At 37.6% G+C, this 72,089-nt stretch overlaps 1 protein-coding gene across 1 annotated transcript; it reads left to right on the top strand.

Moving 5' to 3' along the window:
- Positions 1 to 24,488: 24,488 nt before the first annotated feature.
- On the top strand, positions 24,489 to 60,463 carry FRZB (frizzled related protein). Its single transcript, XM_063102802.1, has 6 exons — positions 24,489 to 25,574; positions 32,529 to 32,576; positions 51,493 to 51,558; positions 55,278 to 55,482; positions 55,874 to 55,937; positions 58,943 to 60,463. The coding sequence occupies exons 1-6, from the start codon at positions 24,995 to 24,997 to the stop codon at positions 59,057 to 59,059; spliced, it is 1,080 nt and encodes a 359-aa protein (XP_062958872.1). The 5' UTR covers positions 24,489 to 24,994; the 3' UTR covers positions 59,060 to 60,463.
- Positions 60,464 to 72,089: the final 11,626 nt, after the last annotated feature.

Here is a 72,089-nt window from a genome sequence, read left to right as displayed (position 1 = left end):
TTCAGAAAAGTGGGCTCTAGTTTCTATAAAATGATGGTGAGGAATAATCTTACATCATAGGGGTTTTGAGAGAATTAGATGAGATCAACCAGGAAAAACACTTACAACAATGCCTGGCATAAGTGGCTGCCTTTACTCTTACTCTTAGTATCGCTATTACTGCCACCGTGTGGCTCGGCCATCCTTGCTCTTCTTTATCTTTTCTCTTTCTCCTGCCACCCAAATTTCTGTTTGTTGGCCTGGCAGCTGCTGACCTCGAGCTCTGGCATCCATCTGAGATGTTTATGAAAGCATTTCCTAAACGGAAAGTTTCCTTTCTAAGAATAATTCTGGCCAAAATATGGAACCAGCCTAAATGTCCATCAACAGATGACTGGATAAGGAAAATGTGGCATATGTGCAAAATGGAATATTACTCAGCCATAAAAAATAATGAAATTCTGCCATTTGCAGCAACATGGATGAGCCTGGAGAAAAATTTGTTAAGCGAAATAAGCCACATACAGAAAGAGAAATACTGCATGTCCTCATTCATAAGTGGGTGCTAAGAAAGAAGGGAAGGGAAGGGAAGGAAAGGGAGGGGAGTGGAGGGGAGGGGAGGGGAGGGAGGGGAGGGGAGGGGACGGGAGGGAGGGGAGGGGAGGGGAGGGAGGAAGGAAGGAAGGAAGGAAGGAAAGAAAGAAAAGAAAGAAAGAAAAAGAAAGAAAGAAAGAAAGAAAGTAAGTAAGTTAAGGCCACAATAACACGTTGAACTTTCAGAAGGAGAGAACAAATCTATGGTTACTTGAGGTGGAAGGAGGGGAGGAAGAGGGGGATTGGGGAGAGATTGGGTAAAGGGTATAAAGAATAATTATGATTTGTAATAATGAATATGCTAATAATATTGATTTGATCATCACATGTTTCCACAGGTGTTGGTAGTCAATGCTGTGCCCCCAAAATATTTATAAAAAGTTACACTTCAATTAAAAAAAAGAAAAAAGAATTCTGGTTCCAACTGTTATGACAAAATGTCTTGTTGCCCCCTAACATATTTCAAGTTCATATAGTTTGTATTAGTCTGTTTTGTGTTGCTATGACAGAATACCTGAGGCTGGGTAATTTACAAAGAACAGAGGTTTATTTGGCTTACATTCTGGGACAGCTGCATCTGGTGTGGGCTTCAGGCTGCTTCTGCTCATGGCAGAAAGCAGCAGGCAGCTGGCGGGTACAAGCAGATCACATGGTGAGAGGACACGAGAGAGAGAGAGAGAGAGAGAGAGAGAGAGAGAGAGAGAGAGAGAGAGGAGACAGAGGGAGAGTGACAGAGAGTGACACAGAGAGAAAGAGAGAGAGCGAGAGCGAAAGAGAGAGAGGTGTCATGGTCTTTTAAACAACCAGCCTTTGCGGGAACTAACAGAACAAGAACTCACTCACTTACCTTCCCCCTCACTCCTCCAGGGAGAGCATTAATCCATTCATGAGGGATTTGCCCTCATGATTCAAATAGCTCCCAACACTGTCACACTGGGGATCAGATTTCCACATGAGTTCCCGAGGACAATACATCCAAACTCCACCATCGTGCATTTATGTAAGAAAGCAAGTTCCATATATATCCTGCATCAGATTCATCTCCATGTCCTAAACAATCTATGCCTACTAACTTCTCAGCTTACTTATTGATCAGGTAGTGTGTTTCTTATTTCTGTTACAAGAGCATATACTCCTTAACGGGAAGGCTGTGTCTAATAATTTTACTCTGACACAAAGACTTGGATGTAGATGGATGTAATAAATAACTGATTGACTTTCTCCCTTTCTCAACCATCGTGGTATGTGTAGTTGACTCCTTTCCTTGCCCTGTCTTCTTACAACTCTCTCAGGATTTAATGATTTCCAGCCAAGAAACAAAGGCAGACTCATCCCATACCCCAGTGGATTCAAATGAAAACTGGTGATAAAATCAGGTACGACTCCAAGAGGAGACCCTGGAGAGGAACCTAGCTGGGTCTCTAAGGAATCGTACATGTGATGGCACATACTTATGCTGTATTAAGGTCACTAGCATTCTGCCCTATCAAGCTGATAAAATTGCCACTATCAGGACAATTGGACATGCTTTAAAAGGAGAATAATTGTTTTCCTTATGCTTCTGCACTAATTAGTTGGTTCAGTAATAAGTATGTGAGAATTTTTGTTTGAAAAAAAAAATGATTGAATGAATAGATTGAATGATATTGAGTATATTTAGTTCCCAGAAAGAAAAGTATAAAAATAAAAAAATAAAATAAATTTTAAAAAGAGGGGGCAATCTTTTTAAGGTAGTATGGAAAGTTTTACTCATTCCTTCCGTCACAGAAGGGGTAGAGAGGTGCGAACTGTGATAATGGACACCCGGAGAGACCTCCTGCCTGCCCCAGCCGAGCCCACTGGCAAAAGGGCATCCTGGGAAGGCTACACCAAGGCTCAGTCCCCAGCAATCCAAATGCTGATAAGACCTGCTGTGGGAGCAGGTGGTCTGGAAGGCATGTCAATGTGTGCATGTGTGCATGTGTCTGCCTGTGTGAGTGTGTGTGTGTGTGTGTGTGTGTGTGTGTGTGTGTGTGAATGTGTGTGTGTATGCGTGCGCACGCATGTGTGTGAATCCACATGGGAGGGATACCTGCACTGAGCAGGACACCATACCTGTGCTGGAGAGGCAGGATGGGCCGGGGTTCCGGGGAGATGGTGCTCTTTCCTTTTTTGAGTCTAGCTGAGTCTTTCTCTAGAGCTTTAGATGCATTTGGCATTTAAATAATCTTGTAGGTATACTACGGGCCTCGGGCAAAATATTGTTTAGGACATTGTATATGAAAGAGGACACGTACATAATTTTAAGCACTCAAAGATCAATCTTCACCATCTGCAAAATCCATGGATTCAACACCTATTCTGCTTTTCCTGATATTGCCTGATAACTGAAATGTTCCTCTGTTTCACCTTTCTTGAAAGGAAGAAAGAAAATGAAAGGTATTTATAAACTTACTAAGCTGTGACCTGTTAGTATTTGTTGAAGTCCGGTATTTCTACGATGCAGTGAGGACAGCCCCACCCACTGCCATCTAAATCCTACCCCTTCAGAGCTTATCACTTACTTATTATACTAGAGCTAAGGAACACGGTCTCATTCAGAACTGGCTAGAAAAAAAGTAGAGAGAGGAGCAGATTATCAGCGTGGTGTTTAGGAGGACAGAAGCACAGTAAGTAATAAATAGTGCTAATGAGGGGTAAAAGTCAAGGAGGGAAGGTAAAAGGAAGGAATGAAAGCAGGGAGAAAAAGAAGATAGTGAAGAAGGAAGGAAAAGAGGTGTGTCGTGTGGTGATTGTAGGACCTACTAAAGGTTTATTCAATATTCACCATAGAAGGAGCACAGTCTGGAAATAGAGGGTGAATCATGTGTCTGGTAACTTTCTAATCATGGCATTGATTCATTGGATTCTAAGTGCCACAAGGGCGGGTATCATGTCTGTTCTATTCATTGCTATAAACTCAAGGCCTAGAACAGAGTACACACTTCATAGATAGCTGTTTAGTGAACAAATTCATTACTTTCATAAAGACAGACCACTTTATCTCTCTTTTCCATGTTTTAAAATAGGTGTGAAATTCTCTTTGTTCAGCGTGGTAACACAGAAAGGTCCGTAGAAAGGGCTGAGCTTGAGCTAGGAGATACTCTGTCCCCCTGGGGTAGGGTCTCAAACCACTCGCCTAGGACTCAAGCCCCACTTCGAGTCCCAAGCTACTGTGGCATGTAGCACCTATTTTTGGCACCAGCACATGGAGATTGGGACTGCAGGGGGGCAGACTTATGTAATCTCACTGGCCAAGCATGCTCAGTAAAAAAGTTTATTCCTTAAATGATCTCCCACTGGAGGTGCTAGCTATATATATATTTGAATATATTTAGTGCATGTGGTAGAATTTGACCAATGAGCATGATCTCAAGGAGACCAACACAGCATGTGTAAGACTAGGTTACATAATTGGGAACTACCCCCTTTGTTGAATATTCATTAACTAGCATGAATATGGATAGATAGCCAAACTATAAAAGTTGAACCAGGAAGAAGGCGGAATGTTGCTCACTCTCTTTGGGGCCAGCCTGCACTTAGCCTTGTGTGAATTTCTTACTTTTTGTATCAAACTTGCCTTTAGCAGGCAGGCTGTGCTCACTCTCAAGACAGCCTGGACTTTGTCTATAAGTATGTATTTCTTATCTTTTTATTTAACTTGCTGTAGCTGCTGCTCAATCACAGATCTGCTTACCTTTTCCAGCCCAGGAGAAGCAAACTAAAAAGTCTTGGAGTGAGACTTTCCAATGTAGCTGTGCAAATCCCTCTATACATCATCTCTAGAAACCATGACAATGGTCTCCTTAGTCATGAAGAGCTGAGAGTGGAAGCAGGGAGACTAGTTAGGATCTAGATCTGAACCACTGTGCTAACATGGAGGTGATGAGAGGTGATCAGATTTTTACGTATTTTGAAGGTAGAGCCGAAAGGAAGAATGACTCCTAAGATTTTAACCTAAACAACTGGAACTGTCGTAACTGAGATTGGAAAGATTGTAAGTGAGCCAAGTTCTTTATTTTTTATTATGCTATTCTATTTTGGAGGTGGTAGTGGTGGTGAATGATAAGGAGCACAATTTGGGGCACGTTACATTTAAGACGTTTATTTGATATCCAAGTGAAAATGTTGAGTAGAGGTTTGGGATATAAATCTGGGAGTCATCAGTTTCTAGATAGAATATAAAGATGTGAGATTGGATGAGATCACCAAGGGAGCGAGTATAACAAAAAAGAAGAGGATAAAGGACTGAAACTTGAATGCCACCAACATTAAGAAACCAGGGAGCTGAGGATTTGAAGGACTATCTTTTAGGTAGTTAATATACCAAGACTTTTCTCAGTATCCAAGTAGTCTGCCGTCACCGCCACCACCAACATCATCATCATCATCATTTCCATGACTATATGACTGTTACATGATGTTGGTTATGTGAACTGGATATGCCATAATAGTGCTTTGCAGAGCAAGTTTACACTTGACCTCCTTCGTATCTGTGAGAGTGGTGAATCTTCTGGTGAAGACATTTCTTAGCTGACTGTTCCACCTAACAGGACTACCTCTTATTCGACTATCACATACTGGTCCAGAAAGGGCTTTACTCTGTATTAACATGCTTCACATAAAGAACCTACAGAAGGTAGTTCCAGATAAAAAGAATCTATTCTTATTTATTTATTTATCAAAGCTTAAAAGGTATTGTTCTTATATGATTTTTTATTACTATATTTATCATTACACAATGTAATAATTTTTTGTGGTTTTTACCAATTTCTTGTTAACCCCCCACACACCCCCACCCATTTCCCACTTCTGGTAGCATCACAACCATTCTCTCTTTTTGAAAGTTCAACCAATTATTGTGATTGTTATACCTTTCTTTCTTTCTTTCTTTCTTTTTTTTTTTGGTTTGTTTTTCTTTTTTCAGCTCTGACTTATCAGGGAAAACTTGCAGTATTTCTCTTCCTGTGCCTGGCTAATTTCACTCAATATAATTTTCTTTAAGTTCATCCATGTTGTTGGGAATAGCAATATTTCATTTCTTTTTATGGCAGAGTAGTATTCCATTGTGTATACATACCACATTTTCCTAATCTAGGTGTGTGTCGATAGACGTTCAGGTTGGTTCCAACTCTAAGCTATTGTAAATATAGCTGTGATAAACATGGGAGTGATAAACACTGACGTGACGATTTCCATTCCTTGGGTCATATACCCAGCAGTGGGATTGCTGGATCATGTGGCAGTTCTATCTCTAGTTGTCTGAGGAACCTCCATACTGTTTTCCATAATGACTGTACTAATTTACAGTCCCACCAACAGTGTAGGAGGATTCCCCCTTCTCCACATCCTCGCCAGCATTTGTTATTCTGTTTTTTTGATAATGGCCAGTCTAACTGGCATGAGCTGATATCTGAATGTAGTTTTGATTTGCATCTCCCTAATGCTGAGTGATTTTGAGTATTTTTTCATGTGTCTGTTGGCCATTTGTATATCTTCTTTTGAGAAATGCCTATTCACCTCTTTTGCCCATTTTTTAATGGTGTAACTTTTTTTTAATGTTAAGTTGTTTTAGTTCCTCGAATATTGTGGATATTAATCCTTTATCAGATGCATAGTTTGTGAACATTTTCTCCCATTCTATATGTTGTCTTTTCACTCTATTAACTGTTTCTTTTGCTGTGCAGAAGCTTTTTAGTTCGATATAATCTCATGTGTTTATTTTTTCTTTTGTTGCCTGTGCTTTTGGGGTCTTATTCATAAAGTCTTTGCTCAGTCCTACTTCCTGAAGTGTTTCCCCTATGTTTTACTTTAGTAGTTTTATAGTTTGGGTATTATATATAAGTCTCTAATCCATTTTGAGTTGATTTTGATATATGGCAAGAGGTACAGTTTTAGTTTCATTCTTCTACATATGGATATCCAGTTTTCCCAGCACCACTTATTGAAGAGGCAGTCTTTTCTCCAATGTACATACTTCTGTTGCCCTTGTCAAAAATCAGTTGGCTGTAAGTATGTGGGTTGATTTCTGGGTTTTCTATTCTATTCCATTGTTCCAAGTATCTGTTTTTATGCCAGTACAATGCTGTTTTGGTTAATACAGCTTTGTAGTATGATTTGAAGTCAGGTAGTGTAATGCCTCTGGATTTATTTCTTTATATTTTTTGCTCAGGATTGCTTTGGCTATCCAGGGTCTTCTGTTGTTTCAAATGAATGTTAGGACTATTTTTTTCTAATTCTGTGAAGAATGTTATTGGTATTTTAATGGAGGATGTGTTGAATCTGTAGACTACTTTGGGTAGTATGGATATTTTCACAATGTTAATTCTTCCAATCCAAGAGAATGGAATGTCTTTCTTTTTGCATCCTCTTTAATTTCTTTCTGCAGTGATTTGTAGTTCTCATTGTAGAGATCTTTCACCTCCTTGGCTAAATTGATTACTAGGTATTTTATTTTTTTGGTGACTATTGTAAGTGGGCTTGCTTTTTTGACTTCTTTTTTTGCCATTTGTTATTAGAGTATAAAAACACTACTGATTTTCGTGTGTTGATTTTGTATCCTGCGAATTTACTGAAATCATTTATCTGCTTTGAGAGTTTTTTGATAGAGTCTTTAGGTTTTTCTATAAATAGGATCATGTCATCTGCAAACAGGGACAGTTTGACTTCATCTTTTCCAATCTGGATGTTCTTTATTTCTTTCTCTTGCCTGATTGCTCTGTCTAGTACTTCCAATACTATGTTAAATAGGAATGGTGAGAGTGGGCATCCTTGTCTTGTTCCTGTTCTTAAGGGAAAAGCTTCTCGCTTTTCTCCATTCAGGATGGTATGGGCAGTTGGTTTGTCATATACGGCTTTTATTGTGTTGAGATGCTTTCCTTCTATATCTAATTTGCTGAGAGTCTTTATCATGAAGGAATGTTGAATTTTGTTAAATGCTTTTTCTGTATCTATTGAGATAATCATATGGTTTTTGTCTTTGGTTCTGTTGATGAGGTTTATCACATTTATTGACTCGTGTATGTTGAACCATCCTTGCATCCCCAGGATGAAACCCACTTGATCATGGTGTATAATTTTTCCAACGTGTTGCTATATTCTGGTTGCTAATATTTTGTTGAGGAATTTTGCGTCTATGTTCATCAGAGACATTGGTCTGTACTTTTCTTGTTATGTCTTTGTCTGGTTTTGGTATCAGGGTGATGCTTGCCTCATAGAATGAGTTAGGTAGAATGGCCTCTGTTTCAGTTTTTTGGAATAGTTTGAAGAGAATTTTAAAGGTTTGGTAGAATTCAGCAGTAAAGCAGTCCATTCCTGGGATTTTCTTTGTTGGGAGACTGCTGATTACTGCTTCAATCTCATTGCTTGCTATTGGTCTGTTCAGGTTTTCTATTTCTTCTTGGTTCAGTCTTGGTAGTTTGCATGCGTCCAAAAATTTATCCATTTCCTCTCAGTTTTCAAATTTGTTGGCATATAGTTGTTAATGATTCTTTGTATTTCTGTGGAATTCATTGTAATGGCTCCTTTTTCATTTTTGTTATTTGAGTCTTCTCTCTTCTTTTTTAAGCTAGCCTAGCTAACGGTTTGTTTATTTTGTTTACCTTCTGAAAAAACTAACTTTTTCTTTCATTGATCTTTTGTATCATTTTGGGGTTCTGTATTTCATTTAGTTCTGCTCTGATCTTAATTATTTCTTTCCATCTACTAATTTTGGGATTAGACTGTTGTTGTTTTTCTAGTTCTTTAAGGTTTTTCTAGTTCTTTTAGTGTTAGGTTGTTTATTTGAAATCTTTCTATTCTTTCATGTAAGCGTCTATTGCAATAAACTTTCCTCATAGTACTGCTTTTGTAGAATCTCTATATTTTTATTTAGATTGCAAATATGAATCATCTAGTAAGGGAACAGCACACTGCAAAGACTAGTGGGGCATACAAAAGAGTTTTAATTTGGTCCTTAACCTTGAGGCATCAGAAATTGATACACACATGTACAACAAGGAATAATACTCCTGGGATTAAGTGATGTAGCTTAGAGAAAATGCTGTCACTGCAGGGTGTCAGGGCTAGAGAAGAGCTCATACAGCATCCTGGCTAAGAGCAGAGAGTGTGTAATGTTAAAAGAAAATCTTTAAACAAATTAAATTTAGCAGAGTTTATTTGGGCAAAGAATGATTCGTAAATCATGCATCACTCAGAACCAGGAGAGGTTTAGAGCTCCACCCAGCAAAATGGGCAGGCAGTATTTATAGATGGAAAAAGGAAGTGACATACAGAAATGGCTTGATGGTTATAGCTCAGCATTTGCCTTATTTGGCTGTGTTGTGATAGGGAACTTGCCTTATATGGACATGGTCTTATCAGTTGGCAACCTGTGATTGGCTGAAACTTGGCTGCCATGATTGGCTGAGAAGAGACTCAGCTGTTTGTAATAAGAATATGCTCTTTTTTTTTTTTTTTTTTTGGTGGCAGGCAAGCACAGGCATCTGAACCCTTGACCTTGGTGTTACAACACTGCACTCTAAAGAGTATACTCTTAAGTTAGGTTGCAGTTTGTTTACATACTACGTTGGGTTGCCATTTGCAAGTTGTAGTGGTTGGGGAGTGTGGACTAAATGGTGGGAGAATGTCAGGGTCTGGCAGTCCTGGGCCAAGTCCTTAAAGGTTTTTCTTTTTCGTTTTTTTTTTTTTTTTTTTTTTTTTGTAGTGAGAAGGGGGGAAAAGTAGAACAAGGAGTTCAATCTGTAACCTAAAGGGTTTTGATTAAAACTTCACAGGGTAAGTCTCAGCCTCGGGCCACTTCTTATGCATTTTTAAAGAAGCGTGAATTTGGGGAAGACTGGACACCGGGACTCTGGGCAGCTCCTCATGCTGGAGATTGAAATGGAGAAGTGCCACCCACCTTCTGGGTCTTTCCTGAAGCTCTGGACATGAGGAACACAGAGCGTGACTTCCAAGGGCTGCTTTCTTGCTTTCCTTGACCTCCACTAGTGCTGGATTTAACCTCACTAGGAAAATGTGTTGTGAAATGTTCATGTCAAAACATTCTGAAAGAACAGAAAGTTGCTCTACTAGACAAAAATGATACATGTTCTGTTTATTTTTTCATTCATTCACTAATTCTCATTCACTCATTCTTACAATCTACATTTATTGAACATCTATTATACACTCATATAAGATACTATGCCGAGGACACAATATAGATGAAGCTCAGTCCCTGCTTTCTCTGGAGGTCCCTGACTTGTGCTGACATCATGTTATGTTATGGTTGGGACAATTTCTGTCAGGAAAAAGTCATTTCAGTATGTGCGCCATTGTTCTCTTCATAACCTCAAAGAGTAGGTTCAGTTTTATTCTCCTACTCCCTGCACCTGTGTGCCTCAATGAAGAAAGTAATGACCAAACACTTTGTTAAATAAAGCCAAACTGTTCTTTCAGTTGCAGTCAGTTTCAGGGCTGAAATTGTTCATATGCTTACCCTGAAGGATGATGGCCTACAGAAAAGCCCAGTGCTAAATTTGTTTAGTTTTATAATTTTATTCCAATAACAAAAGATGTTTTCCACTAAGCAGGAAAGAGGCATAAAGCATTTGGTGGGATAAGGTGGTTTCGAAACCTTTCTAGTCAAAGTATTTTGATTTTATTATTAACAACTTTAGATTTTCTTCCAAAAGCCTTCTTCATTTGGAAAGAGTAAGCTGAATGTCAGAACATAGCTGAAGTGTCATAGTTGCTCTCATACAAAGAGATAAATCCTGGGGATGGTTTTCATCAATTTCAACATTCTCCTCGTGTCTTTGCTGTCCAACAAAGCCAGTAGGGAATGAATCAGCTCCAGAACTTTTGGTATAATTCATTTAAATTTGTTTGCTTTCTTAATCTTTATGACTATAACCCCTAAATTGTTCGTTAAGGACTGGGCAAACGCAGCAACACTGACTTTGGCAAAAAGCTCATTTTTAAAAAAGAAGTCGAGATTTCTAGAACATTTCCAAAATATTATACTAAGAAAGCTTTAATTGGCAGCAATAAGGTGTTAAGTTTAGCTATTCAATGCTTCATGTTTGTCTGAAAAAAACTGCCTAATATGTATTTACCAAAGAGCATTGCACACACAAAATAAATTAGATTTGTAGTTCAATATGCCATGTTGAAGCAAAATGGCAGTGCAGGAGAATTTTCAAGTCAACGTAATATTTTATGGGTTTCTGGGATATATTTATGGTAAATAAGTTATTATAGAGTCTTTTATTTAGATTGGTATATTAACCAAACTGCAATGAAAAGTCTAACTCCTTAACGTTTTTCTAATTAGTTTACTTTAAATCGATCAAATGGAGTTAAAATTTGTTGCTGGATATTCATAGTTTGAAGAGCTTTATAAGTTAAACATGAAAAATCCTTTTCTTTAGAGTAAAATGCCTTTCTGAAGAGTTGTATTTTGATCATGTTTTAATCCAAATTCAATTTCAGAGCTTCCTTTCTTTTCTTCTTCCCAAGCTCTGCTGCAAAAATAAAGGCTATGAACAGATCTTAGCTCTACTTGATTATTCACAAGTATAGACTGTCTTGTCTTTCCAAAAGGCCATAATAATGAGACATGGAATCTAATTCTTACCTTATGGTGATTTGTTTGCCAGACCAGGACCCTCTAATCAGAGTTAGAAAGAATGAAATAGGTAGTGTTGATAAATAGCTGGTAAATCTGGTGGGGAAGGCTCTTTCTTTCTCCCTGCTACTACTGCAAACTGATCCCCAACCCTAGAAGTTCTTGCTACATGTCTCCATGTCCTGATATTTTCTCCTTCCTCTTTCTCCCCTAAATTATCATCATCAGTGAAGCAATTAGTATACACCTCTGATCGAATAGAGTGATTTAAGCTATAAAAATTTCATTGAGAGTTGGATTATCATTGAAAATAGGTTTAAAAAATTCTAACAACCACCAAAAAGCAACAAAGTAAATCAAAATTCAGTTACATTTTGCCTGGATTTTTGTTCTTAACTAGTCAAATTTCTTTAGATTCAGTCACAGAAATTGGTAAATTGTTTGTCTTTTAAGGACTTAAATGTAGATGTAACATTGATCTAAAAATAGGCAGAGAACATAAAAGTTGAATACGTATATATATATATATATACATATATATATATAGAGAGAGAGAGAGAGTGAGAGAGAGAGTGAGAGAGAGAGAGAAATAGGAAAAGGGAGAGAGAAAGAGGGAGAGAGAGATAGGAAACCTTGGGTTTGGTGAGACGATGGGGTTTGAAGGTAATAGGATGGAGGGATTTTTGCATTCTCTATAACATTTGCAAATGTAAATCATTTCCAGACCATGTCCACTCTCAAGTACAGAGATACATTTTGAAGTTTTTAGTTTCAATTTTTTCTCTGCTCTTCTCACATGTTTTCTTGTATTAGTTTAAATGGTATATGCTCTATTGCTACTTTTGTAGTGGCTGCTTTAGACACATTGAAGAACACATTTAACCTAACATGGTTTAATGTCAGTAATTAGACAAACAAATAATCCTGCCAAACAATAAAGGATTTCACAATGCCTTAATGTTAATCACCATTTCCTTTGGAATTACATGTTATTGTTGTCTAATAAATACATATGTATGTGTAGACATTCTCAAAAAAACTGGGAGAGATTAGTTAAGAATCATCAGATATAAATGTTTGTAAACAATTTATAAACTAATTAAAATGAAAGTGTATAGAAATGTTTACCCCCAAAGGCATCACTATTTTGTAACTATTCCATATCTCTGGGGAACATATTTATGACTTTATTTGAGTCTTGGTTCATAGGCCCATGTGAACACACTTGGAATTCATTACTTTTATCAGCGGGGAGTTGCAAATAAAACAAGCAGGAGAGTCTTGGTGACAAAAAATGATAAACCTGCTAAGACATGTGTTGAATTACAAGCAGATTCACACAGACGTTCAGGGGTTTTCATGGATCTTGCCTCAGAATCTTATAATATTTTATGGCATTAGGCATGGTACAGATCAGGTTCCTAAACAATATTCATATTATAAAAATGTGTAAGACAACTCTGGCCTTATGAAAAATACAGTATGTCAAAAACACCTTTAATACTGGGTTTTCAGTGGGGAGGGGGGTGTTTATTCAGCACGCCATCTGGTCCGTCTTATATTTACATAGTATGTAATCTCCAGGGAATTTTTATTTATAGATAGGCAAAGGACAGGCAATATGAGAGGGAAATTGGTTGGGGGCTCGTGGTACACATGAGAAAAATAAAAATCGTGAGAGTTGAAGTCCTGGTAAACAGTATTTTATATTCTATCATTCTGTGACTTATTCTTTCTTTGTGATTTTACTTATAAAAATAACCAATATTATTGTTAAGAATAGTAGTTTGGGATCCAAGCATCCTTCTGGAATTGCATTCTTTTTGGTGATGTATTGGTAACAGGCTGTGCACAGAGGAATCGTTACCATTCATATTATAGAGGAACTAGACTCGAGGGATATACAGTGGTCCCTGACGCCAGTGGGATGAAATTAGATTCCTCATAAATCTTGATGGAGCCCAATAAACAAACTCCTCTCTTACCAATCCAAATTAGAAACTAATTGAAAAATAAGCTGCAGCAGACAAACTGATGGATATTATTACTAATATAATTTGATTGGAGAATGTGGCTTTAAATACATGGTCAACAAGTCTTGCTAATTTTTGACCCCAGAATTAATAAGAATTAAGTACCCAGTCATGGGAGTGCTGGACCACTGCAGGCTTCCACTGCATGCTGAGCCACCCCTAGAAGTGACCACATGGGGCACCTGAAAAGTCCTGAAAATTCAAAAGGAGAGGGAAAAGCCCAGAGGCCTTTCTTCACTCAAATTCACAGGTCAGAAAAGTTGCTCATCCATTCAGGTTCCTCCCATGTTTTTAGTCCTGGGGCAAAGGGTGGACATTTCCTCCTGCCTGTGAAAATATGTTCTTGATTCCCCACTAATATTGAGTTCATCATCCCTACGTCCTTCCAAACTCTTTTCCCTGCACCTCTTTTCATTTCCTTTGTTCTTTCCTCATCTCTCTTTTCCTGCCAGGGGGTCTTCCTGCTGAATTGATCATGGATAGCCATCACACGTTTTTCTCTATACTTTCTCTTAATAATTTATTTTGATCATTTGTAGTACCCTTAGTGATATAATAGTAATATTAATTACACCCATTGATATTGCAACAGTGGAAACATGTAATTTTATCTATCTTGAATCTGTATATGAAATGACAACTCTCTGTAGTCAGGAAAGAAAAAGTAAACTTGCACTTAGGTTGAAAACATGGAATGTGTGGATACCTAAGGAACATTACATCTGTTAAAAATATAGAATAAGTTCATTCATAAACAGAACCCAGACTTTTGTGTTTTCTTACAGTTAGCAATAGCTGGATAGAAGCAAGTGACTGGCTATCTATTTAAATAATTTTTTATTTTCTAAATATGGTTAAACTCTTTTCTATGTAAAATTGTCTCTTGATCGTGTTTAGCTCCTTTGTCATAGTCTTACTATGAATTGAGTATTACAAGTTTACAATTTCTTGAATGCTTGGGAGACAGTTTTAGCCTGTTATTGCCTTGACCACATTCTTCAGAGAAAAACAGTCTCAGAAACCAAATGCATAGTAGATATAAAGTACTGTGAAGTTTCCCACCTAACCTTTCACCATAAATGATATTTTTAACACTAGGCAGCACCAACTGAACTGTTGATGTGGAACCAAGTGACAGAGAGTTCCTTGAGGCCTGTACAAACCTGGCAATTATGGTCTTCCAGATACTTCTAGTTAAAAATTTTTATATCTAGAAGAGGAAATGCAATTTTCTGCAAAAAAAAAAAACAAAACGTGTTCATGGATGATGTGGGAGGAGAAGCAAAAATAAAATGAAAATATGGACCTATAATTTGGTGAAATAAAACGTCAAATATGTCACCTGCAGGACAAATAATTATTTCAAATGTACACATTTGGTGTCTTACTAGATGAAAAGTGACTAAATATACTCCGACATTGAAATACATCGGTGAAATGTAAGCTGTTTTTCAAAAGCAGTTTGTGTGCACTATTAAAAATGCTAAGTTCATCATTTTTCACCTGCCAATTCTTTCAAAGTCTTGTCTCCTGAGTCCCACTCCTTCCACGTTAAGTTTAGGGCCTGGCTGAAGAAAACAGTGATGTATATGGCCTGCTTTGCAGAGTGGTGTCGTCTAAATCTTTTGAACAAAAGTGCTCTCTCTCTCTATAGATGTATAATTTAATATTAAGGGACCAAGTTCAGGGCCTTACCAAGCTCTACACTAGAACATTCTTTAGTGCTAGTGTAAATCTTCTTTGCTGTAACATAAACAATGCTGTAACTTAGTCTCCCCTCAGTTAAGATGTAGGACTGACTGTTTTACAGTTCTTTCCATTTTATAGAGAAAACTTACTGGAATTTAAGTTTTACGATGGCCCAGGCCCTGCTTTGTTTGTTGTATTATCTCCACAACCTAAAATTATCTGGTACTTAGAAGGTGAGCAATACGTGTCCAATGAATGAGTGGATGAATTATCCTTTTCAGGGTAACAGTATTCTTTAAAACCTTCTTCAGAGATTATATCCCACCCCTTCTGCAAGAGAAGGGTCATTGTTGCCTCTGTATCCTCTGCAGTTTGTTCCTACAAGACACAGCATTCTAGACCTTAATAGCTGTATTTTCACTGTGTTAATCACCTTCGTCATCATAACTAGAAACATTAAAATAAAACAGTAAAAATGGACTCCAATAGAGACTTCATGCCACAGCCCTCTTGGGAGACCTATAATCTGTTTTCATTTAAAGCAGATTACATTTTGCTTACAAATTAAATTTGTTTTAGTTCAAAACTGAGAAGGAAGGAAATCTAAGGAAATGGTACTGTTCCTTACTCTCACAAAATATTTAAAGAATCCAAATTGGTTTTGTTTGGCAATTACTAGTAAATGTCAAAATTTATACTTCTATCAAGAGAGGAGATGAAAGTTTATAGAATTTTGTTCATAGAAAGAATCTGGATGACCATAACCTGATCTTCATGTGTGTTGTTGTTTTCATAACTTTGCCAGGTTTTCTCTTTATCAGGCCAAAAGAAAGCATGGCTGATTTTTTGTCCCTTCCTTCCTTTCTTCCTCAGATAGGATAATTAAGTGATGTCACTCTATATGACATCTTTCCCTGATTCTCTCTCTGGGAATCTTTCCCATGCATCGTGCTGTTTTTCACATGACATATACGAGTGGTGGTGCTGGTGGGGGTTTCCCAGAAGACCTATGTGCAAAGTTCTATCAAATCCTAAACCTCATCAAGTCAATCGAGGAACTGAAGAGACTTGCCGCTCTCATTCCTGTCTTCATTCTCTCAAACTCAACACTGTAATAATATGCACGATCAGACTGACAACAGGTATTGAGGATGAAAACAAATATTTTTATTATAATTATAAATATAATTTTCTAGAGAGTCATGGAACCTATCTCTTATGAAGAAAATACTAAAAGCAGATTTTTATCTGGAGATAGAAGGTGTAATCCTCCCCTATTTATTCCAGAGACTGTCTCATGTCATAATGTTGTAGTAATTAATGAGTTTGACCAGAAGTTTTTTCTTTTGGCTCAAGAAGTTATTTATTATTGTGTTCAGTTAATAATATTGCATTGATTGCTTATCAGTCATACATTCTGGGTAGGATTTAGAATTATAACCTTCCTATTTTGCCTTACCATTTCTGAGAGATTGCTCAAGAGAGACAGGCTTTATAAGACAAAATTTCCCAAGATAACACCAGTCTTGGTATTAAGGTCTTCAAGAATTATCATCAGATTGTGTCAAGATACCTGGGGAATCAATAGAATAGAATTGAGAGTTCAGAAATAAATCATTAACTTTATTTTCAACTGATTTTTGACAAGGGTGTCAAGACAATGAAATGGAGAATCAAATAATCTTTTAAGAAATAGTGCTGAGACAACTAGATAGCCACATGCAAAAGAAAGAAGTTGGACCCCTTCCTTATGCCATGCATAAAAACTAACTCAAAATGGATCATAGACCTAAATATAAGAGCTAAAACTATTTTTAAAATTCTTAGGTGAAAACAAAAGAGTAAGTCCTTATGTCATTTGGTTACTCAAAGAGTTCTTAGGTATGACACTTAAAGCACAAGACAAAAAAATAGATAAACTGGACTTCACCAGCATTAAAAACTTTTGTGCTTCAAAGGACACCATTAAGAAAGTAAAAAGACAACCCATAGAATAAGTGAATATATTTGCAAATCATATATCTGATAGGGACTTGTATCTATCTAGAATATATAAAGAACTCTTAAAACTCAAAATGACAAAAAACCCAATTAAAAAGTGGCAAAGGATTTGAATAGAAATTGCCCCCAAGAAGTTATAAAAATAGCCAATAAGCACTTGAAAAGATGCTTAACATTATCAGTAATTAAGAAAATCAAAATCAAAATCACAATGAGAGACCACTTCAAACCCACTAGAATGGCTATAATAAAAAAACTATAATAAATGTATGTATAAGTGTTGGCAAGGATGTAGAGAAATTGGAAATTATACATTGCTGGTAGAATTGCACAATGGTTCAGCCACTTTGAAAACAGTTTGGCAGTTCTTAAAAATATTAAAATAGAGTTACCAAATGATCCAGCAATTCCACTCCTAGGTATACATCCAAGAGAAATAAAAATATATATCCACAAAAACTTGTACATAAATGGTCATAGCAACATTATTCATAATAGCCATAAAAGTGGAAACAACCCAAATGTCCATCGTTTGATAAATGGATATGCAAAATGTGGTATATCCATACAGTGGAATATTATTTAGCAATAAAAAGAAATAAAGTACTGATATGTGCTATAATACAGATGAATCCAAAAATATTATGCAAAGTGAGAGAAGTAAGTAACAAAGACCGCAGACTGCATGAGTCCATTTATATGAATATATATATCCAGAACAGGAAAATCTACAGAGACAGAAAATAGATTAGTGGCTGTCTAGGGCGGGAGGCACTGGGGGGAGATAAGGAGTGACTGCTGATGGTTGTGGGGTTTCTTTTTTGGGGTGATGAAAATGCTCGAAAATCAATTGTGGCACTGGTTGCACAACTATGTGAAGAAGCTAAGAACCACTGTATTGTATACTTTAAAAGGGTGAACTTTGTTGTATGTGAGTTATATTTCAGTATAAAAAATATATCTGAGGGACTGACTTGCAATTTAGTAGGTAAGGTATTTATATTAAAGCATACCATACTGTTCCTAATGGGGACAAGGTCAAGATTGGAGGAGCAAGTTTTCATGCAAAGGCAATGTACTGCTAATATGAACACAGGACTTGAAGCTGCATCATCTGGATTTGAATCTTGACATGACCTCTTATTAAGTTATGGGATCTTGGGAAAATTATTTATTTATTCTGTAGCCCAGCTTCCTCATTTATAAAATGAGAATAATAATGGTACTCTGTTATAGGGTTCTTGTGGTGATTAAATATAGATTTTAACAGGGTCTGGTATATAAAAAATCATAGTAAATGCCTTATAAGTGTTTGCTGTTATTATATAGACTACCAAATTCAAAGCATAACCTTCTGATGATGACTGACTTTCAACTCTTTCTGCTTCCAAATTAGTGAATAACCAACCACATGAGAAAAGGAGTCAAAATTTGAGTAAAGGAAAATAGATTTTCTAAGGGACAGATTTCAGACAGATAATAACAAAACAAAAACAGAGGAAGAATAAAATATTGGCATTTACTTCCTCATACTGCTACATTCTAAGAAATATTTTTGTCTGTGAAATATCATTAAATATACCCCAAGAAAGAGGCATGATGTCTTCATTCACCTTTTGAGACTTATAACTAGGAAATTCTCTAGCCACTAACTCAACTATGGAGTCACTAAGGTTGTTAGCATTGAATGAATCCTGCTCCTCTGGCCTGAGTTGCATTATAATAATCCAGTTTTGTGATGGAACAATGGACAGAAAGATCGAAAGGGTGTTAGCCAGAGGTGTACTTATTAGCCAGCGATGGAAAGAGTGAGGTAGCTGAGGGCCACCTAGAGGGTCAGGGACTCAATTAGAAAGGATCTTGGAGGGAAATTACACAGGATGATTAGTGTTCTTGGGTTAGTAAGAAGGTCAACAGGTCAAGATTCCCAGATGGGGCCAATTAGCTGATTGGCAATATAATGATACTAAACCTATTCCCAGGAAAGGTTCTGTTAGTACTATGAGGGTCCATGTTAAGACAGGCTTTTTACATTGGCTCATATATATTGAAGTTTCTCACTTTGACCCTAGAAATCTTTCAATAGCCATTTCTGACTTTCTGATTAGCATTTATGCTTCAAAACTGAAGAAAAAATTTTAGACTTTTAAAAAATGCATTGAATTTAGTCATTGATATAGTTGCCAAGTTGGCAGATTAATGTTTTCATTATTTATATATCCACAGAAGAGACTGATTCACCTCCCATGTCAAAAATGAGATGTACGACTCACATTTAACATATCACTGATGACTGACGACTAGCTGAGTTCTTCCTTCTTATTGATTGCTTTGCAAGATTTCTAGTCTTGTGAGAATCAATTTAAGGCCATTTTCTAATGTGGCCTTGGTCACAGTTAGTTGTTCATTTGTTTACGTTATAAGTCAGACCTAAAGGCCATGTTGAAGTTACCTGTATGCTACTTGATTGATTGCTCCCCTGTCACCATAAGAAGGGGAACTGAGCAGTAAAATAAAGCTTTAAAGACATGATAAAGTGAAAGCGGTAGGAAGGATTGACTTGCAATTATATCTTGTCAAAGGGAGATGAGAAAGAAATTCAGGATCATCTGGGTTTCGACTGACATTTGACATAGGGAAAGCCTACACCATGGGATTCTTTTGGATGTACCCCAAACCTCCCCTTCCAGAACCCTACATCCTTTTGGCCTATTTTGGAAAGTTTGGATGATTTTAAGGTATTACATAAACTGAATACCATTATTTTTAATGATCAGATATATTTATATAGGCATTTGGTGTTTCCAAGTGTGCAACAAAAACAGACACTTCCAACAGAGGAGAATGGTGGAAACAGAACATAAAGCTGGGAAGCATAGCTAACTACCACTGACTGACTTCATGACTTTGGGTAAGTGATTTTTGTCCCTTTGAGTTTTCTCTTCAAATTAAGGTATAGAGGGCTGGGAGTTTGGGGAGGGAGAAGAGGTGGGTGGACTAGATTGCTGAGATTTATTCCACTGCTAAGATACTGAGGTTCCTTCTGGAACTGCTTTGAAGCTGGGTCTGTTGTTCTTTTGTTGCAGTGGGAGTGGAGTGGCACCATAACCCCTTAGGAAAGTACATTAAAGTTTGAGGCCCAGGTACTTTGAATGTCAAGGCTCAATGGGGCTATTAATATGGCCTTTGAGTAACCAACGGAGGTATCTAGACATCTTCCCCCTGCAGCCCGCGCCCCCCCCCCCGCCCCGCCCCATCTTCTCAGTGTCACTTAGCTATTTGGTTGCTTTATTGAAATTTTGTTTTCAATTTGCTTGTAAGAAAAGATAAAAGGAGATAAAATCATTAAATCTTTATAGCATAGAAAGAGATTACTAAAGGTGAATCAAGGCTTAATATCTAGTTCAAAAGGGTGATTCTCAAAGCGTTATCCCTGGACAGCAGTATCAGGATCATCTGAGAACTTACTAGAAGAGCAAATTCTCAGGCCTACCCCAGACCCACTGTATCAGAAACTCTGGAAAGGGTCCAGCAACCTGTGTTTTCAGAAGTCCTGCAGGGGATTCTGCTGCATGCTACAGTTAGAGGATCACTGCCCTCATGTTGCTGCAGCTAAAAGGTGGGAAGACTTTACTGCATTGCTTGGATACTGGAACGGTAAGATCTTCCTAGAGTAGAACTCAAGGGATTAGTAAGTCTTCATTGTACTTCAGGCAGAGGCCATGAGCAGAGAGGTCTCCCTATTGGAAGTCCAAAGCTTCTCATTGAACTTGACTCCTTGACAACTTCGTATTCTTGGAAAGGCAGAGCCAACACCTGGCAATCAGTGCGGTCAGGGTGCAGGCCAAAACCCAGGCTCACAGAAAGCCCTGGTCTTTCCCTTTCCTTGCTCCTTTCTACCCATGAAGAAGCATGATTATTGGAATTGTGACAAGATCACGGATTCAAGTCCCACTTCTGGCAAGCCCCTGTCTATCTGTGAGAACTTTGGAAAACTTCATTTCTCTGAGTCTGTTTTTCTACTTTTGGAACTAATCAGTTTATGTGCCTCACATAAAGTAGGTACTAAACATTAGCTCCCTGGCTACCTTGGGCTGATACTAAGCAGAGAATTGGATGGGCTGCGGCCATTCCACCTGGTTGGTGTTTATACTGTACCAGTTGTTAATTATTTTACATATCAGTCCTGCTTGTAGAAATGTAAGCACATTTTCTTTTTCATCTTTAATTGACAAATAATTGTTTATTATAAGCATTTTCTTGTAGGAAAGATGTGGGTAGTCGTATAAACACAAAGCTAGGGTGGGTTTAAAGTTTATTCAAACAGATGAAAAATAATGTTAATGTTTAAATTATTGACAAAATAAGACATTGCAATTTGAGGGGGTGAGGGAGGAAATTGGTCAAATTTAAATTTTGGCAGTATGGCTTTTTCAAAATGATAATCTCTTAGCAAGATCTTTTCTTGACCTCGCCACATAAATCCTTGTCATAAAGCCAGTGACCATGGTGCCACGACTCAGTCTAAGACGACTGGCCACGACTGGGTCTGCGTGCATTTCCTAAGCAGGTATTGAGCCCAGAATTGGCCCATAGACCCAAGTAGGTGCTAGGGGGTGTTTGTTTTTCTGGAGCTCTCAGACAGCCAGGTGTCCTCAGCCTTGGAAGAGTCCCACTGGCCGTGAATTGTGGAGCGGTTCCAGGTCTTGGAATCTGATCTCTATAAGATTTTTTTTCAGCAGTGTATTGGTACATTAATAATTTGAATTTACTACATTGACAACTTTCTCAAATACAAAATCCACTGTATAAAACTCTCATTTTTACCTTTAGTTCCAAAAAATGAATTCTAAAATCCACTAATTGCTATGTCCATCAAAATATCATTTAAAAGCTCCAATTCTCCAGTCCCTTATCTGTTACCTGCAGATTTATCTACCTGAAATTTCAGTAGCTATAGGAAAATGTCTAAAGAAGGCAGCTGTCTTTTCTGTAGTGGAGGTACAGTTTTATACAAAGATCAGTGTTCTTTCTGTCAGTTAAATTCTTGTTAGAATTTACTTAATGTAAAATAAAACATAAGAGAAACAAATTACCTATAACCCATTTTCTCTGAGGTGCCAGGTTTCAGCCTTCCCTCGATTTTCTCTAAATGTGGGCCTGTGTGAAGGCACTCATATTAGGGGATATAGCTTATCCATTAGTGGATACTAATTTGTGTTATTAGTGAGCTAATTTGTGTTTCCTTCATGATCATATAGCTATATTTCAAACTTAGCTATCATTATACTCTCAATTTGTATTTTATTTCTCTTGAAGACATTTATATTTTAATATTTAAACTATTGCATTACAAATTCCATCAGCCAACATTTCTTTAATGCCTATTTCAAAAAATTGGAAGACGGATTCTCTTTCAAAAATCATACATGCTATTTAGGAAGATAGAGCACATCCAGATGAAAAAGTGAAAAAAAAATTTTTTAAAGTAATAAATTGTCAGGTGCTAAAGGATACTTTGTAAAAATGAACAATGTACAAGGGGAGCTAACTAGAAAAATGAACAGAACCAAGCAGGGTACTTAAAAAGGCTTCCTGAAGGCAGTGAAATTTATTTTGGGTTTAATAAAGGCAAATTTGGATTAAAGAAAAGTTGTGAGTGGACATGTTAGACAAAGATGATAGCTGACTTTAGTGCAGGGGAAGGAAAGCAGATCTTATTTCAGATAGTTGTGGAAACTTTAAGAGTTGGCTCATTTTTTCTTATGCTGTAAGATTTTAATATGAACAGGAAAACATATTTAGCAAACAATCTACCTTTCACTTCCTCCTTCTAATTTATAAAAAATTCGAGCTATATTTTCTTTATACAGAATAGACCCAAATGTTCTAAGATTAACTGTTTTAAACTTTTTCTCCCCTAAATTGTATTTGCTAAATCATTTTTCATCTAATTCATTTACATAATTTTTGGCTTTGTTTTCTTATATGACACTAAGTAATTGTAGACAAGACAAATTTGTATACTAACTAAATGCCTCCCTATCCACCACCAGCGTTTTTTTTTTTCCTTCTAAGTAGAACAAACTTCCTTCTGAAAAAATTTATTTGCAGTCATAAACTGGTGTTATGGTCATTTTACAGATAAAATTCCATAAACTCAAGTTAGTGTTGACATTTCATAAGTGCTGTCAAGTCAATGCTGGAGAATGGAACCCAGTATCTCACTGTGTGCTCTGAAGTGGAACATGCCAGTAATTTCTCTGCTTATCATTGACAGTAAGGAATGGTCGGAATAGAGCAGAGAAATATTTCAATGATGCAGAGCAAAAGTGACTTCCTATTTTGTTTTAGATTTTATTTTCTTCTCTTCTCAATGAAGCCTGTGTATTCTGACACTCTGCAACTCTTTTGCTCAGTGATTTCCCATTGAAGGGGCATAGTGCTAGGGCCCCTGCAGGTCATTCCATTTACAATGTGCGCAGAAAAGGGAGGGCGGTGGGGGGAGAGGGAGGGATGAGGGGGTTCATTAGCGGAAGGAGCAGACCAGGAGATCTGTTTTCTATTTTCTCTTCTCGACTGAACTCATCTGGATGGAGAGTTGTATTGTTGTTGTCATCCTCACTATTACCTGCGTGGTGTATATCTCCTACACATTTCTTTCAAGTGTTAGGCAAAGCTGTTGGTGAGAGAGATAATAAATGCCATTTTATTTCAGTGAGCAAACACACACAAAGTCCACGTGCTTTAAAGCAGTTAGTTTCCACTCAAGCTTAAAAAGTAAAACTCCAAAGTTGTAATGTCACAGGACAAAGAAAAGCCCTGTTCCCTACTTCCAGGGGCCTATCTGTAATCATGCATAGCATCTCTTTTCGTTTTATGAAAGGCAATCCTCCCCTCCCCCCACGTAGGTCACTCCAAATGCAGACCTCTGGAGTCACTAGCTCTGGGCTGAATGCAGACCTCTGGAATCACTAGCTCTGGGCTGAATGCAGACCTCTGGAGTCACTAGCTCTGGGCTGAATGCAGACCTCTGGAGTCACTAGCTCTGGGCTGATAGGGCTCCACCACTTCTTGCATGGGTCTGTGTTCTCTGCAACTCGGACATTTAAAGTGACATTGTTTAAGCCTTTCTTCCTCAGGTCTTACTCTCTGCAGAGCCAGCGATCACGGAAAACTGCAGTTTGCTTACAGGAAAATACCTCCAGGGAGCGAGAGGCTCGGGTGGAGGAACCCCTCTGTGGGGAGTTGGGGCGCGCTCTTCAGTGAGGGGCTGAGGGCTCATCTCTGGATCCAAGGATGGGCTTCGCGGTGGGGATGGGGAAGAGGTACGCGGCTCGAGTCGGCGCCGTCTTGGTTCTAGCGTCCTCGCTGCTTGGCCAGACTTCCCTCCCCACCTCCTCCAACCCCCGGACGCACAGTGCTTCTCGCCCCCGAGCGCCCACTGCCTTCCGGGGAGGCGGAGCAGGCGTCGCAGGGCAGGGACGGCCCCGGGGGGCGGAGCTCCCCCTCCTGCCGCGAGGTGGCCACGTGAAGAGCCGCGGGGTCTGAGGCACCGACCTCCCGGCGAGCCTCCTCCCGCCCGTCCCGGTTCCCGTCCCCAGTGCCCGCTGCGACAGCAGCCCCCGAGGCGACGCACACTAATTAGATCTTCCTCAGCCCACAGGACTTGCACACCGCTTCTGCACCCTCCTCTCCTGTGTTCTCCTGTGTCCCCCTCCCCCAGCCTCGTCCTCACGTTGGAGGATTTAATGCTGCTTTTAGCACACCTTTTGTGCGGGGGACGTGACACCCCAGAGCCCCAATTCCTCAGCCGAATTCCACTTTGTTTTTATTTGTCCCTCGCTTCCTCTTGGGCTCCTCTCCTCTGATTGACCTGCGAAGGCTGCTGCTTCTCCAGAGGCAGAGGCATAAATAGATGCTGCTGCCCCCCGAAGGCTTAGACGCTGGGAAGGAGCAGCCAGAGCGGCAGGGGCGGCGGCGGCTGGAGCTCGGCGGAGCTCGTGGGACCCTATTGGGGGAATTTGATCCAAGGAAACTGTGAGATTGCTGGGGGAGGAGAAGCTCTCAGATGATTGTGTCCACTAGCAGGGGGGAGGAGGAGACGGCGGAGCGGACCTCTCGGCGTCCGGCGCACTGCTGCGCCCTGCCCCATCCCGCCGGGATCATGGTCTGCGGCGGCACGGGAGGGATGCTGCTGCTGCTGCTGCGCGCCGGGCTGCTCGCCCTGGCCGCGCTCTGCCTGCTCCGGGTGCCCGGAGCCCAGGCTGCAGCCTGTGAGCCCGTCCGCATCCCCCTGTGCAAGTCCCTGCCCTGGAACATGACCAAGATGCCCAACCACCTGCACCACAGCACCCAGGCCAACGCCATCCTGGCCATCGAGCAGTTCGAAGGTCTGCTGGGCACCCACTGCAGCCCCGACCTGCTCTTCTTCCTCTGTGCCATGTACGCGCCCATCTGCACCATCGACTTCCAGCACGAGCCCATCAAGCCCTGCAAGTCTGTGTGCGAGCGGGCCCGGCAGGGCTGTGAGCCCATCCTCATCAAGTACCGCCACTCGTGGCCGGAGAGCCTGGCCTGTGAGGAGCTGCCCGTGTACGACCGGGGCGTGTGCATCTCTCCCGAGGCCATCGTCACCGCAGACGGATCAGGTGAGTCCTGACAGTGCCCACCCTCCACCTGCCCTCTCACTTCTTGGAGTCCTCGTTACTCGCCTTGATTCCAACCCTGTCCTTTCTCTTCAGATCGCTTATCTTAATCTTTCCCTCTCTTTAATCACTTATCTATGGAGCACTATTTTTTTAATCTCACCTCCTTCCACAGTGATACACCCTGTTCGAATACGTGATCTGTCTTTCTAAAACACTCTGTTCATTCCACTCTGATCAAACTCCTACTTCACACCGATCCTTGACTTTCTACTCTTTACCTGTGGAAGTAGCCGCATTTTGTATATGGTACTCTTCTTATTTAATTTACTTATAATCATTGAGGGTTTTTTTTTTTTTTTTTTTTTTTTTTTTTTTTTTTGCCTGATTCTCCTATTGTTTCAGTCATCAGGTTTCTGTATCTCTAGTGTTTTAGCTGTTTGTGAAGATTGCATGGAGAAAACTGAAAACTGAAGCCCCATTTTTTCCTAATCATTAAAAATGCCAAGATAATTTCAGTAACCTTACTCCAACCCACAGATGTTAGTGGTGTGTGTTTGCTCAAAATCCAATTTGAGCAATTACTTTCACCTTAAATTTTCCCCTTCTTTCAATGAGATAAATTGTTCTTCCATTCCAGACTGAAACAGCTGTGAAACATTGCTATGCACTGCTAATTAGCTGCTGTGGCTTGCTCTAGCCATAGAGCTGGCAGACTGAAATTACTGGGCTTTTATTACTGGGCATGCCCAGATGCCTTCAAGTCATTTTGTAAATGGCATATGGATTGAAAGGAGTTGTATTGAAGGCATGTTATCATCATAAACTCATGTAATGTTATTTTTAATCTCACTCCTTATCCCACTCTCATACTCTGCAACTAATTTGTCTTTAATACCTTATTTCATGCCCTTTCTGTGTGTGTATCGACCACACATTCATTTCCATCGTTCTCCATCATAAAACTTTGTTGCAGTTCTGCATTTAATGAAATCAACTACAGGTTGTTTTCTCACTAGAGTTTGGCTTAATTATAACATTCAAAACTCTAAGACCCCAATTCAACCTAGTTCACTATGGTCCATTTAATTCTAACTCAATATCACTCCTACCAATTAACCCAAACCTCAGGTTTTCCCCTTAAAATACTTTAAAAATAAAGCAGTTTTTTAAAAATTGGTGATCCTTTCCTACCTCTCCTAGATCAATTCTGTTCTTAGATGGGTTGAATTGGTTGTCTCCATCTCTGTTCATTTATTGGACTTCAACTTTTTCTTCCTCTGCTTCTCAACTTTCTCAGCCTAAGCTCATGTCCCCAGTCCAATTCTAGGCAATAGTTCTTAGTTATCAGGGAATTGAATCAGAAAAATTACTTTTTGTGCACATTGACTCATTTAACATAGAATGAGAGGGGAAGGGAAAAATACAAATAGCAGAAAAATCAAAACTGAATAGAAAGATTTTAAAAACTTTATTTTTATTTTTTTACAGTCTCACCTTCTCTTGAATTAAGAATTTTTTGATGCTCATCTCACTAGGTTTATCACTCTTTGAAAATACCTATTGTCTTCTTGATTTGAATCAAAAACCAAGAGCTGGGTGTATAAAATAATCAGAAAGAAATGTATTTCTGTTAATCTTTGGTCTAAAAGAGAACTCTTGAGCCTTTGTACTTACTAAAGTCACAGGCTTTGCAGACTCTGTAAGAGCTTAATGCAGTTGCTGCCTTGATGTGCCAGGCACTTAGAACCAGTTAAATGCTGGCACTCCTCTCAGGCCAAGGGTAGGAATGAGGTGGCAGTGGTTCATGCTGAAATGCATCCCTCCCCTTAAAGGACAAAACTTGCTCTTAAGCCTCTCTTAGAGGTGGACCTCGACTGAGTGAGGTTTGGCAAGGTCGACGGCTCTCAAAAAGCCATAGTCAGTTTGGATGGGAAGCAGTTTCATCAAGTGTCCCTGAGTTACCTATCACTGTGGACCAAACGTGGAACAATTGCCTCATTGAAGCACTCAAATAGGACATGCATGGAAACAATTTGTCAGTTCATGGGACCTGATTTCTGAGCTGCTTTAAAATGCCATAATATTTGCTTTGCTGACAGCATCCTTACTAGAAAAATAAGTAGGGGTAGGTAGTAGTTGGAATCATATTTTAGTGATGGTCTCCCTGCACCCTACCATAACCTTCAATGTGAACCAGAAACTGTGATGACTGGGAGCTGATGGGGAGGGGTGGATTCTAGCCTGAAGGGTCCCCTGGCTTCCAGGACCAGCTTGTTGAAAATTACATTCTCTATGCTGGGTCAAACTGTCAGACACCTGGAATTACTTAGGAACTACCACATGTGGCCAGTTTAATTTACAATGCAATATACTTCTTGGTTTAGTGGGATATGATAGTTCACGAAGCAGGGTTTTTTTTTTTTCTCCTTTCCTCTAGGTATAAACAGAGTCCCTGTGTCTTATGACTAGAATCTGTCCAGCCAGATATAAAAATAAGGTCTCTCTGAATAAAATGGGACAACCTTTCACATTCCTTCAACACTAAGAGGATTTTCAAATCCTACCACTCATGGGGATCTGTTCCCTCACAGTGTATTATGATTCTACAAACTTAGTATGTTTTACAAAGCAAAGTCTTATTGAAATGGAGAAATGCTTTAAGCTACTTTTTGCTTTCAAAACACTAAGGGTAAACATACTTTTATAAGAACAGATTACATTCTGACCATTGCTGATAAATTTATAGTGTTTTTTCTTATAAAATTATAAAAGATAAAGGTACCTGTACAATTGCTTTATCTGCATTATCTGAGAACTTAGTTCAATTTAGCCATTCAGCCAATTAAGACTTATAGTCAAATCTTTAATACTGCTTGGTGGGTAAAGAGTATGGGCTTGAAGTCAGGCAGACCAGGTGTTGAATCTTGATTCTGCCTCCTATCAACTGTTGCTACAGGAAAATTATGTAACCTCTGTGGTCCTTAAGATAAGTTTATTTAGAGATAAGTTTACTTATATGTAAAACAGGGACAAAACTGCCTATATCCCAAGGGAATGGTGAAGATGGAATTAAACAGCGTACAAAGCACTGGGTCTAGTATCTGGTGCGTAGTAAGCCCTGAACAAGTTGCTATTGGTGCTGCTATTGCTATTTTATTGTTATTATCACTGTTTTATCAAATTAACTGTTTTCTGGTTTCTTTCTTTCTTTTTTTTTTTTTTTTTTTATGAAATGGTTATGTTGGTAAATGTTGCTACAGCCTAGAACTTTTATCAGTTCATCTCTGGGAAACAAGCTTTCCACTGGGGCCTAACTGGAAAAGCAGATCTTATTTCTTCTGAACATATAAAGTTAATATTTCATCTTACACAAATTAACCTGGATCTCAGGCTCAAGAGCAAATCCTTCTGGGATTGACAGGAAAAAAGAATGAGTCTGATGGATGTCTGCTAATTGTAAATAGTTTATCTCAGAAACCCAGAAATCAAACATTTAAGAAAATTTATGGTATGGTATTTCACAGCTATTTCTACAACCCCTACAGTCTGCCATGCCAAAGGCTTTATAATCACTCCTCAGTCATTGCTGGTTTCCGTGGCAGTGGCTAACTTGTCACTCCAGCTCTGGCTCGGCACATTTCTGCAGGCCCTCTCTCGCCTACCAGAGCTGTGCCAACTTTCACATGCAGGAACTGCTGTTGAATCATTTCTCTACTCTCAGAGGAACAGACAGCCTTTTCTTTAGCCTGGTTTACAAATATTTGAGGGGCCAAATACCGAGAAGGAAGAAGAATTATTTAGTGTAATACGAGGAAGAAACTGGAATGGAAAGAAGAAATGGAAATTTTAGATTAGGACTAGAGAGAACATGATTTTAAGTATCTTTCATCATGTAAATTATTGAAAGGCACTCTGGATAGGGTATGGAAGAATATCTGTGTCATGGTATTTAATCTTATTCAAAGCTAACCCAATTAACAGTAGTAATGGAATCTTAGGTAGTATCCAATCTTATTTTAACAATTTACTTTTTATCTCATTTCCACCAAACTTTCAAATAGTTGTTGCTACAAATAGCAAAATTGACTAAGTTATAGTTGGACTTTCTCTTTCCACTTGATATCTAGAAAGGGGAGCCACTACATAGACATATAGTTTTGAATAAATAATTGCCTATATTTCCTCAACTTAGAGAAAACCACACTTTTAGAGTTACAAGGGCCTTAGTCGGAATGCTAGCCTTGCGATTAATTTTGTACATTGAAGAAGTCACTTGACATTGACATTGATTGGGGATTGTAAGAACAAAAGAAATATTCATGTGAAGTGATTGATAAATTGTAAAGCACAATATACATGGTTAATAACAACACTGGGGACAGGACATGTCATCTTTAAGTCAGGAATCATTAGCAGCAACAGAATAAAAGCTAACGCTTGACATGTTCTAGGTGCTGTCCTAAGTGTGTTATGCATATTCACTTAATTCTCATAACAACTTCATGGTAGGTGCTATTATTTCCATTATGCAGAAAAGGAAGCTGAGGCATGTAGAAAAGTGACTTGTCCAAGTTAATACAATTGGTAAGAAAAAAAGGAGTCAAACCAGAGCCTGCACTATACTATACTTCTTTTCTTACTAAAAAATGTGATTCCTAACTTTATAGAGAATCTGTGTCTTTTGCCCACCAGATTGCAAAAGTTTTTTTCATTGTATTTTGAAAGCCTATTTATATAAGGCTTGAGAGGATAAAAGGCAGCCCTGGACAACTGATTCCCAGAGATAAGAGATTACTTCTTCACTGCACTTTGACACAGCAGAGAATATACGTTCCAGATTCTCACACCTCACCCTGAGTCTCTCAGTCTCAGTGTGCCCCAGAGAACTCATTTTCTCATCCTTGTATACTTGTTCTTTTCTGATATTTTCTATATTGTGGAAAGGTACCACCACACCCTGGTTGTCCAGGCCTGGGAGTCAGCCTTGATTCTACCCTTCTTCCATCCCCCACATTCAGGAGGTAGCAAGTGCTATTGGATCTTCTCTTAATCAAATCCCCTTCCCTTCCTCTCTCTAATGCCACCTTCTTAGTTTGGATCTCAGCATATCTCAACTGGATTGTGGTCATAGGATGATAATTGGCTCCTTTAACTCCTGTATTCTCCCTGTATATTCCAACAGGACTGTTTTTTGAAATGCAAATAAATCAATTGCTTAAAATCCTTTGATCTCTGCCTCTAACCTTTATGATCTCACCTCTCCCTACCTCTCTAGCTTCATTTTTCTCTGCTTACACTGTTTTTGATTTCAGCCATATCGGAGGACTTACAATTCCCTTGATGAGTACTGTGGTTTCTTACCCCAGTACCTTGCAGGACTGTATCTGGAAAACCCTCCCTAACTTCTCTAGCTCCTTTAGGACTCTTCTGGAAACCTCTATAACCCCCACTAGAAATCCTTGGGGCATAAAACCTAATAATATCCACTATTTTAATTTAGGATAATTTTGTTGGTAGAATTGCTAAGTTTAACTTTCTGAAAACAATTTTTTTGAATTATCAGAACATTTAAATTTTCTCTCTTACAATTCTAACAATTGACTTCTAAGCATTTTTAAAAGTGTACAAACATTCTTTTGTTAATAAGAATGAAAGGAGGAAAACACTGTCCTTGGCTTAGCTGTTTCATAGGAGTTTCCTTTTTCCAAGAAAAGTTTTTTTATTTTTATATCAATGTTGACCAATATAATTTTTTCATTTATAGGGAGATTATTTCTGTATAATCGTATGCATCCTATCACATGGTTATTCTTCAGGAGTAGAAAAACCATTGGCACGTTACTGTAATACTTAGACACATTTATTGTGAATAGTGCTTGAATAGAATAAAAGTCATTAACAGTTTATGCCCAAGTTGAACCAAGTGTTTTAGAATTAGTTTGTTGCCTGCTTATCTTTTCTTGGATATAGTTTTTTAAATACCAGCTGATGATTACTAATTCATTAGTAGTTAGTTTCCAATGATGGAAACTAATTCATTAATTGTAATTGAGGGTGTTTTTGTCGTATAACTGTATTGATCCCTCCTGTTTATTCATGATATGACCTATGAAGAAAAGGGACAGAAGAATGCAATTTTCTGTTAAGATAAATAGAGGCATTAAACTCGTTAACAAAAATATGTTAACATAAATATAAAATTCTTATATGAAAGTACTGAGTTTGAGCCTCAATGAGAATATATAGCTAGGTACAGCGTCTCTCAGCATGGTACTTTGCTGAGGCACTCAGTATTATTCATTAGAGGCTGCTTTCTTAATTAGAACACAGAAGACCTTTATTGTTTCTATTTTCTGGGATTATGGCATCATGAAAAGAATCAATGGCGATTTCTAATTCCTGCCACATCTATTAATAGCACTGGTTTGAATAGTCCCTGGACAGTAAGTTTCGTTTCTACTGAAGAACTATTTAGTCTGCAGTTAACAAATCCTTTCTGAATGTTTTTCTCAGGCACTAAGGATTTAAATGTATGCCAGGACAGTGTGATACATCTATTTATTGAAGAGGTGTGTTTGGTTCTTTTTATCATCAATTTACAAGTGTTGGGTGAGTGCATAATATTTGCATGGGCTTTATTGTGATAGGATCCTCATTATTTACAAATTTCATAAAATTCAAGTACAAGTTATTTATTGAATCTCAAAATTTTTTGCACAATTGATGAGGACTCAAGAGTATCATTTTTCAGTCACACGAAAGAATAGATCACATCCTCACTGAACCCACAAATAAGAGTGGCAAATCCATGACACTAATAAGAATCCATTTCCCTGTGACACCTGGGTTCTAACCCAAATCAAACTTGCGACTAACTTAAATTTTGAGATAGGAATTCTTGAAATAATAACAAATATGTTATGGTTCTTTCTTTCTTCTATCACCTCCTTTCAGATTTTCCTATGGATACTAGTACTGGAAACTGCAGAGGGACAAGCAGTGGTGAGTATATCACTGTCTTCCTGGTTTTCATTTGTGGTCATATTAGTCTTTAAAGTAACCCAGATACTTTAGTCTTATTTGGGAAAGTTTGTGCCCTACATTTATAAAGTAAACTTAAGAAATTATTTCTGTATTTATACTAATTTTATTTAAAAAATTAGCATATAGTAAAACTGACCTTTTCTTTTGATATACAGTTTGGTATACACGAATTCTAATGCATGTACAGATTCATGTAACCACCACCACAATCAGGATACAGAACAATTTCATCCCCTCAAAAAACTCCCTCATGCTATATCCCTTTATAATTCCAAGTTCCCCCAACTCTCAACCACTGGCAATCACTGATCTGTTGTCCATCTGTTGTCTTTTTGAGATTGCCATATAAATGGAATGATAGAGTATGTAACATTTGAGATTGGCTTTTTTTCACTGAGCATAATGCCTTTGAGATTCATCCACGTGGTTGCATGTATCAACTGTCCATTCCTTTTTATTGCTGAATGTTTATTACTTCGGTGTATTACCATTTGTTTGTTCATTCCTTGAAGGATATTTGGGTTGTTTCCAGTTTTGGGCAGTCATGAATAGAGCTGCTATAAACATTCTTGCACAGGTTTTTGAGTGAACATAAGTTTTCATTTCTCCAGGGTAAATATCTAGGAATAGGATTGCTGGGTTATATGGTAAGTATATGTTTAACTTATAAAAAACTGTCAAACTGTTTCCAAATTGGCTGTTCAATTTTGCTCTTCGCAATGTTCAAGAGTTCCAGTTACTCTGTATCCTGTAGTCACTTGGTATTGTCAGGTTTTTAAAATTTAAAAAAATTTTTTAGCCATTTTTATAGTGTTCAGTGATAGCTCATCATGGTTTTAATTTGCATATCCCTAATGATTAATAATGTTGAATATATCTTTTCTTGGGCATATTTGCCATCCACATATATCCTTTTTGGTGAAGTGTCTGTTCAATTCTTTTGTCCATATTAATTTGGGCTGGTTTCTTACTATTGGGTTTTGAGAATTCTTTATATATTCTGAATACAAAGAACCATCTTTTTTGTTCCATTTATCCTCTGTATTGTTTTTTTGGTTTTCAAATTTATTGATTTTTGTTGTTGTTGCTTCCTTCCGCCTGCTTAGGATTTTTTTTTTTAAGTTTAGAAGCTTATATTATGTTTTGTGACCTTTTTTCTTTTCTAATATAATTTAATGCTATAAGTGTCCATCTAAGAATGGCTTTAGTTACAACCCACAAACGTTGATAGCTTTTATTTTTATTTTTCTTCAGTTCAAAATATTGTATAATTTCCCTTGAGACTTCCTCTGATTCATACATTATTTAGGATTGTGCTGTTGAATTTGCTGCTATTGGGGAATTTTCTTGTTATCTTTGTTATTAATTTTTATAATTCTATTATGGTCAGAGAACATACTTTATATGATTTCAGTTCTTTTAAATTTGTTAAGGTTTATTCTATGACCCAGGATGTGATATATCTTGGTGAATGTTTCATGTGCTTGGAAAAAAGCATATTTTGCTGTTGGGTGGAATGTTCTTTAAATGTCAGTTCAATTCAGTTGATTGATACTGTAATTTAGTTCTTTTATAGTTTTGTTGATTTTCTCCCTGCTAGATCTATTGATCACTGAGAGAGAAGTGTTTAAGCCTCCAAATATTATCATGATTTTTCATATTTCTCTTTTCAGTTTTGTCAGTTTTTTTTCATGTATTTTCAAGCTCTTGTATTTGGTGCATAGACATGTAATATCTTTTATGTCTTATTGGTGAGTTGAAGCTTTCTTTATGTAATGTCCCTCTATCTCTGGTAATTTTGTCTGCTCTAAAGTCTATTTTGTCTGATATTAACACAGTCACTTCATCTTTCTTTTGATTAGTGTTTGCAAGGTGTATCTTTGTCTGTCCTTGTACTTTTAACATACCTATATCATTATTTAAAAAATTTTTTTTTCTTTAAAGTATTTTTTAAATTGAGAAATAATTGATTAAACATTTGTGGGGTACAGAATATCAATACCTGTGTACAATGTGTGATAATCAAATCAGGATAATGAGCATGTTCATCATTACAAAATATAATCAGTCCTTATATCCATTAACCAATTTCTTACTAACCCCTCTCCCCCTTTCCCACCTCTAGTAACCACAGTTCTGTTCTCTCCTTCTGAAAGTTCAACACATTATTGTGATTGTTGGTGTATCATAATGCTACTGATTTTTATGTATTGATTTTGTTATCCTGCAACTTTACTGAATTCATTTATCAGCTCTATGAGTTTTTTTGGCAGAGTTTTTAGGTTTCTCTCTATATAGGATCATGTCATTTATGAAAAGAGACAGTTTGACTTTGTCTTTTCCAAATTGGATGTCCTTTATATATTCTTCTTGCCTGATTGCTCTAGCTAATACTTCCAATACTATTTTGAATAGAAGTGGTGAGAGTGGGTATCCTTGTCTTGTTTCTTTTTTTGTTGGGTCTTTGTCTGATTTTGGTTTCTCCCTCCCTCTCTCCTTCCCTCTCTTTCTTCCTTCCTGCTTGTCTCTCTTCCACTTATGAATGAGGACATATAGTATTTCTCTTTCTGGCTTGCTTCACTTAACATAATTTTCTTCAAGCTCATCCATGTTGTTGAAATAGCAGGATTTCATTCTTTTTTATGGCTGAGTAGTAGTCCACTGTGTATACATACTATATTTTCCTTATCCAGTCATCCGTTGATTTTTAGGTTGGTTCCAACTCTTGGCTATTGTAAATAGAGCTGCAAAAAACGTGGGAGTGTAGGTATCCCTTCAATATGATGATTGCCATTCCTTTGGGTGTATACCCAGCAGTGGGATTGCTGGATTGTGTGGTCGTTCTATCTGTAGCTGTTTGAGGAATTTCCAATACTGAACAAGCAGAAAAAGAAAGCAAGCCCATGTACAATAGCTACTAAAAGAATAAAATACCTAGGAATAAATCTAACCAAGGAAGTTAAAGATCTCTACAATGAGAATTATAAAACACTGCTATTTTCCGTAATGGCTGCACTAATTTACAGTCCCACCAACAGTATAGAAGTGTTCCTCTTTCTCTGCATCCTCACCAGCATTTGTTATTCTCTTGTCTTTTTGATAATAGCCAGTCTAACTAGAGTGAGATGATATCTCAGTGTGGTTTTGATTTGCATTTCCCTGATCCTTAGTCATGCTCGGCATTTTTTCATGTGTCTGTTGCCTATCTGTAGTCTTCCTTTAAGAAAAGTCTATTCAGCTCCTTTGCCCATTTTTTAATCAGATTATTTGTTACCTTACTGGGAAATTGTTTGAGTTCCTTGTGTGTTCTGGATATTAATTCCTTGTCGGATTTGTAGTTTGCATGTATTTTCTCCCATTCTGTAGGTTGTCTTTTACTCTGATTGTTTCCTTTGCTGTGCAGAGGCTTTTTAGTTTGATATAATCTCATTTATTTTTCCTTTTGTTGCCTGTGCTTTTGAGGTCTTATTCATAAAGTTTTTGCCCAGTCCTACCCTTAAGTGTTCCCCCCGTTTTCTTCCACAAGTTTTATAGTTTCAGGTCTAGTTTTTTTTAATCCATTCAGCCTGTATATATCTTTTAAGTGGTAAATTTAATGCATTTACATTCAGAGTTTTGATGAAACTTGTTGAAAGGTATTGCCTTATTCCTGCCATTTTATTAATTTCTTGTGGTTGTTTTATATTTCTTTTGTATTGTTTATCTTTGCTGTTTGGTGTTTTCTTCTAGTGATAAGATATATATTTTTTCTCATTTGCGTATCCGTTCTACTAGCAGTTTTGATTCTTTCTCACATATTTACGGTGATGTATATCTGTCTTTTGCTTCCAAATGTAGGAATCCCTTGAGGATTTGTGGAAGGGCTAATCTTGTGGGGGTGAATTCCCGCAGTTTTTGTCTGTCTGGGAAAGATACTACTTCGTTTCTGAAGGCAAGCTTTGCTGGATGTCATGTTCTTGGTTGGCGGTTTTTTTCTTTTACCACTTTGAATATGTCATCCTTATAGGATGATCTGTCGGGTTTCTGTTGAGAAGTCTGCTGTTAGCCTGATGTGGATTCCCTTTGATGCTTTTCTCTTGCTTTTTTAGAATTCTTTCTTTGTCTTTTGACGGTTTGACTATAATGTGTCTTGGGGGGGGGGTCCTTTTTGGGTTGAATCTGTTTGGGAATGTTTGAGCTTCTTAGATTTGTAAGACCATATCTTTCCCAATACTTGGGAAGTTTCCAACTATTATTTCATCAAAGGGACTTTCAATGCCTTTTCCTTCTCTTCCCCTTCTGGTACAACCATAATATGGATGTTTGTATGCTTAAGGTTATCAGCAAGATCTTATAGGTTTTCTTCATTTTTTGAAATTCTTCTTCTTTTATTTGGTCCAACTCTGTTAATTCAAAAAGCCTGTTTCTAGCTCAGAAATTCTTTTTTCTGCTTGTTCTAGCCTACTGCTTATGCTCTTGGTTACATTTTTTTTATTTCATTGAATGAATTCTTCAGATCTAGGATTTCTGCTTGCTTGTTTCTTTTTTTTGTTTGTTTCTATCTCTATTAGATTTCTTATACGTGTCCTGGATTGTTTTTGACTTTGTTGTGATTTCTATTTTTTCATCCATCATCATAAGAAAAGTAAAATTTTCTTAGTATTGCTGTTTGGGATTCCTCTTCAGGAGATTTGTCAATTTCCTGTTGTTTGGGGTCTGGTATTGGAGAATTGTAGTCTTCTTTTGGAGAAGTCATGTTTCCCTGTTTTTTCATGCTGCTCATATCTTTGTGTTGATGTCTGGGCAGCTGGTGCTGTAGTTACTATTTTTAATTTTAGGAGTTTTTTTGGGGGGGTTATGAATATTCATGAGGTACAGAGCTGATTGTCACCCTTTGTGCTCAAGAGGTGAAGGCCAGATTCATACTGGCAGCATGCCCATTACCACACATTGCATTTGTATCCCATATCCCCCACCCAATTATCCCCACTTCCCTCCCCCTGTCCCTTTTCCGCCTCACTCCACTGTGTATCCCAAGTCATGCTCTCTCCCTCTGCAAGGCCAATGCACCACTGTGGTCTTTCTTTCCTTCCCTCTTTCTCTCTTAGCTCCCACTTATGAGTGAGGACATGCGGTATTTATCCGTCTGTGCTTTGCTTATTTTTGAAGGGAGAGATTCTTTCCTGTAGAAATGTTCTGTATTGACGGTCGGATTGGGCATTTTAAGTTTGGATCTGAGTGAGTGTGGAGTGAAGCCTTTGTGTGACTTCTTCCGCTGTATTCAGTTTTCGAGTTGTCTGTGAGTGCCTTTGTGGCTTAGGCAGTAGGGCACTTGGCAGTTTCTTTTGGGTGGATGATCCTCTGTCTGTCAGTGAGCAGGTATACGCTGGTGCAGAAAGTCCTCTGTAGAGGGCCGTCAGTTCAGCTGTTGAGCCTGGAGCAAGACTGCATGGATGCCACAGGACCCACGACACTCTTGAGGCATGCTACGGGGAGAGAAAGATTCTCTCCACCTGATTCCAAGCAGCTCTCTTTGGTGGGGTAGAGGCTGGATACCCTGCTCTGCCCTCTATGGTGCCGTTCCTGTCTTCTGTGCTTCACAAGATCTTATCACTCTCCTGGTGCTCTGCAACATATTTCCTCGGTTGTTCTGGTCAAAATATATTTGTTTGTTGTTTTGGTCTCTTTTTGTGGGGGAGACTAGCGCCAGACCCCTCTAGATGGCCATCAGGTCTGAGATGTTCGGGGAGGGTGGAGAAGTGCACGGACCTGGTAAAGTTCTTCACCACAGAGTGAATCTGCTGTGCGCACTGGACACACCTGTGGAGCAGCCCTTCCCACTGCTTTTTGCCTCCCTGTTCTGTGGGTGGGGCAGGCACTGTGAACACTGGGGGAACACAGCAGATCCCAGCAAGGGCCAGCAGCACAACCCAGCCATGGAGAAGGGAACATCTATCACTATGTTTTAAGTAAATTTCTTGTGAATATCATGTCGTTGGGTCATTTTTGTTGTTGTTGTTCTTGATCTTTTTTTTAATTCATCCTGTCAATGTTTGTCTTCTGGTGTGTTTTGACCATTTACATATAATTATTGATGTGTTTTTATTTAGATCTGCCACTTCATTTGTTTTCTGTTTGTTTCCTCTTGTTTGCATTCCCATTTTCTTTTCTTTTGGGTCAGGTGTTTCTCTATTCTCTCTCTCACACACGTGTGTATGTGAGATACATATATACATACACACACAAATATATACACACCCATGAGATAATATATATTTCTTTCACCCATTTTAATGGAGAAGTGCGTGGAAGTGCTTATTTATTTAAAATATGTTTTAAATAACTCAAGAGGAGAATAATAGCATACTGTATTTATACAGATGTTTATAATTTCTATTGTTCTTTCTTTTTGTCCAGTGCTCCAGACTTCTGATATCATTTCTCTTCTGTCTGAAGAACTTTCTTTAGCATTTCTGTAGCACTTCTTTTAAAGCAGTTCTGGTGGCCACAAATTCTCTCAGTTTTCCTTCACCTGAAAATGTCTTTATTTCACCTTCATTCCTGAAGGATATTTTCACTGGATATAGAATTCTGGGTTGGTAGTTCACTTAGCACTCAAGAAATGTTCTGCTTGCTTCTGGCTTCAGTATTTCTCATGGGAAATCAGTCATTCAAACCACTGTTCCCCTTTAAGTAATGCATCAGTTTGCTCTGGTGGCTTTTAAGATGTTTTACTTTGTCATTAGTTTTCCAGTCTGATTATGACATGTTAGGCATTGATTTCTTTGCATTTGTCCTGTGTAGTGTTAAGTGAACTTCTTGAATCTATAAATTTATACCGTTGCCAAATTTGGAAGTGCTTAGGAATTATTTCTTCAAATATTTACTTTTTACACCATACTCTGTTCTATGATAAGAATGTTGGATCTTTTGGTATTGTCCTACAGGTCTCAGAGGCTCTATTCATTTTTCCCCCAGTTTTTTTCTTTTTTTCAAATTAGATAATTTCTATCGGTCTTTAAGTTCATTGACTCTTTCCTTAGTCATCTCCACTTTGCTATTGATCATTTTCAGGTATATTTTTGTTACTGTATTTTTCAAAATTAAAATTTCCATTTGATTCTTCATTATAACTTGTATTTTGTATTTCTTTGTGAAGGCTTTCTATCTTTCCATTCATTTCATGGGTGTTCATCCTTACTTTTTAGGGCATTTTATAATAGCTGCCTTAAAGTTATTGCTGGATAATTTAAAAATCTGTGTCATCTGATTGCCTTTTCCCATATAAGTTGAGATTTTCCTGGTTCTTCATATATGTACAGTAATTGTGGATTGAATCCTGGACATTCGAAATATTATGTAATAAGACTGTGGGTCTTATTTCAAGTTTTATTTTAGCAGGAGTCAACCTAATTAGGTTCAGCCTGAAAATTCTGACTAGTCTTCTGTGAGTTGTGATTTTGATGTCAGTTCCATTTCCAAAGCATGTGCAGTACCTTTCAGATCTATCCTGTGTGTGCACCACCCATTGGCCAGTGTGAAATCAGGGCAGTGACATATCCCATAGTTCGGTTTTCAAAGTCTATAGTAATTGTTTTATGTTGGGTTCACACATACCCAGGGGTGAACTCAGCAATTCATAAACAACCTCACAAGGTCATTTACCAAGCTCCTTCCTCTCTGTGATCTCTGCAGTACTTTTCTTCCGAAAAGGAACTCCCCTTTATGGTCCTTTGGCTGGAAAGCTGGGACTTTACTTATCCCACTCTGCAATTCATTTCTTGTGACTGCTCCTGCATCTGGGGACAAAGTGGTAGGAGGACACAGAGACAAAGCAGGTGGGGTTTGTCCCAACCTCTTGGTACCACAAGTCCTCCAATCAGGGAAGAAGGTTCTCCTGCATCAAAGTTTTAGGCTCCTGAGGTCCTCCCTTGCTACAGCTGTTGCTATTACCGCGGTCCCGGGATGGCTTGAAGGATGGAGTGCAAGAGAATGGAGTGTTAGGGACCCTTTTCCCACTTCTTGGACCAGAACTAGAAGGCTTCTCTCAGAGTACTCTGTCTGGCCAATGTCCACATTCAGGTTACAGGCTGTGTTGAAACCAGATTGTTGGATACTAGAGGGGAAAAATGATGAACCTGCTGTCAGTTTGATGGTACTGGATTTCTTCCCCAATCTTCCTGCTACTATTTACTTTTCAGAATTCTGCTGCTCCATGCATTCTGTTCAGGTTTTATAGCTGCATTCACTGGGAGAATCAGGATGGACTCTACTTATTCTATCTTTCTGTAAAACAAACATTTAAAGTGTGACATACGTGCAAAAAAGTGCACAAATCATAAGCATGCAGCTCAGTGCATTTCCACAAAGTAAACACTCTCTTGTAACAACCACACAGACCAATATATATAGCATTATCATTACTCCAGAAGCCTCCAAATCACTACCCCCAACACTTCTTCACAAAGGTAACTAACTACTAACAGGAATTCTAATACCATAGATTAATTTCACTTGATTTTGAGCTATAGATGAATGGAATACTACGGTGTATATATTTTTGTGTCCATATGGCTTCCTTTGCTTTTATGCTGCATATAGGAGTAGTTTTTAATTTTCATTGCTATATAGTATTCTGTCAGTGAATGTACCACTCTTTATTTATTCATTCTAATGTTCCTAGATATTTGGGTTGTTTCCAGTTTTTGTTACTATGATTAATGTTGCATTTGTTTCTACAAGAATATTATAACTACATTAGTTACTATATATTTCTTGTATTTCACTTTCCTGTAATAATTTGTGTTGATTTTGGTCAGTATGTCCTACCTTGTAATGTGCCTTATATGTGGAAGCAGAACATTTATTTTAAGTTTTAAATAAACTTGAAATATCAGTTTTCATTAGCTTGGGACCGCTTTCACTGTTGACTTCCACTGAATCTTATTAGGGTAACAAGTGTTTGATGTGAGGCAGTGTCCATCAGAGGTGCTCCAATGAATATTTATCTTATTAAGAAGTGAATTAAAATTATTTAGAATTATGTTGTTACCCTCTTACTTGCGAATGTTTTTCAGTGTCATAAAATCAGTTGGAAATCGTTGGTGTCCAGTAATGCTGCTATTTTAAGGATGACTCCTATTTTGCACAAAACAAACCAGAAAGCTCATTTGTATAATAGGGCGATTGGTGAGTCAAAGTTTCTGGTCAAGGGCAGGCATATGCTATTGATTTGTACAGAAGCTAAGGTTAGAATTATATAGCACTTCAACATGTGAAAGAGGCAAAAAGGCATCGACAACGCTATGAACAATATACTAAAATAGTTCACGATGTAAAACTACCTCGAACAAACGTAGTGTTCCTGGGGTCAGTGTTTACTGTTCCTCTTTTTAAACTGTTTTCCTGTTCTGTGGTGTAACGGGAGTGATGAAAATAAACAGCCCAAACCAAAGTTCATTCTGTTTATGAAAAAACACTAACATAGTCACATGTTCCAAAAAGAATATACTTTGTTCATTTTGAACATTTTATACTTTGGAGAAATGTAACAGCTGAGGTTGGTCATGATCAAACAGGAAGCGAGGAAGGCACAAAAACCTTGTAACCCACATAACGACCTCTTTCCAAAGTGTCAAGCTGTTTCTGTCTGGAATTTGGAAAAGAAATTCTTTCACTCCAGCTAATTTATCCTTTGCCTCAAAGCTTAACAATTTCTTTTTCTTTTTTCTTTTTTTTGGAGATAATGACTGTCTGAGCAGCTTCCGATTTATGAGTGTGTTTTACTGTTGCAAATCCACTGTCATAATAAGGAATAGATCTTCTCTATTTCCACAGCACAGAACATGGAATAAAACAATTTTTGTTCTGTTCTGTCGAGTCACTTGATCTGTCAAGAAGCACAGAAAAGTCAGGCAGGTATTCAAATAGGTCAAAGAAAAGGTACGCTTTTTATTAAAGAATTCCAAAAAGTAATTCTCTCAGTTTTCTACTTTGTGATGGTGATGAGTTTATGAGCTTTTACATTTGAAAACCACAAATTTCTCCAGAGAGGAGGTATACTGTAGTTGGTAAATCCTGGCACTAATTAACTATATGAGCACGATCAAATTACTTCTCTGGGTCTGTTTCCTAATGTAAGTTGGATTGTATTGACCTCTGAGCTCCATTCTGATGTATCTTCAAATTGGGGAAACATGAGCAATGTCCCCTAGTGTGAGTCGGATACTCTCCCAGAGTTTTCAATAACCTCTTCCTGGCCCTATTTTAAAAGTGCTCCAGGGAAACTCCTCGTGAGTGACTGGAGCTTCCTGATGGCTGCTCCAGCCGCCCCTTGTTTATAGGGATGACCTGTGCTTGGCTTGGGTAGTATTGAACCATATTTTCTCCAAAACCTCTTTCCTCTCCACTGGCTTCCTACCAGTGTTGGAAAAGAATTCAGTTTTTTTCTTTGGTGCAAATGTTTCCTGACTATGGAGTCTGAATTAACTTGGGTTAACCTTTACTTTTTTTGGAAAATAAAAATTAGGATAGATAAATAGTATTTTTGGCATTTTATACAGTGGCTTACAACTGTAGGGTTTTTTTCATTACTTTGCAGCAATGGATACTTTTGACCAATTCTCTCTCCTAAACATTGTCTTCCTTGATCAGTTACTCAAATTGTCCTAGTTTTCCTCCTCTGTCCCCAGCTGTGGGCACTAGCCAGTGCTCTGTGCCTGGTCTCTGTTCCTCTCTCCTTGTGATAATTTCTTTCTATTGGAGTTCATCCAGGTACATAGGCTTAATGATCATTTTTGTGACTCTGGTTCTGTTCACTCTCCTAGGTAGAGAATCACATTTCCCCCCCAATAAGCACTTCTACTTGGGTATTCTACACATAACTTCAAATATGATGTATTTAATAACTAGTCTTTTCATTAACGTTTCCTCCTTGCACATTTCTTGTTTATTATGTGGCACCATCATTTTCCTAAGTCCCCAGGACTGAAACTTCATAGTTGGTTTTATTTCATACATCACACAATTCATCAAAAATGTAAGGAATGTAAAAAAAAAGTAACTTGTATCAGGCATACTATATATGGTTGGCATCGAGTAGACACATGACCTTCTAAATGCTGTGAAGCCCATTTTGGTTTTTTTTTTTTTTTTTGTCCTTTTTTGTGACTGTGCTCAGCCAGTGAGCGAACCGGCCATCCCTATATAGGATCCGAACCATTTTGGTTTTTTGTTAATTCTTTAGAGTACATCACAAAACAACACTTCAGATGTCATGGAGAAAAACAGGCAAAATTGCATTGACTCCATATTTTGGATATCTTCAGTGACTCGTGGATCCAGAAACTTTGTGAAAGGTAGTTTATTTAAAAATTTCCAAAGACATAAGTCCTAAAGGACTAAACTGAATTTCCTTTTCTTATTAATATAGTGTTATCCCTCTCAATCTTAAGCAGTTCCCATTTAGAAAGTGCAAATTACTATGAATTGAATCCTTTATTACAAAATTTGAGGTTTGTTGTTATAGCTTAGTTGAACAAATGTTACTTTTGCTTTTTAGAGCCTTATAACCTGGGTTCACCAGTCAACTTCATCACATTTTCCATATATTGTTTAATCTAAAATAAAATTTAATATCATAAGCCTTTGCCCTATGTGTATGTTTAAAATAAATATTATTTTAAACATGTAATGAATGGCTGCTAAGTCATGACACACTTCATTTTATGGAAAAGTGAAAGGAATGTCATGAATTTTTATGATAATGTCACTTTATTAAAGTATAATTTACTACAGTAAATTATAAATGTACAAATCTTAAGGGTATACTGCATTGAATTTTGACAAATGCTTACTTATACCCATTAACTGTCATGCAGATCAAGATAAAGAACATTTCCATCACCCCTGGAAATTTCCTTGTTCCCAATCACCCACCCCACTCTGAGTCAAGTACAGTTCTGTTTTTTATTACTATAGATTAGTCTGGTCAGTTCTTCAGTTTCACGTAAATAGAATACAGGACATACTCTTTTTTGACTGGTTCTGTTTGCTTACCATAATGCTTTTGAGATTTATCCATTTAGTTCTGTGCATTATTTCATTTTTTAAAATTGTTTAATAGTACACCCTCATATGAGCATAATACCAATATGATTTCTAAATTCTAGCCTTTTAAATATAGTTTCTTGTTTAATGTAGTTCTTGGTTTTTGCTTCTGCAGGAGTTGTGTTGTTGCTGCTGCTTTTTTCTTTCGTCATTGAGATTAGGAAACTGACTCTGTTTTTGTTTTAAATTGACTTTCCATAAAGTGTCCATTTGTTGCCTTGCAATTTGGAACAAGGGAATGTGGTCCTACAGGTGGAATCTGGGGATGTTTTACCATCTCGTTGTTTCTAGAAGGATAGTGGAACTGACCTTCTGGTAGGCCAAATGGTATATTGCTCATCTTCCATTTGAGGACTATCTGAATGAGACCACAGTGACATTCATCTCTGATCCCTGTTGCTGTGCTGATAACTTGGATGATAAATAGATGATCCATCAAGTTCATTGACTTCTTCACTTTACCTACCTGCTTGTCTCTTCTACCCCAGCCATTCACTTCCACAGGCAGTTTTGGACCTTGCCACCTAGCAGTGGGGCAAGCTTTGTAATCTTAACTTTGGGCATCCCACTATTTGCCTACTGCCTCTTTTCCTTCCAGCTGATTTGCTCTGGTGCCATCACTGCTAACTTCTTTTTTCTTTACTTTTTTTTTTACTCCATTGAGACTGCCTGTTCATCCTGAGATTTCATGGTCTACCATAATAATCATTCCCCTGAAAATACCTTCAATTCTCTTGCCTTTTCTTCCTCTGCCATACTCACCTGGCAAATTCCCAACTCTAGCTGCTAGAGAAAAATCACTCAACTGGGAGCAACTGGTTTCACTTGATGTTCAAGATAGAAATTCAAATAGACAATCAACTTTGCCTAGCAATCCTACCTACTAGAAAATTTGCCTTTCCACTTGATGAAATAACTGCTTTACTTTCTCTCTTCAAACCCCCACATCCTGCCTCTCTTAGCTCCTCATTCCCCATAACTGATGACTTAACTTCATCATTCAAGGAGAAAGTAAAAGCCATTGGAAGGAACTCTCTCATTATCCCACTAACAAACTTATAAGCCTGTCAAAATCAGTACCCCTCTCTCCTTTCTCTTCTTATGTAGTGTATGAAGCACCCTGGCTTTCAGAGTCCTATTCTCCCTTTTGCTCAGGGTCCTCTCATTTTGTTACCACCTGGATTCAATGGACCTTTTTCTCTTTTAACTCATTTGAGCTCTGAGGGTCATTTGACATGGAGAACTGCCCTCCTTTTTTTCTGGTAACACCCTCTTTTATGAGCTTTTTTGATTCTACCCTCTTTAGTATTTCCTCCCACATCACCAGATGCTCCTTACTCTCCTTAATGGACTTCTTGTGTGTGTGTGGCCAGTAGAGGGATCTGAGCCCTTGTAGTGGACTGAATTGTGTCTCCCCAATACTCCCTGAAGTTTGAATTGTGTCCCCCAAGTTTTATGGATTAGAAACTTAGCCCCCACTGTGACTGTTAAGAGGGTGGGAAATCCTATTATAGTAATTGAAGGTGGAGCCTTGAAGAGGTGATTAGATTTTAGGACCATGCCGTGGTGAATGGATTAAAAATGGTGGTCAGGGGTGTGGTTCTAGGGCTTTAAAAGAAGAGGAAGTGTGTGTCTTTCTCTGCTCTCTCTGCTTCCACCATCTTGCAATGTGAGACCCCTGGGTCACTGTTGCCACCACCAGATGGACTTTGGACTTCCCAGCCTCAGAAACTGTAAGCAATAAATGGGCCGAGCCCATGGCGCACTTGGTAGAGTGCTGCGCTGGCAGCGCGGTGACGCTCCCGCCGCAGGTTCGGATCCTATATAGGACTGACCAGTGCACTTACTGGCTGAGTGCCGGTCACGAAAAAACGACCAAAAAAAAAAAAAAAAGAAACTGTAAGCAATAAATGTTGTTTTTCTTTATAAGTCATGCAGTTTCAGGTATTTTGTTATAAGCAACCAAAATTGACTAATATAACCCTTGACCTTCCTTAATGGGCTACTTCTTCTCTGTCTTATAGTAAGATGTAATTCCTCCCTCAATGACTACAATTCATCTTTTAGATTTCAAGCTTAAATATAATTACCTCAAAGGACTTTGAAGGCCAGACTAGCTTAGGTCACCAAGTTGTATGTTCTCATTACTCATGCACATTGTACTTTTCTTTCATAACATGTATCACATATGACAGTAAATTATTTTGTGTGCAATTGTATAATGTCCGTATCCTCTTCTGGACTGTCTGTATTGCTCATCATGTGTCTTACATGCCTATTGCAGAGCCCAGAATATAGCAGATGCTCAATAAATATTTGTAAAATGAATGAATTTGTATGTGACTGAAAAAGTTCAATAAATGTTTGTTCTCTTTCCCTTTCCCATCTCGTATTTAGAGAAGCATGGATATTCCAGGGTTGTGGAGTCAGAGGACATTATCACTATCATTTCTACAGAAGAACAGCAAATTCATGGTGTGATGAATGTTAACAGATGTTTAAAATTATATAAGGACATGACCACGGGCACCTCTTGTAGGCAGTTGAAAATTCATATAGATCTGGATCTCAATGAAGAAGTTAAGGATATAGATCTTAAAATTATAAAAATTAATTTTAATTGTTTTGGGCAGCTGGTCAGTAAGGGGATCCAAACCCTTGACCTTGGTGTTATAACACCATGCTCTATACAACTGAGCTAACCAGCCAGCCCAAAATTTATTCTTTGTTTCTTTTAAAACTTGTTTTATTATGCTCTTGTGTTTCTTAAAATGGAGGGAAAAAGGACAAGTGGTTTTCAGGGGTCAAATGCCAGGATATAAAACATACAGTGCATTTGGCACAAATTAAAATTATTTAAACTCTGATCTGATGATAAAGGGTCAGTCTGGAAAGAATTACAATGAAAACTGTAACACAAATAGAACTGTATTTTCTTTTCCACCCCCTCTCCATACTTTTTGACAATAAATCTTGAGCACAGGTCTAAGGTCTTTTATAGAAAAAGCAGAAAAATATCCACGCAAAGATAGTAGTCTTTCAAAGCTATGGTACATGAAAGGTTATGGAGTTTTTGAATCTGGTGAAGTTAATTATAGTCTTCCAGCTCTGGATGAGACCCAAGAGAGTTTAATTTCAAACAAAGGTCAGGGCTAGTTATAAAGTTGTATCACCCGTAAGCTTGAACTCAAAGAAGTTCGCATTAAATTGTGAAGGTCCAGTGAGTATCACATGTCATAATTATATCAGGTACTTAGAATGCTATAGATCTTGTAAGAGCATGTCAAAAATACTATTATCCCTATGTGCTTTTGATAAATGAGCCTATTTATATGAGCAAAACTGACTAAAGAAGGATGTGATCATTTCCCAGCTCTGAACTATGTAAGAAGCCTCACTGTGGAGACACTGAGGCTGTTCACTGCTCAGGCACTGCAATGTACCAGGGGGCATTTCTCCTGAGTGGCAGACCAAGTTCTATGGAGCTTTGGGCATGTTAACTTTGCAAACTCACATTTGTACTAGGGTGATTAACTCATGTTTGTACTAGAAAAATAAACAGTCTTCAGTTTCATTAGCAGAGAAGTGGGAGATCATTGAGAGTGGCTGAAAGCATCCAGCGAGAGGAGTGAGGGAACGTTAGAAGACCTGAAGCCAGTTGCCTGGTAGTGGCATGTGGTTGAGCATGGGAGGTCGCGCTGCACCCTGTCCCACAGTTCAGGATGTTACATTTAATTCTAGATTTAGAGGTGAATGAACTGCTAATATTAAAACTTTGCCCACATTTGAAGATCTCTCTGTCACTTCCTAGCCTATTTTTTCTAAGCCAGCTCCTTTAACCTTTTTAATATTTTTTCCCTCAGATAAAGACAAAACAAAAAATAACTGTTGCAGTCTGACTTAGGGTGGCAGGCACAAAAAATGTAATGACACATGCAGCGTATCCCTCTGATTCTTTGCAATTTCCCAGTTCTTAGATTTTCGGGAATATATGAAGGTACTTCAAAAAGTTATGGAAATTTGTATTATCTTTTAATTCTATTTTTTTATGAACTTTTTTTTTTTTTTTTTAAAGGTGACCAGTAAGGAGATCTTAACCCTCGACTTGGTGTTGTCAGCACCACGCTCTCCCAAGTGAGCTAACCGGCCATCCCTATATAGGGATCTAAACCCGTGGCCTTGGTGTTACCAGCACCACACTCTCCCAAGTGAGCCAAGGGCCGGCCCTTTTTTTACGAACTTTTTGAAATACCTTATATATGCAGTTGTGTGTAAACATAATTTAGCAGATGGATAATGCTTTAGACCTACTACTCTAAGATACACTTTCCATGAACTCCCTCAGATATGTTTGGGTTGAGTAGGCATAAGTAAGTGAAAGGAAGCTCTTCCATATATGAGCCTTGTGGATATAAAATTCCACTCTTTATTACTGTTATTTTATTGAGCTATTAGTTACGTGAACTAGATAGATATTTGCTTATAGCAAGAGCTAGGGGTTTGGCATGGAAAGGGCTCATATACTCATATATAGTATGACACTGACTCGGAAGAGACCAGCAGGAGTAATAAGTGCATTGCAGGTGAGCAAAATTTAGTCTCAAGAATATAATAGCTTTGCTCATTAGCTATTAGGTAATACTCTAGCTATGTATATGTGGTTGTATACATAGCTATGTAAATACCTACTTGAAATCTTCCTAAATAACTTTCTAATATAATAATAATAATAATAAAACTCTACCTGGGAAGTGTTATGAAATCCATTTGTTTATGCTTCAAGCAAAGTTATATGGGTAACAACATTAAATTAGATTCATTTCAGTGATGGTTGCTGTATATACTGCCAATACTTTTTTATTAGCTCGTGTGCATATTTCTGAAGAACTATAAATGTGTACGTAATTTATCTACATGCATTATTTTTGATAGAAATCTATATTTAAATAGAAAAATCACAAGTTCATATCTGTGTATGAAGATAATTTGTTAATCAAAGACCATAGCATTTATTTCTTTAGCAATATGCTCAAGAACATCTCTCTTAAAAAGTCTGTAACCTTTTAGTCCAAAATGAAACAACTCTACAAAAAGCCAAGAACTGGATAACTGTCCATTTTCTTTTAAAATTATATTAAGTGAAACAAGTCAGGCACAGAAAGAGTAATACCACATGTTCTCACTTATTTGTGGGAGCTAAAAATAAATAAACACACAAACAAAGGTTGGGCTGGGAAGAAGACACAACAATCACAATTCCTTGAACTTGTTTGTTGAGACAAGTGAATAGATATGATGTGGGGGGGGGGAGGGAAGAACGGGTCAAGGGTCAAGAAAGTCAACTACAACGTATATTGAGAAGTTAAAACAATAAAAATAAATAAATAAATGGGAATACAAATGTTATGCTAATAAGAAAGTTATTTTTCGAGTAGTTTTCTTCAAAATAGCAACAAGCACTGATGTTACCCATTGTTGATTGGGCTTTGTTATTCCCTGCAGAGCAAGGGAAGGTGCAGTGTGTCTCACTGAGAAACTCTCACTTCTCTCAGGGGCGAGAACAACAGTTGCTGGCACTACCTATTCACAACAGAGATGTTTATTTCTGGAACTTAAAGCTGGCAGGCAGAGTGCTGCTCTCCTCGGGACTGCTACTTTAAAGCATGTTATCTACAAGTTCAATTGGAAATAGAATTTGTTTTGTTTAGAAAATACAATATCAAGTGGTCAGCATAAGCTTCTGCCTTTATTGGTCTCCATTTGGTTTGTTGGCTGCTTTTCTCCAATTCATGCATTCTTCTTTCCCTTTTTCTGTGTCAAAATAGAAGAAAGATATACCATTTAATTTTTAATGATGTTTTCTCAGGGTTACCATTTTAAGAAATCTTTATATATAATCTAATATTTTCTAAGGTAATGGTGTGTTATTTTCTATTTTTATATTGGTTTTAAAGACAATTTGCCATCCTTGTGACATATATTTCTTAGCTAAGTATTCTTGGCAGTGTAGTCCTTCTAGAAAAGGTATAATAATCTACTCTCCAAGATGTTAAATGATCTATCCTATAGATTAAACATTTTGAGATGATTAGAACTTTTATTACATACATCTATATTACATAAAATATGTGTCCTGGTCACTACTAACCAGATTATTTTCAAACATGAAATTTCTCTTTTCAAAACACGTGCATAATAATTTCGTACAACATGTATAAAAATACCATTGAGTTAAGTGGCAACTGTCCTACCTATAGAAGGGGCTCACTGCCCCCTTCTTAGGAACTTCATTGAGTTTACTGGGTTCTAGTAATATCTGCTTGTCTTCTTGAATTGCTTTTGGGTCCAGGAGCTAATATTTGGAGGAGTCCTGTGTATCTGTAAACAGTCCATGAATGTTAGACGGTACTGCACAGGGGTAAACCAGCTGCCTGAGCATGAGCAGAAAATCGCCTCTCAGTAGGCATTCACTCTGCTTCAGTCAGCACCAGGCCTGCCTCCTTCAGGATTCAGAGGCCATACTCTTCTCATGCTTGGGGGCAACAGTGTTTCCTCAGGATCTGGGTGGTTTGTTAGAAAGTGGGAGCTTGTGAACATACTGACATTGAATAAGAGGCTATGTGGATAGAATGAACATGAATGTAGTTCCAGGAGAAAGAGATCAGACACATAGAATTATGAAGCACTTTCTCACCACCAAATTCACATCTAGTCTTACCAAAAAATGTGAGTAAACAAAAGAAAGCTAATATTGAAGATCTGCTTATGACTAAAATGTATTTTTCAGAACGCTGCAAATGTAAGCCTATTAGAGCTTCACAGAAGACCTATTTCCGGAACAATTACAACTACGGTAAGGATAACTTCATGGCTGATGTATAAACTACTGTGTTAGTAAAGGCATGGGTGTGTGTGCGTTTGTGCACGTGTAAGTGAATTGAGCCATTTAAGAATAAGGCTTAGAAACAAAGAAGGAAAGTTTTTAAAAACTTAGGCCCCCAATCCCAACCAATTAAGATGTCTCATGTGGGCAAAACTCTTAACAAATGCTTAATTTTGAAGCATATCAAGCAGCATTGTTGGCATCTTAGAATCATGCAATTAAATACATAGTGATAAATTTCAAAATAGAGGGGACTCTTCTCTGTCAAGGAGGCTGAGGAGCATTTGGGCTGAAGTGTATGGAGCTGCATGGGCCACAAGTTGTGCTTCACTGGGGTGAACAGAAGAGCACTCTGCATAGAAATGATTAAAAGAGTCAAACTTGGTATCGTCAGTCAGTTTGTCTCCTGAAAAAACATTGACAGAGTTGGAAATGAACACTTGTAGAAGTTGTTCATATTCAGTTAAGGAGAAGTTTTGTTATATAGCTTTACCTAAAAATTTGACATTCTGATAACTAAATATTAATTGAAGAGCTACCTATCCAAATGTAGCTGATAAACTTAATTGAAGGATGAAAAAGCCTGCTGTTTTTGTGCCAGGAACTGTGCTAAGTGGTTTTCATACACTATCTTATATAATTTTCTCAACTGCCCCATGAGATGTAGTATTATCCTGATTGTATCAGTGATTATTGAAACTAAGTTGTCCTTTCTTTGATTGCTCATACTGTACTTTTGTGTACTGGTGTGTTTCAGAGTCATAAATATAGATTATCATTATATTTAGAAGGGGCAGTTAATAGTTTCCCAGTTAATAAATGAAGGACTAATTTATTTACTGTATTCCACAGACATTTTATTTTGACTTTTTTCTAGTATCTATGAGATTAATAAAAGTTATGTTTCTATTTCTGCAGAATACTATTGATGGCAAGTCAACTAGTAAATATGAAGATTAAATAGACTTTTAAAGTGAACTTTATTATTAAAATGAGTTTTATTATTGTGTTTACATGCCTTAGTTTAAAGAATATCGAATATATAAAGCAGACTATACTTTTGAGACTTGAAAGAAATGGGCAAGATTTTGTAAGAGTAATTTTTGATATCTTTGAAAATCCTGTGGATTAAAAAGTATAATGTAGAAAATTCTGTGTAGTTAAATCTCTTTAAAATAAATGCACCTAGTTTCCCAAGTTATTCTTCAGTGTAATAAATTTTTACTTTTTGCTTAGTACATGTCTTAAATGGAATCTAGCTCTTCTTAGCCAATCATGGGCACACTTTCCAAGGTTGAAAGGTTGTGTTTATCTAAAGTCAAATGCTAAGAAGTCAAAGACCTATTCCTATACAAATTGATGTGAAAAACCTCAGGGAATAGAGAAGTCTTAATTTTTAGAAGATTGGCTTTTTAAGACTGAAAAATGCTTATATGAACTTTAAGTACTGTTACTTTAAAAAATAAAAACATAATAAAATTTTTGTATCAAGGAAAATTAGTGGTATTTATTACTTATTTATTATCAAATTTTACTTTATCCAACTTCCTTAGTGCTACAGTGGTTGGTGTTTTTATTTTTGTTGAAAGTTGAAATACCAGTGGTTACAAGTCACAGAAAGAAATGGTCGTACCAGTCACAGAAAGAAAAAGGGTAAACTTATAGTTTCTTTGGGAAGGCAGACACTCAAATGATTATAGAAGGAACAACTCTTAAAAGGAAATAATTTTTTACTTCCAAAATATGTTTATTTTAATCTTCTATATCTGCAAGTGTCTACAGAAAAGACAGTGGGGGAGGGGGCAATGGATAATTCAGACAAAACGTCTGCTTCATTCAGATTATTTTAGTTAAAAAACTCTAGAGCTTTAACAAAATTACTTGAATAATAAAGTAGGTCTTGTGGAGAGATATTTATTTTGGAGTGGGTACATGTGCTAAAAATTTCTAATGAAAATAGTAGACACACTGGGTAAATAAATCATTAGTTTGAGAACATTTGCACAGCTCACTAATCTCTAATAGTTGATGGATGCTATGAAGCATATTCACTTAAGCCAGGACACAAAAAAATGTCTGCTAGCTAGGGTTGAGAATTAATCATCTGATTCTCCCAAATGGCATTTCCAGAAGGGCGATCTTATCTTTTGTTAAAATATAGCATAGAGAGCATATGAACAGAAAGGGATTCCACTTGCAAATTCAACCAAGCAGGGACAGCTGGGCAGTTATATTTTGTTTGCTGCAAGTTCTCATACTTACAACAACTAATTCTCTGCAGAATGAAATACCCGTGAAGCAAAAATAAGGTTTAGTCTTAAAGTTTTTAGAATTAGTAATTTAATTTCTGTTATACATGTGTTATACTGGTGGAATATTAAGTTTTTGTGATGGAGTTGGAGCATTGATGGGGGAATGATTTCTTAGCTGGCTTTATAGTTTCATGGGTTACTTTTTCCCCCCAATCTTTTGTAGTTCAAAACCCCTAAAATATGTGGGAAGGTCCTTAGATGAAAGTGCTTTGCAGTTATGTGCCTAAGAAGCTTTCAAAAAGTGGATTCATTTGGATAAATTGTGTTTTCCTCTGTATAACGTCATTGAACTTGAGCAATGAGGGTACCTGGGAAAATGCCATTGGCTTCTTACTAATTGACATTTTTACTTCTTTCTCAGCTTTTAAAAACTTCTCCTTAAAAAGTTCATTTACCACAAGCAGGAATTTAAAGAATTTGGCTCTTCCAAAGCGGAGAGATGAAGAAAAGAAGCAGATCTATATTTTCTAGATTCGAACTCAAATACTTTGACTTTACTACTGAAGGCAATTTGTTTTTATATTGAGAAATGAAGCTGAATCTTGTGCGAAAAAATTGAGTGCCAGTATATCCATTGAGAAAGGGAGATTAATGCAATTGACATGTTAGAACATATTACATGGCACATGAGGGAAAGGAATGTTGGAGTGTCCGACTTCAAAGCAGATGGAGGAAACAAGGTCTAGTGATGATGATTTTTATTCAAGTAGAAAATGTAGTATAGCTAAAGAAGAGTATAGAAGTTGATTTGTACTGAAACAAAGGAAGAAAGAAGCTAATGTCTAAACAGTTAGCTAAGATGGGGAAGGTGATAGAATTGCAGGACCAGTTTGGGAACACTGTTGAACAGGACAATTTTATAACACTAAAATGACCCCAAACTCAAGAAAATCTGTTAATAGACCTGATGGAAAATGCTGGTGAGGAAGCAAAGCATATTTGAGTACTAGGTCTTTACATACAGTGAAATTCATATAATTTAAATTCCTGTTGGCAGCAAGTAGAACTGCACACACGCCTTTACGCATTCAAAATGAAATTCTGGAGGAAAATTATATCAGCTCAAGCTTGATTACTAGATGGATTTCTCAGAATGAAACATGCAGACAAATATGCATATACACAAAGAAATATATATGTACACACATTGGAAGGGGATCACGACCGAGCATTATGGGGGCAGGTGTGTTGTTTAATATGTCACTTACTACATCTAAGGCAAAAATCTGGTTGACTTTTTCTGTTCATTCATTCAGCATCAAGTAGATAGAAATTGACTAGAAAGAAGCCTACTGTTTTTTTTTTTTTTTTTTTTTTTTAATGGGACACATATTGTTTGTCATATTATTACATCAGCTTTATTGTCTTTTATCTCAGTCATTCGGGCTAAAGTTAAAGAGGTAAAGACAAAGTGCCATGATGTGACTGCAGTAGTGGAGGTGAAGGAGATTCTGAAGTCTTCTCTGGTAAACATCCCAAGGGATACCATCAACCTTTACACCAGCTCTGGCTGCCTATGTCCTCCACTTAATGTAAATGAGGAATATATCATCATGGGCTATGAAGATGAGGAACGCTCCAGGTAATTCACTCCTTAAGGATTCAGAATAATTTTTCTGCCTGTCCTACTCTCCCTATTTTTCTCTCTAGAAATCTTACTCTGATATTCTTATCTTGGGATCTGTCTGTCTTGGTTACAGATCGATTTTAGTAGGATTTCTAAATTTCACATATTGGAGAGAAAAGTGTATGTGTGCAATTTATGGGTATGCATTTTTCTGGGGCTATAACTTCATTTGTTTCTTAAAGGGGTTCATGACTCCCAAATGGTTATGAATTACTGTTCTAAAACTTGGCTGTCCTATTCTAGAATAAATATGTGTATGAGTCTTTCTTGGCACTGATTCCTTGTATTTTTCAGTAATATGTTTGTTTTAATTTTTGAAAAATGGTTGCTTCTTTAAAAAATGCAGATTACTCTTGGTGGAAGGCTCTATAGCTGAGAAATGGAAGGATCGACTTGGTAAAAAAGTTAAGGTAAGCCTATATTTTATATTCAAAGTAATACACAGAAAACAAGAGTAGAAAACCAGTTCTCTTTCATTTAAATGAAATAGCAGCCCTCAATTACATGAGAAATATTAAAAACCTGATATACATATATTATCTACTTAACTCTAAGAAGTGAGTGTCTTTAATGTCTCTTTCATGTAAGGAATGAGTTCCCTGTATGTATATCACAGATCTAACTACAGTTGCCCTAAATTCTCTTAAGGAGTCCCCCTGTAGTTGTCCTGGTAGGGTGGCCGCATGTTCTCATTAGGGCTCCAGGCTCCTTACGGCATACTGCTCTGCCATTTTTAAGTTTATTGCTTCCATACTTATGTGCTCCTGGAGGTCACAAGAAGGCCGCTCCACCTCCAGCATCACAACTACATTTCAGGCAGAAAACAAGGTTGGGTAAAATAGATTTCCAAGAGCTCCACCCAGCAGCGTAGGACTGCTGGTCAGGACTGGGTGTCATGTGCCTCCCCAGCTGTAAGAGAGGCTAGGAAATGTAATGTTTTGACTGAGCATATTGCTTTCTTCAATAAATTGCAGTTTGGTGAGAAGAGGAGGGAAAAAATGATGGTTAGAAAATACCATTGTTGTTCAATGCACAGACACCAATTTCTGTGTACAGGGTGCAGACACTTAAATCCACATGTGAGAGATCTGACCAAATTAGGTTCTTAGAATGTAATGTAGCTTTATTTTTAAGCCAATGACTCTTAGATTCTGAAATTGATACATTAAAAAAAAGTCACGTAGTAAATTATTTTAGAAGGTTTCATTTCTCCTTACTGCACTAAGCAAATTTGTTTCAAATGAAAGAATGTCCAGGAAAAGAATAGGTGTTCAGAGAATCTAAAAGGATATGTGCTGGGTGGGGGGAGTGGGAACTGTACCAAACATAATACGTCCTCTTCCTTCTGTGAGTTTGAAGGCTTGGGAAACATTTACTGGATAAGTTAAACACCCCTGGGCAGTTTATCTTATACATCTGGCACTTGACACAGTGGACACATTTGGGTTTAAGTGACCTACAAAAATGTAGAGGGCATTATCTTGTAGGGAGAAACTACCCTCCAGTAAGTTCTTTTTTCCTCCAGTACATTTGTCAAAAGTGAGATGCATTTTAAGTTCAGACTTGTGGGCATTCTCCATTTGCATCTCTCTTCAATTAGTTTTGTTTTTATTAATGAAAAAATGGCTCTTCTTCGGTATGCTGGAATCTTACTGTCCTTTTAATTTGGTTTTCTGTTTGCTAATGCAGAGCAGGAATTTGTCCTAAATTCCTGTACCAGTTGGAAGAGCTTTCAATATCCCTGCTGCAAAGCATGTAGCAAGCCTTACTGCTCCTCTTTTGGTACCAAAACAATATTATGTTGTTGACAGAACACATGGCTTGTTTGTCCTGTTTCTTAGTAAGGCGAACCTTTCCCATTGCTTTCTACAGTGGACATAGAGTTGTTACTGTGAGATCGTTTATATTCTCAGTCTGGATTTAAACATGCTAAACAGAATAAACCAATAACTTGAACGACTTTTAATTCATATGCAGATACTCAGAGCTGAATGGTTTGGGTGAAAAATCTCTTTTGGCTTGAATTATTGAGATCATTATTTTAGTTTTCTAGTCAATTCAAGGATGTAAAAAAAAAGAGTCTTGTGGAGGATGTTAGTTTTTTTTTTTTTTTTAAATCAGAGTTGCCCTTTTTAGCTGTTTTTTGCTCTCAGCAGATAGATCTAGAATTTAAAAAATACCTTTTTATGGTTTTTCTATGCAAATGATTGTTTACCTAAGTCTCTGTTATAGCAGACCGTTCAAATCAAGATATTTGATCTGCCTTGTGGAGCTGAGAATCAGACTTTTCTTAAAATATAAAAACAAGATTATGGAGTAAAATGTATTGAAATAATTATTTTCAGTGATAGAAAATAATGGCTAATTTATTATGTGCTAAGCACTTTATACATTTTTCATCAATCTTCAGAATAGTCTTATAAGCAGATTAATTCCAATGTATACATGATGAAAATGAGGTCTAGAAAATTCAAGAAACTTCTCTTGGTATGTGATGAAGTTAGCATTTTAATTTGGGCCATCTGGCATTAGCTCTTTGCTACTTAGGTTGGCCCCTGGACCAGGAACATAGGCACCACCTAAGAGCCGATTTATTTATCCAAATCTTGGCCCCCACCCCAGACCTAGCGAAGGTTAAAACCTGCAATTTTAACAAGATCTCCAGGTGATTTTTATGTTCATTGAAGTTTGAGAAGTATAGCTATAGTCTTTATACACCTATATACCCATAATATAACTTCCATTTATTATATTACATGTAAACATTGACATTGTTAAAATGAAATATTAGTAAACTTGATTGCGATTGTTAAAAATATCGATAATGCCTGCTTTGTAGAACTTAGAATAAGGGCTGGACCTTGTCTGTTTTGTTTGTTGCATTTGGTAGATATTACTTAGTAAAATATTTTCAAAAGACCGTATGCCTTCAAAAAATTTCTTTTTCTTTTTTTACTGCTCAAGTCACACAGGTTTTAAAAGGCTATGTTATGTGTCTTGAGAGAGGAGGAGGAAAAATAGCCTTTCCTTCAAATTATCTATATAAATCTATCATTTGTTCAGCACCTATGAAGCACCAGACCTGTGTGCGTTACCTCAGGAAATACCCAAAATTTACGTAGATATTTGTATCATCATTTACAGATATGGAAATTTAAAGTTTAAGGTTTGATATAAAAACATTACTGACTATATTATAGATGGCCAACTTTGTACTTTTTAAAATCAGATAATTCTGTTCATATAACATCAGTTTCATTGTTACTCAGGGATATGAATTTTATATTTTGGAAAAGTAGTAAAATGCCTTAGGGATCTGACTTTGCAGTCTTACCCAGTTGTTAGAATCACAGAAATGATGACCCTTGTTGATATGTGCACGTGGCTATTTTTTTTTTTTTTTTAAATTTTACAGCGCTGGGATATGAAGCTCCGTCATCTTGGACTGACTAAAAGTGATTCTAGTATTACTGATTCTACCCAAAGTCAGAAGTCTGGCAGGAACTCTAACCCCCGGCAAGCACGCAACTAAATCCTAAAATGCAAAAAGTAACATCAGTGGACTTCCTATTAAGACTTGCATTGCTGGACTAGCAAAGGAAAATTGCACTATTGCACGTCATATTCTATTGTTTACTACAAAAATCATGTGGTAACTGATATTACTTCTATTTTTCTCTTGTTTTCTGCTTCTTCCCCCTGGCCCCACTTTTTTTTTTTTTTTTTAATGGGCTGGGGACAGATACTTAAATATGTTTTCTATTTCACTAATCATAGGAATACTGTTCTTTTGCAGTAATAATAAATTAAACATTGTTGGTACCAGGACCTGTTTGCTGGTGTCCCCAGATGTTAATTTACTATTCTGTGCCTGAACTGGGAATGCAATATTGGACAAAAAGAGAGATTTCTGGTATACACAGAAAGCTACATATGCTTTAAAACATCCTCTGCTGATCTAATTACAGCCTGATTTCGTATGACTTTTGGGCATTGTCCTCAATGCTTGGAAAGTTCTAAATGTTTATAAAGGTAAAATGACAGTTTGAAATCAAATACCACATAGGCAAAGCAATCAAACACCAGGAAACATTTATGAAGAAACGACACACAAGATGAGTTGTTTTTGAGATTGGCAGGAAGGAAAATAAATAATGTTAGGAGCTGGGGAAAGAACATTTTGCCTGAGAACACAACTGAAACCAGTAACCGTTGGGGTGTTAACAGTAGCATTGTTTTCCTGGCAATGCATTTGATTTGTTCATGACTATATTAATCAGCATTAGGGATGTGAATTATAACTAGACATCTGCTGTTATCATCATAGTTCTGTTTAATTTGCTTTTTTAAAAATAAACCCATTGGTGGAAGTGTCCCCCCGCCCGCTTCTTTTATAATAAATTGGACTTGCTGTATTGATGAGAAAAAGAAAGTATGTATGCATGTGCACCAGGGTGGTTGTTATTTTTACAAAGTATGTAGCTTTATAAAATGCTGTAGTTTACAGGATGATGAAATGTGCAAGTTGTGTTTTTTTTTTTTTGGTGTGTGTATGTCTGTATTTGTGTACATGTGTCCGTGCACTCACACCCAAGCTGGACTAAACTACAGGCCTGTGCACTGGCCTGCACTTTATCATTGGATTTGTGCTGTTTAATGCTCAGTAACGAATATCTAATAAAAGGAATTATGGTTGTCAGGAGAGAGGTTCTTCTGACTTTTGAACCAAATGCACATTCTCATTACCCAGGCTACAGTGAGATACCAGGAACCATGGGGAACAAATGATGTTTTTACTTCCTTCCTCTAGCAGGATTGCATAGAGCCTGTGCCAAATTACTTGAAATTTCATTCCCTGCAATTTACATATGTGATCATAGTAGAAACAAATTTCTAAGCTATGGTGTGCTGACAATAAAACACTTATGAAGCAAAATTGAGCTGTTTTCTTCTACAAGGGCAATCATGCAAGGATGAAATTCATTCCTGAAAAGTTTCCTAAAATGGTAAATAATTCATCATCATTGCCATCTTCTGGTTGATCCCCAAACCCCAACAGTTTCCCCAATCTCAGAAGACAGAGTTCCCACCTTTGCTTATATGAGAATTGTGTAGTCTTTTGAGCTACTATATGGTTGCTTTCAGATCATTTTGCCATCTGGCCCTTGGGCTATTTTCTCAAATGGCTCAGGGCATGGGCATCTCTTTTTAGATGCTGCTATTGTAGCCTTAAAAAGGTGAGTTTGGGTTTCACAGGGTAGTAATGAAGTGCCACAATGGAGGAACTACACCTTAGAATTTCTCTTCCTGGCATTTGTGCCTCGACTTGAGCTTCGAGGACTGATGAGTGGAAAGCAGAGCCTCTGCCTCATCCTGTTGTCCTTGGGCCTCTCCATGTCAGCTCTGGGAAGATGGGCTAGAATGGACCACAGCAGGTCTGAAAGAACTGATATCTCAAATCCACAAAGTGTCATTAACTCTTCCAAAGTGCAAAGCAATTTTCAAGTGATGAAATATTTTGATGTGCAATGAAAGCCACAGATGTTTCCATCCCCTGCAGGGTGTTTTTGGGGGAAGGGGGGATGTAATTAGTTTCTGTGTAGAAATTTGATATAAATTTGATATCATTTATTCATACATATGCAATTATTAATGAAAGAGGGCCAGATTCTTAGCAGTGTTTTTTACCGCCTTCTATTTTAATGATCTACACTGTCAACGAATGATTTTGCTCATCTATATGAGGCTTCTCAGTTATTTTAAAGTTTCTAATGGTATAATGTCCAGGAATAAAGTACATTTGGTTTTTCAGCCTGATGGCTGTAACATCTTCATTAATAAACTATGTGCAGGCCTCTTGGGGGATGGCATGATTTCATCGTGATGGTCACTTTTCTAATCAGGCTGCAAAACCATTTCTACTCTGTAGTTGCCATAGTACAAAGACATCTCATTAGTGCCTTTCTACAGACTTTTCTTGCATGTTCTAACTTAGAGGCACTAAAAATTTAATATACATGCATCCTTGTAACCTTGAGATTTATAATATTAAAATTTTTTTTTCAGAAGATTTTGTTCACTTGAGGATTTCAATTTTCTTAGCCAAATAAAAGTCAGATGCATGCTGAATAAATGAGCAAAAATTAAAACTTAGATTCTCTTTCATTGGATGCATGGAATATTCTGCTGTGTCACACACAGTGTAATTGATCTGGTGCCATTTGCTGCAGTGAGCATTTGGGGGTGGGGTGGTACAAACCTGTCTTTCCACGTCTGTTACATGTTAAGGCAAATACAAAAGTTACAGTCACTGCAAATAAATAGCACTATTGCCATCTGCAAGAAATTATTTGCTATTACATTTCAAGAAGTAAAATGGATAAAAAAGTCTTTCATGATATTTAGCACTACAAATTTTAACATTTTAATACAAGCATTCAATATATTAAAAAGAAGTAAAGCAGAGATTTCTAATACTGTGTTACTGAAATCCAGTCTCTAGAATTTAAAAATGATTCCCAGCTATATTAATAAAAACAGTATAACCATACCTTTGATAATTATCTCTTTGGGATAATTCATCTAACAGTGACTAGAACTCTAGTCTGTAAAGTAGATATTGTTATTCCAATTTTACAGATGAAAAAATTGAGGATTTAGAACTTCAGAATTATATACCCAGCTGCGCCTCAGACCCTCCTAATCTTATTTTCCAAATTGTGTGTTTCCCACCATTCCAATTGCTGATAAAAAGGTAAATGCAGCCTAATGTCGTGGGGGCGGGGCGGGAGCATAGTGCCAGGCATATAGTGACTACTAATATTTATTTCTTAACCTGAGGTCTACTGACTGCATGTAAGAAATCCCATGTGATGTAGTCCCAACTCTAACCCCCAATACTGTCATTTCACCTCTCCAGTCGTCCTCCCCTACAAAAATCAAAATTCCAATGGAATTATTCACATACAGGTTGGGCAGGTGAATGAGCAATGAAAGAGATTCTTTTGGCAATAATAGTTCAAAGATATGTAGTTTTCAGAAAAAAAAAAGTGGCATTTTTTCCTCTAAGTTTGTTTTTCCTTCAATTTGGAGGACAGTATGGAGTTAATAGTATTCAACAAGGCCTGGAGGGAAGTTGAAATTAAAAGTTGATGGTTACTACACATAAGAGCAGAATGACTACTTTCCACTGGGAGCCCCCATTTCTTGTTTTATCCCTCCCAGCACCAGGTCCTCCATAATCTAGAAAGAATTATTCCACATAACCTAATTCCTCCTGATTTTCTGTCATTAAATATTTCCATTATGATGTGGATTCAACATGTTGCAAGAAAACTAAGCATGTTCTCCTTTGGATAAGATGTAAACATCATTTGTTATGTTTCTACTTTGGTGGGTAGCTGAGAACTCAAGGAGCTGTCTCACGAAGAAGGAAAGGATGAGTTTGGTGAAGTTTATCCAGAAGGAGAGGATTTGTGGACTGTTGAGGCTGACACAGAAATGAAAGAAAATGCAGAAAACTTCCCACTAACCATAGGGATGTGGAGGGGGATGACACCTCTGATACGGTGGTACCGTGGCCACTCTTCCAAACCGCCAGCACCCCTGTCCCCACACACAGCATCATGAAATGGAATTGATGTTATGATTGTAGGGCTGGTCTTGGGAAAGTTTGGTGCATCAGCAAGGATGGGTCAGGGGTGATGTAGGGCGCTTAGGGTTAGAGCTGTTAAATAGTCTGTGAAATGGGGAACAAAGTATTTCTTGTTTATACTGGAAGGTAAAAGTTGATAGGGTTCACTCTAATGTCTTCATTTCTACATCATTTTGATGGTTTGGGAGGAAATCATGACTTCCGAGAGATGGTATTCCTGTATTAAAATTGAAGAGCAGAATTTGAAGTGAATAGTTATGACTTAATTGTGGGAAAATACAGCAAAAGAAGATCAACGTGAACAAAATTTATATTGAAAAACTTTCCCTATGACCTATAACTTAAGTGATATATTAAAGCCTTGAAAAGAACCATGAAGCTCTGAAAATATTATACCCACAAAACTTCATTGTCCTGTCTGCAGGACAGGACACGTTCATCTCTTTACCTCCTGGCCATTCTCACCTATTCCGTCTCTCTTCCTATTGTTTGGCTAATTAAATCAAACACATGCCTGAAGTAAGTATACGCCGAATTCCTAGAAGATCAGACATGAACCAAATAGAAGAATCAGTTTCATGTTCTTTAAATTTCTTAATCAACATCCATGAAGCTTATCTTCTTTCAGATCACCAGCTCAGGCAGTTGTATCCTGCGCTTCTTTTGCCTACACAATATCTGGAAATAGAGCTTTCTTTTTTTTTCAACAAAAACACCTGAGGTCTTTCTTATTCATATGGCTACAAAGTACTTGTGTGATAAATTTTCTGGAACAAAGTAAAAAAGCCCAACATTTATTCCCACCAAATTTCTTTTTATTTATTTATTCATTTGTTTTTTTGAGAAAAAAGTTTTGAACTTGATTTCAATCTCCCATAACAAAGTCTGTCTAAGAAAATGAATGATAGTTACATATTTAAGAAGTTACACAATATATATACAGATTATTTTACCTTAAAATAATTATGTAATGCTTGATTAAAATATTTACATCAATGGTGCTTTGTAGACTTCTTAATAGTCTTTTTTTTTTTTTTTTTTTGACTCTTTAAAAAGATCAACGAAATTTGCAAACCTTTATTTTGGACTGACCAAGAAAAAAGACAGAAATTACTAAAATCAGAATTAAAGCAGGGGCATGGTAGAGCAGTTGCTGCTTCTATTACGCTGAGTGGGCTTTGATGAGAGAGATGTCCTCTTCTTTTTCTGGTCTCTGCTGGTGACTCTCCTTGTGTCACTGCAGTTGAGTATCTGGTGGGCTGCCTGCAGGGTAACCGTGGCTACTGCTGTGGCATTGAGCCACTTTTGCAGCAGCTGTGGCTGAGGCAGTGGCTGTGGTGGGCCACCGTGAGGACATGGTGTTTTTGGCGTGTTCCTTGCCTGTTTCTGGGAGGAGGGGGCTGCCCTCGGGTCCTGCCTTAGGACCCTGGGTGTGTTCTCTGGAACTACAGATTTCCACACTTCTTTTTCCTTAGGGACAGTATTTTGAGTCATTCAATCATTCAAAGTGGCCTCCATACCACACCTTAAATAGAGCTTTGGAGTTAGGACACCTGGATTCCAATTCTCACTGTGTCACTCACTGGCTGTTAAGTCCTCTCTCTGAGTTTCAAGATCAGGAGCAACCAGCTGAGCAAAGCCTGGAGCATAGTACATGCTTCAGAAGTGTCAGAATCATTCCACCTTTTACTCCTGAATACTCTCTGTGAGGTACACAGTTCTCGAACAAGGCCCCAGTGAATGCTTACCAAACCTGGAAGAAAAAGTGGATTTCAAGAGATGCTATGCCCCATTCTCTCTCCTCTATCTTTAAGATGCCAGACTCAAAAAATCCTCTCAACTCATCCCCAAATTGAAGATTGAAATTCTTTTCCTTTTTCTCCAGCAAGGCAGGTGTGGTTAGTGATCATGTGGCATGATCAGGAGATTAGATGGATAATCACTCAATTTTAAAAAAGATAAGATTCTGAAAAAAGCACATAGTACTCAGTTCTACAAATAGATCAGTGATACACACTTACGTTTAATTCCAAATATTATCATTTATTTTGGAAACCAAAGGCTTCTCCAACTGCTTTTGAATACAGAGAATGGTAAACCTACAGGAAATTTAATATCTTCATGTTGATATTTCTACAGAAATGTCAACTTCCAGATCAATTCATTTAATCCTTGAATATTTTAAGTGGAATCAGATTTTTATACTTTACTATCATTCATTGTGAGTAATAGATTATTTCACATAAAAGAGCCAAGCAAGTAAAACAATTTTCTCTTAATGTTATTTGTAAAAGTTTGGCTCTCCAAAAAAGTTATTGTTCGTAGTCTAGGTTAGCAAGAAGAGACCACTTGGAAAGGTATGTGTTTTCAATAAGAACTGAATTTTTGTCAGAGGAACTTCTTGGTGTTTTTCATTTCCTAAGGTGTTCCAGAAGTACTAAAATTATATCGAGACAAAGTGTTTATGTTTCAAAAGTGCAGGCTCTGCATTCCAGGCTACACACTGAGGGTTCTCAAAACAGAGGCAGCTTTTACTGAAACTGGGAAATGAGGATAACTCATAAGGGCTTGGACTAGTCCATACTGGAAAAACAGACGATAACCAATGAGCCAGCTGAAAGAGGAACAACCTAATCCAGGGGTTGGCAAACTTTTCTGTAAAGAGTCCCATAGTAAATATTTAAGGTTTTGTGGGCCCTACAGTCTCAGTGCAACCACACAGCTTTGCCATGAGGCTCAAAAACAGACACTGAAACACATACATGAATGAGCATGGCTGTTTTCCAATAAAACTTTATTTACAAAAGCAGGCAGTGAGCTGGATTTGGCCATGAGACTAGTTTGCCAAGTTTGCCAACCCTCGTGGGCCTATTCGAATGCTTACTAACTAGTTTAAATTACTTTGTCACTTTCTAGACTTAATGAAATTGATGGTTTTGATGGCATAGAGATTTAACTACTAAAAAAGTTGAGTTGTGCTTAAAAAGGACTTTGCCTGAAATCTTACCATTAGAGATTCAGTCTTCTGGGTCAACTATTGTTCTCTTCATGAATCTGCTTAAAATGCAAGGGCTTATGAAATATATCGTCATCATTTCCTTAGTATCAATTATCTTATTAAGTAACTGAGGACGAAAAGGCCCTAGAAGCTGTACGAGAGTACACGTTACCTAAAGTAGGGAAAAGGGCATTAAAAGGAGAGAAAGAGCCATGAAAGAGAGATATCAGCCTCTCTCTCCCCTAACTTAAACAACTAGGCATAGGACCCACTGGCCACCCAATAATACTTTTTTCTTCCTGCAAAGGTGTGTTATTTAGAAATAAAGTCCTGCATGAATGAGTGCCCATGTCCAGACAGAGTACCTGCTTGATTTATGCACACCCATTCAACAAACACCTATTTCGTTGCAAAGGTCAGTGCTAGGAATTGAAGGTAAGAAGTGAAATAGGATGATCCAGCAAGAGAAATCCACACATAATACAAGAATATAGAATCTACAAAAGAAGCAAGAACAAAGGGTCATTCTTTTTAAAAAGTCTCTCGAACTGCTGGTTTAATTTCTCTCTTGTCCCCACTGCCATTCATTTTAACTTGATGTATTGAAATGTGGTCCTAGGGCTAATTATCACTTATTTTTAAAGCTGGCATGCAGGGATAGTGAAAAATTCTAAATATGATTGATAGTTGTCATTTTAAAAAACCTTATTTACTCTTTGCTGTTTCCTTAAAGTTTTCGTTTAAGTTGCTAAAACCAAAAAAAAAAAGATCTTAGGAAGTGTTGCTCGAGCACTAAAACCCTCTTGTGTGTTTAACCTGTTCACCATAAGCTTGATTTACAACAACTTTCTTTGCTTGATGAATCCCACATGCCCCATAATTTAAACATCTTAATGCACCTCTCACTGGAGTACCATTTTATTTGAATGTAAATTGATTCTGAAACTGCTCCCAATCAGAAGTTTGTTTATGATGTACTGTAGTTGAATATGGTCATACTAAGGTTCAATCTGCAAAGTATAGGATTGAGGTTCAATTGCTACCATAATTAACCTAGCTCAGGTTAATTTAACCATAAAATATACACTTTGGCTGACTGTTTCAACTGTTACAAATAAATGAATGGCATGGAGCCTGAGTCACTCAGCAAATGGAATGTGGTTTGTTCATATAAATAGAAAAGAACCTCGAGCTTATTCCTAAATTTGTGCCGCTCTTTTTTTTTTTTTTTTTTGAGAGCTTTGAGGAATTTTTAGTGGAAGGCAAATATGATTTTTGTAGCATTCTAGACTTGAAACCCCACTAACTCTTATCTAGTCCAGGTAAAAATAAATACAAATCATGAAAGATAGTGGCTTATCTGCACTTAAAAAAAAGAGTACACTGGAAGACTTTTACTGATCTCCATTTGTGGATAATTCTGGAGTTTGAAAATAATTTATGCTACTGGCAATCTACACTGTGGGTTTTGGCACAAGAAACATCAAATTATGTGAAATATTAAGCTATAATTATAGAAGTTATGCTTTTCTCCCCCAAGTTCTTGTTCAACACTTTACACTTAAATAGCCAAATTTGAAAGAATTTCGAACTTAGGTTGAATATCATCTTTGTAAGTCTTTGTAAAATTTCAAGTCATAGTTTTCTCTTTCAAGCTCAGGAAGGAGTGAGTTAGCTCCAAATATGCCTGGGTGCAGGTGCTAGCTCTCCTTGGAAAGGGGGTAAACTAACTACAGGTCCTTTGCTTGATCCCCTTCCGAACCATAGCCCAGAGAGTGGGGATAAGTGTTTTGCAGTGATGAGACCAGGATGACTAACAAAACCATGAATAAATGAGAGAACAGGTGCATACACTGTTCTACCCAGACAGGGTAGGCCTGAGCCGGGAAGGGTCCAGGACTCCAAAGAGGATGCTGGCCCACTGGCCCCAGTCTAGCTCACCACAGCCAGAAGCCATGCTTAAGTAGAGCTCTTCCTCTGAAACACAGAGAATGGTGATTTTGACCCAGGTAACCAGGCCTAGCCCGGTTGGACAACTGCTTATTTGTCTCTGAAATTAGGTGTGGCCTTAAAAATTCCTGAGGCTTGGAGTAGACAGAGGCCATAACAATTATTTTCTCTACACCAGGAATTGTGCCATGCTGTAAGCTTCTTACCATGGGAGAAAGGAGAAGAAAACAAAGCTGTCATAATGCCATGCAAATTTCAAAATGTAATATAGTTCTTTACATTTACCTAGCACTGTTAGTCTTAAAGGACACTTGATCATTCATTCATTCACTCAATGACAAGTCTTTACTGAGTGCTACTATGCCATATTAGGTAGTTGGTTTGTATCAAAGTGATATGTAAAACCATTGCACTGTTCTAAGCAGGAGAATAACATCATCAGATTCATGTTTTTAAAAGATTACTCAGACTCTACGGGAAGAACTGATGTGGTGTTATGCTGGAGACCAGCTCTGCAGAATTCGTTGGACCTGAATAGGTGGTGTGGAATAGGATGATGAAAAAAGAAAAAGGCAGACCACAAGTGTGTAGTGCATTCTGGGAAGCCTTGTCAAGCAACCAAAGGTGAACAAACAAGAAATTCCACGGAGCCATGCCACACACACGGGACCCCCTTGTAGCCTGCTGAACAAAGGGTATCACTCCTCAGGCTCCCATGCTGTTCCCTATAGCAGGATGGCTCACGGCAGTGTTAGGGCATGATTAGAGAAAGAAGGCTGTTGCAGTATTCCAGGTGAGAGAAGATGGCAGTTTGGATCAGGCTGGTGGCAGCGATTATTGAGGGAACTGGACAGATTTAAGATACATATTAGACTTTGAAACCATCAGACTCGCTGATGGGATGGACATAGGGAGCTGGGAAAAGAGTCAAAGATGACTTGAGCATTTTCTGACTTGACCCACAGGGTTGATGGTAGGGTGAGGAAGGCCTAGAAAAAGAGAAAAATTGGGTGGGGGTTGGATAAAGAATTCTGATTTGGTTGTGGTAAGTTTGAGATACATATTAGTTGTTTAATTATATCAGTCTGGAACTCAGAAGAAAGCTATTTGTAAAAATTTGGGAGTAACCAACATGTATTTGATAAATATGTGTCGCTTAACAAAAGGGATATGTTCTAAGAAATGCATTGTTAGGTGATTTTGTCATTGTAAGAACATTGGAGAGTGCATTTACACAAACCTAGATGATATAGCCCACTGCACACCTAGGCTATATGGTATAATCTACTGCTCCTAGGATGTAGATCTGTAGAGCATGTTACTGTACTGAATACTGTAGGCAATTATAACATGTGGTATTTGTATATCTAAACATAGAAAATGTACAGCAAAAATACAGTTTTATAATCTTATGGAATCACCATTGTATATGTGGTCTGCTATTGACTGAAACATTGTTATGTGGCTCATGACCATAAAATATATTTCTAACTGTTTATAGTTTCTATTTCTGTTCTTACTGCTGGTCCCTCATTCCGTAATTTAAATGAGGCAAGACAAAGCCTCTAAACTGGATTAAGTAGAAATGCTAAATCAAAGAGTTATTTTCATTGGAACTACAGTATTCTTAGTAAAAAGATGCTGGGAGTTAGGTAGAAGTACTGCTGGGAAGATTACAATAATGAAAAGTTGTATTAGGAATATCTAGGAAGGAATTTATTAACATTATAGCGAATGTGGTTTGATATGTGTAGATATGTCAATGTTGACATCTCTTTGAAGGTGATATAAAAGCAGGTTTATGGATTTAGACATGATTCTGCATCATTTAATCCCACTCAAGGGTGCAGGAATGAGTTAGGTATGAGAAATATGTATACCATCTTAATAAATCAGACTTTAACTTTGTTATCTGAGTAAGTTTACATTTCTTAGTGGCCTGCAAGCAACAATTATATGACCACCACTGAATCATTCCAATCAACGAAGAGGCCAGGCTCTTAAAGTGTATATGAAACGTGGCCAACATTGTGTTTGCCTGTGGATTAAGACCTTGACTTTAGGCGGTTTTAGGTAGGAGATGTTTTCCCAGAGTTAAAAAACATAATTTTGCACTTAAGCAAGTAAGAGAAGTATTGGCTAATCTGGCTTTTTAATTTCCTTCAAGTGTAACTGAAAATTCTAAATGCCAACTATAATTAAGCATGATCCAGGGGTACAGGATCCTGACAAATCCATATTTGTGTGTGGTGTCTGTAGCATTAGAGATAAATTCAAAGAGCTGTGAAATGGAGATATCATACCATAAAAGGGAAGTAATTTGTTATTCTGGAATTCCAAAAAAAATTCTTACCTTTTCGTATAGGGAATATAGATCAGTACACATAAGCAGTAGTTGCAAGTGCAATAAAAGTTGTATTATTCTAAAACAAAGTTTTCATCGGGCTTTTAGAGACTATACCGGTACTGAAATAAATTTGGAATCTGGAAGGAGGTCATGAGTCTGCAAAGTGAGTTTCTTAAGGGATGCCATCTGTAACGATGTGATCTTAAGAATGCCAGAGTCAACTCAGCATTCAACTCCACATGAAATTTTCCACCAGTGGATTTGGTAGGAATTAGTTTCATCTTATTTCAGAACCCTTTCTTCCAATTCTTCTCTATTTTTTGATCAGACTTGGTGATCTAGGGGTTTTTGTATCTCATCTTTATGGGACTTCTGTCTTCCACCCCCTCATATACACAATTCCTGAAATATTTACTTTGAAGCCTGGTAGTATTTGACTAGAAGTCTAATTCAGGGGGGGAAAAAGGTAGGCATGAGGAATGTAGCAGAAGGTGATAAAAGATAAGCACAACAGACAAGTCAGCATAAGAACTTTAGGGGTGAAAATAATGCTTTTTGGGTTGGTTGGCATTAGAGTGTACCCTAAAGAAGTACAAATTAATGATAAGATAAAACATTTTAGAGAAAGGTTGGAAAAGAGGTGAGGCCTATGGTAGGATCAAAATAAAATGGTTCAGGAGACCTTGCCTATAGTGCTGGAAAGAAAAGCAAAGCCACTTTCAAATTCTGCCTCTTTGTAGAATTTTAGGTACATAAACTAAATAGGGCAGACAGACAGCCACCCCAAGCTATTTCCTTATGAGGTTACATCCTCTATGTCTCTGCCTCCAATTTAGACTTTCTGCTGCCATCAGCCAATTGTGATATCCAAAGTCAAACCTAAGTCTTTAAAAAGTAAGTATTAGCACCTGGGAAGTCAACAATGCCAAGTGACTCCTATCCCTGCTTCTGGACATAGCCAGGGTCTGACAGTCATACATGGGGCTGTAGCCAATGTCATGGCTGAACTTCTGGAGAACCAGCAGTCAGCTCTGGGCTCTAACCCGCACCCCAGGGAGGTAGGGGCACGTGGCCCCAGAGAGCATCTGCCTGGGAGCTACCCTGAACCCACCTACAGAGCCAGATTCCACCCCAGGAGAATCCCCTCAGCACAGTTTAGGTTGTCTCTCACTCGCTACATTTAAATTACCACAAGTGACTAAATAATTCAGTGTGCTTGTGGCTACCCAAAATATCACTGTTGACTGCTTTACTCATATAATACTCTTGCGTGATTCTTATTCTGGTCGCCTTTCTTTGGTTAAAAAAGTTAAAGAAAACCTTTAATGAGTATGAGGTCTTTATCTCATTGTTGCCAAATGTGGCTTTTGTTGAAGCTTGGAGAGTGAGAAAATGAGTAACTTTTCATCAGCCGCTAATGGAAAAAAATGGCTTAAGTTTGTGACTTTCCACAAGATTAATTTAAATTCAGAAATATCAGTTCTCTCTGGTATTTCTCTATTTTCCTCTGTCTGTCATGCTCTTTAGTACATTCATGAGATAAATGCATCACAGATAACATTGCCCCTGTCTTAGTAAAATCAGTTGTATGTACAGTCTGGTCGACCCCGCCT

This window comes from Cynocephalus volans, chromosome 1 (genome assembly GCF_027409185.1).
Source record: "Cynocephalus volans isolate mCynVol1 chromosome 1, mCynVol1.pri, whole genome shotgun sequence".
Classification (NCBI taxonomy): Eukaryota; Metazoa; Chordata; class Mammalia; order Dermoptera; family Cynocephalidae; genus Cynocephalus; species Cynocephalus volans.
This window is presented reverse-complemented; position numbering and strand designations above follow the sequence as displayed.

Coding starts and splice junctions, on each gene's coding strand:
- FRZB (XM_063102802.1), top strand. CDS start 24,995: ATGATTGTGTCCACTAGCAGGGGGGAGGAGGAGACGGCGGAGCGGACC. Junction 32,577..51,492: donor CTGCAGAGGGACAAGCAGTG/GTGAGTATATCA, acceptor TGTATTTTTCAG/AACGCTGCAAATGTAAGCCT. Junction 55,483..55,873: donor GAAGATGAGGAACGCTCCAG/GTAATTCACTCC, acceptor TAAAAAATGCAG/ATTACTCTTGGTGGAAGGCT.